The 62,218-nt window shown below is 44.9% G+C and overlaps 2 protein-coding genes across 2 annotated transcripts; both read left to right on the plus strand.

Moving 5' to 3' along the window:
• The first annotated feature begins 5,032 nt into the window (after positions 1 to 5,032).
• On the plus strand, positions 5,033 to 7,087 carry LOC125547914 (MADS-box transcription factor 29-like). The gene is made up of 7 exons (XM_048711650.1): positions 5,033 to 5,445; positions 5,758 to 5,842; positions 5,955 to 6,110; positions 6,247 to 6,288; positions 6,393 to 6,434; positions 6,520 to 6,716; positions 6,829 to 7,087. The coding sequence occupies exons 1-6, from the start codon at positions 5,252 to 5,254 to the stop codon at positions 6,673 to 6,675; spliced, it is 675 nt and encodes a 224-aa protein (XP_048567607.1). The 5' UTR covers positions 5,033 to 5,251; the 3' UTR covers positions 6,676 to 6,716; positions 6,829 to 7,087.
• Positions 7,088 to 11,875: 4,788 nt separating this feature from the next.
• On the plus strand, positions 11,876 to 56,015 carry LOC125547915 (chaperone protein ClpB1-like). Its single transcript, XM_048711651.1, has 8 exons — positions 11,876 to 12,042; positions 12,349 to 12,798; positions 17,463 to 17,860; positions 18,463 to 18,602; positions 18,691 to 19,031; positions 19,126 to 19,405; positions 55,152 to 55,349; positions 55,473 to 56,015. Exons 2-8 carry the CDS (start codon positions 12,431 to 12,433, stop codon positions 55,701 to 55,703), a joined length of 1,956 nt encoding a protein of 651 aa, XP_048567608.1. The 5' UTR covers positions 11,876 to 12,042; positions 12,349 to 12,430; the 3' UTR covers positions 55,704 to 56,015.
• The last annotated feature ends 6,203 nt before the right edge of the window (positions 56,016 to 62,218 follow it).

A 62,218-nucleotide genomic window follows, 5' to 3' on the forward strand; every position in this document is an offset into this window, starting at 1 on the left:
GTCGGAGGAGGGCGCGGGCAGGCGGCCCCCGTCATCATCTCCTCTCCGCCCCTACCCATGACCAGGGTCCCTAGTGTGGGACTCCCGTCTCAGGGGATCGGGAGCCCGCTGACGCCTGCTCAGGTAACCCCAGTAGAGCCTTCGGGGGGCTCTATGCCAGGTGTTACTAGGGAGGAGGTGGTCGCGTTTGGCGGGATCCTGGACCCGATCGCCGAGGGGAGACAGATGAGTGCTCGCATCCTGGACGTCCCCGAGATTGATGATATGCAGCAGCGGTGCGCTATGAGGGCGGCCAAGCTTCAGGAGGCTGCTTTATCTTCCGGTATGTCTGTCAACATATCTAATTCCTTATTGCATTTTTCTAATGAGGACATTATAAATAATGCGAACCAATTAGGAGTTTCACTAGGGGCTACGGATAGTGCGATTTCCAATTCGGTGAATGTTTTATTAGATTTGGAGGCGGAACGTGCCCTAGAGACTATTCGTAACCTTGCAGCCGTTAAACCATTGAAGGATGATGAGATTGATGCGTTAGGGTTCAGAGTGCTAGACAAGCTATGTGCGGATTTAGCACCACACAATCATGACTCTGACGAAGATGATGTTCCCCTACAGAATGAGGATAGTAATATTTGTGAACCCGGTTATGCGGACCGGGCGACAGAACCTAGTAAACCTAAGCGTAAGTGGAATCGGAAGATCTATCCAGATTCCGCCGTTCGTAGGAGTGCTAGGATTCGAACCACTAAAAAATTCCATGATGAATTATGAGAGGAATATTTTGGAATAGCAGAGGTCTGAAGGACTTGGCTAAAAGAAGATTCCTTGCCGAGGCAGCTTTAGAGCAGAGGTTAGATTTTGTTGCTCTATCGGAGACGGGTAGAGATATCTTTGCACCCCAGTTTCTCTCTTCTCTGGTGGGTGGTATTGATTTTGATTGGCATTGCCTCCCTCCGCAAGGAAGGTCGGGTGGTATCTTACTGGGTGTGAGATGCGATTCGCTTGAAGTCCGCAGTGTAGTGATGGGCGACTTCGCGGTGAAGTTTCGAGTCAGGTCTAGGATAGATGGTTTCAACTGGGCTTTGGTGGCGGTGTATGGTGCCGCACAGCCAGAGCTTAAAGCGCAGTTTCTGGCTGACTTGGTTCGTATCTGTGGGTCAGAACAGCTTCCAATTTTAGTTGGAGGTGATTTCAATATCATCAGGAGGAGAGAGGAGAAGAACAATGATAATTTTGACGGTAGATGGTCGTTCATGTTTAATACCATCATTGAAAGCTTGGACCTGAGAGAGATAAAGCTTTCTGGTAGAAAGTTCACCTGGGCTAATGCTCTGCCACACCCAACATATGAAAAACTTGATCGAGTTCTTGCGAGCGTGGAGTGGGAACAAAAGTTCCCTCTGGTGACGGTACAAGCTCTTTCAAGGGGAATATCTGATCATACTCCATTGTTCGTGGACTCTGGTGAGCCGAACCATGTGGGTAACAAGAATACCTTCTCCTTCGAGATGTCTTGGTTTGAAAGAGAGGGGTTTTTGGATTTGATTGCCCGGGAGTGGGATAAAGGTCTTGGAGGCAAGACTGCGTTAGAGCGTTGGCAGAATAAAATTAGGCATTTAAGGAGTTTCTTACGGGGATGGGCTAAGAACCTCAGTGGTGTGTATAAGATGGAAAAGGATAGACTCCTTGCTCTTATACAGGCCCTGGACATACAGGCCGAATCCACTATCCTAACGCCAACTGAGCTTCAGGCTAAAAATGAGGCGGAGAAGAGGTTGAAAGAACTGCTCCGCGAAGAAGAATTGAAGTGGGCTTTGCGTGCTAAAGTTTGCAAAGTGGTCCAAGGGGATGCGAATACTCAGTTCTTCCATTTGATAGCCAATGGCAAGCACAGAAAGAAGCATATCTTTCAGCTTGAGCAAGACGAGGGTACTATCTTAGGCCAGGACAATCTAAAAACATATATTACCGACTATTATAAGCAGTTGTTTGGACCTCCAAAGGATAATTGTGTGTCCCTCGATGAGTCCAGGACTGAGGATGTGCCTCAGCTATCGGCTAGCGATAATGATATTCTGGTTGCCCCGTTCTCGGAGAAGGAGGTGTTTGATGCTATTGCACAGATGAAAAATAATAAGGCTCCCGGGCCGGATGGATTCCCGGCAGAGTTTTATAAAAAGTGCTGGCACATTATTAAGGGGGATTTATTACCTATGTTCCATGACCTATTCAGTGGCCAGCTTCAATTATTTCACTTGAATTTTGGGACAATCACATTGCTTCCCAAGAAGACGGATGCGGTGAGGATTGAGCAATTCAGGCCGATCTGTCTCCTCAATGTTAGTTTCAAAATTTTCACCAAGGTCGGGACAAACAGACTTACACAGATTGCGCATTCTGTGGTGCAGCAGTCTCAAACTGCTTTCATGCCGGACAGAAATATCCTTGAAGGGGTGGTCGTCCTGCATGAAACGCTCCATGAAATCCATTCCAAAAAATTAGATGGAGTAATTTTTAAGGTGGATTTCGAGAAAGCGTACGATAAGGTCAAATGGCCATTCCTCCAACAGTCATTGCGTATGAAAGGTTTTGATGAAGCCTGGCGCCGACAGGTTGAATCATTTACGCAAAAAGGTAGTGTAGGAATTAAAGTTAATGATGACATAGGTCATTACTTCCAGACACATAAAGGCCTCAGACAAGGAGATCCGATGTCCCCTATCTTGTTTAACATTGTGGTGGACATGTTAGCAATTTTGATAGGAAGGGCTAAGGAGAATGGTCAAGTCGGTGGATTGGTACCTCATCTAATTGATGGAGGTGTATCCATCCTTCAGTATGCCGATGATACCATCATCTTTATGGAGCATGACTTGGCCAAGGCGAGAAATATGAAGCTGGTGCTATGCCTCTTTGAACAATTGACCGGGTTAAAGATTAACTTTCATAAGAGCGAGCTGTTCTGCTTTGGTAGGGCCCAAGATGAACAGGAGGCTTACAGGCAATTGTTTGGGTGTGAGTTGGGCCAGTTACCCTTCTCTTACCTGGGGATTCCAATCCATCATCGTAGGCTGACTAACAGAGAGTGGAAGTGCATCGAGGATCGGTTTGAGAAAAAAATGAGTTGCTGGAAGGGTAAGCTCATGTCATACGAAGGCCGATTAATCCTGATTAACTCGGTGCTCACGAGTATGCCAATGTTTCTCCTATCGTTCTTTGAGGTCCCAGTTGGAGTCAGGAAGAGACTGGACTTTTATCGATCGCGCTTCTTTTGGCAGGGTGATGAGCATAAAAGAAAATATCGGCTTGCTAAATGGGACATCATCTGTAGACCGAAAGACCAAGGGGGTCTAGGTATTGAGAATCTAGAAGTTAAGAATAGATGTCTTCTTAGCAAGTGGCTGTGGAAGCTCTCATTGGAGAATGACGCCATGTGGGCTCAAATCCTTCGCAGCAAGTACCTCCAGACAAAAACTTTGTCCCAGGTCACTGTTAGGCCGACCGATTCGCCTTTCTGGAAAGGCTTGATGAAAGTAAAACAATCGTTATTTAATAGGACGAAGTTTGTTATTGGAAACGGCACGAGTACACGTTTCTGGGAGGATACTTGGCTCGGCGATACACCCTTGGCCATCCAATATCCGTCGTTATACCGTATCCTGCAACGACGTGAGGTGTTCGTTGCATCGGTCTTTCAATCGACCCCCTTAATATTCAGTTCCGACGAACGCTAGCGGGCAATCGTTGGGAACAATGGCTCCATCTAGTTAGGAGACTGATGGACGTCCAGCTTTCACAACAACCCGATGAATTACGCTGGAAACTGACTAAATCTGGAGCATTTACGGTTAAATCAATGTATATTGATGTTATTAACTCAAACTCCATTCCTACGTCCAAGCATGTTTGGGATGTCAAAGTTCCTTTGAAAATAAAAGTGTTTATGTGGTTTGTCCATAAACAAGTTATTTTAACTAAGGACAACCTTTTGAAGCGTAATTGGACAGGACCTACTAGGTGTAGTTTCTGTGATCGGGATGAGACTATCAAACATCTCTTTTTCAATTGCCCGTTAGCCAAGGTACTTTGGCAGACGATCCACATTGCTTTTAGTATCACTCCACCGAATTCTGTTTATGCGTTATTTAGGACATGGCTTAATGGGATTGAGCCTAACTTAGCGAGACACATTCGGGTTGGAGTTTGTGCTTTGCTGTGGACTATCTGGACTTGCAGAAATGATTTGGTTTTTAACAGAATATCATGTATACATTTTTTGCAGGTCATATTCCAAACTACGGCACTGATCCGTTCGTGGTCGCTACTCACTCAGACGGAGGCCAGGGAGCATTTGGTTACTGGGTCTTTCCGATGGGAGATGGTAGCTCGGGATATTATCAACCGGTTTGGATGGCGGTCATGTAATAGGATTGCTTAGATTTCCTATCTATTTTTTTAGCCAGCCGGTTGTGCCGTCTTTTCTTAGCTAGTTGGTGTTTCTAGCCCCTGTTTTTGCTCTGTGTGAGCTGTCTGTACTTTTATTTTGAAACCTTTGGTACCATGTTGACACTACTTTTTTGGTTAATAAGAGGGCCGTATGCATCTTTCTGATACAGAGGCCGGGGAATCACCCCTTTTTCAAAAAAAAAACGTGCTTTTCTTTTGCTTTTCTTTGTGAATGGATAGACGCGCTTTGGGAAATTTACCGATCGACATGCTACTTATTACCGTGCGCTGGACCGCTGGTCACCGCCGTGTATCTTATCGGGGTCACTCACGGTCGGGCCGCGCTTTCGCTTTACGCCGGAAACGGCAAGTTTCCACGGGCCGGAAGGAGGCGCGGTGACCCAACCACTTCCCAGACTGGCAACGCAGCCGCCGCTTTTGTTTTCTTCCACGCGCACCGCCGCAGAGGATCGGTGACCGGCTTGCTTTCCGGTCGGCTGTGACGGGCGGACCTTTCACAGTACTACTATCCATCACTAGTCGCCGGCGAAACTAACTGGAATTTTCGTCTGTACGGCGGCGCGTGGCCATCCGCAGGCCATCACTAGAGGAGAGGAGAGCACACCCGAGTTCACAGGTTCAGTCTCAGTTGTTACAGACCGGAAGGAACAAGAAGAAGAACAGTACACGTGCCCCTTCTGCTGGTAGCACCACGGACTGATTTGCTCCTCGATCTATTCTTCAAGCTAGCTTGTCGTCGGCGTCGGCGTGGATCGCTCCCCGCGTTCCGAGGCAAGAGAAGATGGGCCGCGGGAGGACGGAGATGAAGAGGATCCGCAACGACGTGACGCGCCGGGCCACCTTCGGCAAGCGCCGCCGCGGCCTGCTCAAGAAGGCGCGCGAGCTCGCCGTGCTCTGCGGCGTGGACCTCGGCCTCCTCGTCTTCGACGACGGCGGCGCCGGCAAGCTGTTCGACTACTGCAGCCCCAACACAAGGTCCGTTCTCCGTCCGTTCCGTCACGCGCTAGTCGAGACAAGCGAGATTCTGCATTATGGTTTTGATGATCATGCCGATTACTGAATCTGCATCCCTTGCAAGTGCCATCTTTGGCATCGTCCTAGCCTGCCGCAGTATTGGCAATTGGCATGCTCGAATTGTGTTTTGTTTGTGATCAAGTTAGCCAGATGATGCTTTCGAATTTGGCTCTGATTTTAATCTTCTGCTCGGATTCAGATGCTTATGTTCATATTCAGTGTACAATATTACTATAGTTGTGACATATTTATACTTCACCTGTCAATGTTAAGCTGGAGCGAGCTAATTCAGCGCTACGAGAGCATCACCAACCACAAGTTCCAGTTCCAGGGGATAGATCATGATGATGATGATCAGGTCAATAAACAAACACATCCAGTCATGTACAACATACACACACACATTTGTACACTCAGAGTTAACTGCATGCTTGCCTTTCTGATTGATCTATGCGATTCTTCGCACACAGCAACCGTTGGCGGATCTGAGGCGTGAGCGTGACCGTCTCGAGGCCAGCGTGAGGAGGCAAACCGGAGAAGATCTGCCATTCGCCGCGACGGCGGCCGAACTGGACGATCTGGAGCAGCGGCTGGAGTGCGTGCTGGGTGAAGTCCGTGAAATGAAGGTACACACATCCTACACTGCACACAATTCTGTGTTGCTCACATGCCCAGTGTTTGAGTGAGCTGCATGACAGTCTCGTGTGTGTGTGTGTGTGTGTGTGTGTGTGTGTGTGTGTGTGTGTGTGTGTGTGTGTGCAGGACAAGCTGCTGGAGCAGCAGTTGGCCGAATCATACCACAAGGTAAGCGTAATCCTAGGAGAACCAAAATCAATTCAATCAGAGGCACACACGCAAATTTTCATCTGGAAACTAACTGTGGATGACATTGCACATATGACACGTAGGTGCACATCTTGGAGGACCAGAACAGCTACCTTCGCCGCATGGTAATTTGCATCGCTGCCTGCCTATGTCTGCTGAGCTGCTATGCATACTTACTGACTTCCTGAATTTGTTTTCACTCTTTGTCAGATGGGCGAGGAGGGGCAGCAACGTGCTGCTGTGGAGGCGTCATCGGTGGCGCCAAAGCTACCGGCGATGGCGTTCGGGGGATCCTTCCCGGAGGAGGAGGAGAAGGAGGAGTTGACGGCCCTGCGTTTGTGGCCGCGGCAGCTCCCCGACGTGTAAGGCATATGCCTGAAGCCCAGCCTGCAACTCCGGTGATTAAGGTCGTGGGCATGGACACACTACTAGACCACCTTCCTGCAGAAAAAAAGACTGCCTTATTGGTGATCAATCTGCATCCTAACAAGACTGCCTTATTGTTCTGTTGTTTTGCAGGTCGAAGAGAGATGATAGCCTGACGGAACACAAACGGAGATTATAATTGACGATTAGTTATTAAGAATCTAGCTTAAACTTACTAGTAGCAGGCCTAAGGATCCGGCGTATGTTCAGAGAGCATGCATATATACGTTAACAAGTAGCAGACGGACGCCAGTATTTTGCTCCGCACAATTTCCTGTACGACTGTGTGAGCAGCACTCCCAAATCCCCATATGTAGTGGTATCACGTTGGTTCATATGAATTTTACATCAGTGTTGGAGCTCTTTTTTTTTGAAAGAAAGTGTTGGAGCTCTGACGTGAATGGATTGATCAACATGCATGGGTACTACTTCGATTTTTTAGGTAATATCGCTAAGGTTTATTGGTCAACCATAGCTTCCTTCTTCCTTGCAGCCTTGCCACGAGAGATGGAGCGTTGTGTGCCTGCTTGCCTGGTGCTGGGCTAACAGGCCCTGCAAGTTACACCAAATTGGATGCGCAGCTAGGGTTCTTCGCTAGAGAATTTGCCAATATTAACCCAAACTGGAAAATTACAAAAGCTATTCAAACAAAAAATTGGAGGGGGGAGTTCATGTTGCTTCGCTGAACTTGTTCTAGAGTTTTAGATAGACTTTTAGGTAGTAAAACTTAAATTTCGATTTGGTTCAGTTTACATCCAAACTTTGTAAACCGTTCACCTTGGCGAATTCAGCAAGCTAGTCGCACTCCATGCTTGAGTTGCCTGTGTGCATGTGGCTGCGGGTTGCCTGCCTGCTTCACGACGGCCGTCTTGGATCGATCACGCCTTATTTCCAGGAAGTCGTCCATTGTGATAGTTGATAAACTCGGGACGAGACTTGAGGAACTCGTAGAACTCCTCGTCCGGCGGAGATACTCCACGTAGCCTCCCCCGCTCTTGAGGTGTAAAGTCTGCAAAAAGGCCGTATTTCTTTCGCACAGACGGGGAGTGGTGCGACTCGATGCACTCGACACTGGCCTTGAACAATTGAAACCGCATAGCCTTCTCTTCCTCGTCGAAATATGTTTTGTTGTACTTCTTCATCCAGTCCTCGAACTCCGCCTCCATGTCCCGCTCTTCCTTCAGGGGCTCGCTGCCACCAGTCGCCTCGTGTCCGGCCTTCCCATCGTCGCGCGCCTCGTCGCTGACGATCTTTCCAGGCTTCATGTCAGTCACCTCCTTCTCGTCCCGACTCATCTCTGTTTTTCTTGAGATGCAGAAACGCGAATCCACCGGATGACGCAGCCGCGGCTACAGCGGCGCCACCGACGGCGAGGCTCCTCCAGGAGTGGAGAAAGCGCGACGGCCTCCCAGCAGCCGATCCTCGGGTGGGCGGCGCTTGTGCCTGCGCGCGTGGCGAGAAGCTCCGTGTGAGGAGCGAACCGAGGGCCCGGAGAGACATGCTTGCGACCGCCCCCGGCCTCTTCGATTTCCTTTTCCCTCGTCTCCGCCGCGGCTGCCGCCTCGCCTGGATTCTAGTCTAGGGCTTGACGGACCTTCGCTCGTGCCTAGAGTTTTTTTTTTTTTTAACATCGTGCCTAGCAAGGTCGTCTTCAGAAATTCGAGGACCCGATGCGAAATGCAAATGGGCCCTATAAAATCTAAAAGTTTCTTACAACAAAACATGGAAAACTCTTACCTCCTACTGACCCGACCCGCGCGATCGTTCCACCTGCTCCGTGTCCGTCTGATCATGACTTGATCAGACGGTCGAGAGCATTCCCGCATAGGCCGGCTCCGTGTCCGTTTCCAGCAACCCAGCTCTTATTTCATGTCCGTTTCCTGCAACTGCACATCTAGCGCTGGGCATCTGCCGCCTGCGGCACATGACGCGTGTCGCATGTAGACCCACTGCACCGCACATCATTCTCCCCTTATCTTATCTCTTCTTCAATAAGTCTTTCTTCCCCAACTCCTGCAGCACTGCCCGCCTCGTCCTAGAAATGCCGTCCTCATTATGGGCTTTTACCATTCGATGCCAACACTCCTCGTTCATGGCTGGCCATGGTCACCACCATCTCAAGCTCCTGCAACGCCACTGCTCACTCAAGCCAGCCGGCCGCCGCTACGCGCTCGCACGCGCCCGTGCTCGCGATCGGCCCACGCGCAGCAGTCGTCGTTCGCCGGTGAGGTAGAGTGAGGCATGGCTCACAGCGTGCTTCTGCAACAGCGGCAATGGCAGCGCATGTCCGCGGGCGACCATGGAGAGGTAGTATGCAAGCAGCAACTAGTGGCTACAGCCGCGAGCGCCATGGAGGTAGCATGCGAGCTCGTCGGCCGATACGGCCGGTGATGAGGATTGGCGGTGCTCGGAAGTGGATGGCCTTGTGGTTGGCACGACGACGCGAGCAACGGCGGTGTTGTCGGCAACACCTCCATTCACTTTCATTGATTTTTTTCTGCAACATCATCAATGTTTTAGAAGTTTCTTCTGCAACAACACCCATATTGCAGAAAAGTAAAGGCGATTTTTTTCCAGCAAGATCATTATTTTTTTCCAGCAAGATCATTTATATTGCAAAAGCTCCTTCCGCAACAACACTCATGTTGCCGAAAAGTAAAAATGTTTTTTTTTTGCAAAACCATGTATGTTGCAAAAATTCGTTCCGCAACAACGCCCATGTTGCAGAAGTTTGTATGTAACATGCTCTTTTGTCACAAAAGTTTTTATGTAACCTGATATTTTCTTTTTGAAAAAAATCTGAAACATGCTCTTTATTACAAAAGTTTTTCTGCAACATAAACTCTACTGTAAAGGTTTTTGCAACCTCATATATGTTGCAAAGTTTCTTTTTGGGGGGTGCAAAGTTATTTTGCAACAAAACGCTTGTTTCTGCAACTCGACCTTTGTTTCAGGAATTAATGGGTCGAGGGAGGCGATCGAGCTGCGTGACAGAAGTAGATCAGATGGCCCCGCGCGCGTACATCGAACGGCCGTCGAGGTGGTGGATATTTCATACGGATCAGCCGGTGGACGCGTAGCAGTCCCCAAAAAAAACATCCTCCAATGCATTTTCGTTAATGGGGCGCCTGCAGTGCACACCACTTCCCGCGGGCTGAGCCGGCCCATTTAGCGTAGCAGTCCCCAAAAAAAACATCCTCCAATGCATTTTCGTTAATGGGGCGCCTGCAGTGCATCCTGCTTTCAAGCACCCCGCGCTAACCACCCACCGAACTCCTTCTGACCCTTTTAATTGCCTTCTTTTGAGTTGATTTACATACAGTGTTTTCGAATGGTTTTGTTCGTTTTTCTTTTTACATTTTTTCCTTTTTCTTTCTTTATTCTTAGACTTTTTGATAAATGATCACTGTGCAAATTTTCTTCAATTTCTCTTTTCTATTTGTAAAATCGATGAACTATTTTTCAGAAGGTGATTTTTTTTGAATTCAATAAACTTTTTTTCAACTCGATGAACTACTTTTTCAAATTCGATAAATTTTTCTAATTTGTGAATTTTTTGTAAATTCGATGGATTTTTTTTCAAATTGGATGAACTTTTTCCAAATTTCATGAATATTTTTTCAAATTCAATGAGCTTGAGCATTTATTTCTAATTCGATGAACTTTTTTCAAAAAAAATCTATGAACTTTTTCAAATCGATGAACTTTTCGATTTTGGTGAACTTTTTTTCAAATACAATGAACATTTTATTTCAAATACGCTGAACTATTTTTCAATTCCATGATTTTCATTTTTGTGAATTTTTTCAATTGGTACAACCTTTTTTTATTCAAATAATTTGTAGCGGATATGTAATACCGGTATATGTTTTAAGTTTCGTACTGAAAGAATTGTCAAATAGTACTATTTTCCTCTAGCAATCAACAAAATTGAGTTTGGCTGGGTGGTTAAGTTGATTTGTATTACTAACGCGTGGCTGCCTCTTTAGTCTTGGTCGGTGTTACAAATCGGGACTAAAGGTCCTCCTGCTGGGGCGCCCCACAGCGGCCACGTGGATCGCCTTTAGTCCCGGTTCATAACACGATCGGGACTAAATGTTGTGGGCATTAGTCCCGATCGTTTAGTCCCGGTTGCAGAATCGGAACTAAAGGTCCTCTGAAACGGGGACTGAGGCCCTTTCTTTCTACTAGTGTGCAAAAGACTTCTTCTCTCCAGCAAATCCACTCTTTTGCCTCTATAGGGACACACTATTAGGACATATCTTCTTATTTCTGGGGCAAAAAATTATTTTGATGCTTCTTTCGAATGCACAAAGATCCCAAGTCTAACGCATGAACAAACAACCACGGATATTGGTGTCTTTCTTAAATTTTTCCAGGATCAAAGGAGCATGCAAGTCTACATTCAAGTCTCGACCTAGCTCACCTTTTCTCCATTACAAGCAGAAGCACATGCTCTTGTACTTGCTACGAGGGTGACACAACTTTTGTAGATTAGCCAACCTATCTTCCTCACTGATAATCTCTCTTTGGCTAAAGCAACAACAAGAAAAAATGTATTAGCTGATGCGATTCCTTGGTCGATCACAAAGCTCGTTGCAGAGTTCTACGACACCACTCGAGAGTTACAATGGCACATGTTCCATATATTCAGGGAAATCAATGGGATATCCCACAGTGTAGCTCATCAGGTTCTGACCAGATCCACGGGACCTGTTTTTAGTTGTTATTCAGCTCATTCTCACTCAACTTGCCATGTCATCTCCACTTTGTCTACTTGTAACATTCAGGGAGTTGCAATTCATGTTGTACACTGCTACTATACTGAGTTGAATGAAGTTTTTTTTTTGATCAAGAGTTGAATGAAGTTGGCACCATGGGGTGCCTTTCTCCGTTCAAAAAAAGAAGAGAAAAAAAACCTGGAGGCCCAGTTGCGGCAGGGCCCACATGAGCTTCAAGGCGTTAATTGGTGGGTCGGACTCGAGCGGCACCTGCTGCCGGAGCGTAGGCGACCAGGGCGAGGGTTGGACAGGGACTCGAGGCAGCGCCGGCCGGAGCGCACCAGGCCAGGTCTCTCTTCTTCTGCTCCCTCTCTCTCTTCCTCTGCTACCTCTGTATCTCAAATTCATTCAATATATAGATCGTGAACACGGCGGCTCTAGGCCATCGGCGGAGCGGCGAAAGGTGACTGGGATTCGAGTGGCGCCGGTCGAAGCGCGCCTGACCAGATCGAGCCGACGAGGGATTCAGGGTGGGCGCCGAGCAGCGGCGGAGGGGCGCCGCAGTGCTTGGAGGACTTGAGAAGAGGTAAATTTTTCCTGTCTTCTTCTTATCTTACTTAAAAAGGGGAACTTTTCCCCCCATTTGATCTCGAGTCCCGATTTTGCTACTTCAGTTCAATCAAGATCAAGAGGAACAAGCATAATCGCATGGTGACTCCATATTTAAGCTAAAAGAAGAATTATCTTTCTTTCATTCTCTCAAAGTTAAAATTTTGCACTGGTTATCTTGCATTAAGAAATATACCGTGTATGGCTGTATGCAATATGAAGTTTGATCATTTACAACAAGTCATCTCGATCATGAAGTAATGCAATCTTTTTCCTTGTTCAGATCAGGGCTTTTGGTCAGGTATGGGAAGGACCGGAACCTTCGATCCGCTGCTGGGGACCATGACTAAGGCACCCAGAGTCATATGTACAGGGTGTGGCGACAGATCGAACCTGTAGTCTGCCTTGGAGCAGCTGTTGGTCTCTGTTGGGCAGCTTGGAGCTACTACGCGCGCAAGTCATGTCTGCGCACCTACGGACGCTACATGAACGGCAAGACAAGCGGCCCGGTGGTCGGCCGGGATGACGAGATCGACAGTGTCGTCTCCATTCTCTGCTGCAAGACCAAGAATTGTGTGGCACTCGTCGGAGCCCCAGGGGTTGGCAAGACGGCCATCGCCGAGGGCCTCGCGCAGCGGATTGCTGCTGGGAAGGTCCCTGCCGAGCTTTCCAAGGCACGTGTCGTGGAGGTTGATCTGGGGGCCATGGTGGCCGGCACTGTACTGCGTGGTATGTTTGAAGAGAGAATTCCTTATTTAACACTCGCTTAAATTTTTGTGCCATATTTAACATCGTAAAACTTTTTCTTCCTTATCTAACAACAATGTTAAAATTTGTTCCCTTTGTGACACTTCCGTCTATTTTGAGTACTAACGGTGTTAAATGGCACATGAAAAGACGATCTTACCCCTAATGCAACTTGTGATCAAAATCATTCACATGGGGATCAATAACTTTTTCCTGCTGTTAATTGCAAAACTGGGCAGAACTTTTCTTGTAAACATGCAATTCTGGACAGTTTTTTATTTTAAAATTTAATTCAAAATTGGGCATAGCCTATGACACAATTCATATGTATATTGTTCAACACACACCTTTCAAATTTGCCAATGGCACGAGACACTCCATATACATCCAGACTCACATCCAAGTACACATATATGACTCACATACATCATACGTATACATCATATTAGCAACCCAAAAGTGGCTCACATCATGCCCAGGTTCACATACATTACTAGTCCACACATACATCATATTAGCAACCCAAAAGTGGCTCACATCATACCCAGGTTCACATACTACTCCAAGTCCACACATACATCATATTAGCAACCCAAAAGTGGCTCACATCATACCCAGGTTCACATACATTACTCCAAGTCCACACAACATGACATGAGCAGCAACAAAAGTGACATTAAGTGAAAGAAGTTCACAAGCTGAGCCGCCTTTTGCTTCTTGTGCCCATTGCAGGGCTAGTTGGGTAAGCTTTTTTGCTTCTAGTGCCCATTGTAGGGCTGTCAAATGGCACCATCGGATTGTTTTGATCCTTTTTAGCAAGCTCCATCTTCCTTGTGGCCCTTAAAATAACAACATGGCTGTCAAATTATTTTAGTGCATGTATGACAACAATACATATGGATATATTTGATACATGTATGGCAGCAAATAACAATATCAACTATGCATAATATGTGATATTAAAATCCAAAAATAGAAAAGGTCACCTTTTCCCCCCTTTTGCATTTTTCTTGTTTGTAGTCTCCAATGTTTGGTTATGCTTTCCCTTCTTCTTGGTTGTAGTTTCCAAGTTTTGGCTATGGATTACATGAATACATACAAATCGAACTCAGTTTTCGTTTGGCACAAATAAAAACTCAGTTATCATTTGGAACAAGCATTGGTGTAGAATCGGTAACCTTGGTGGAAAATACATAGCGGCTGCCGGCGCGTCATCACCTCTTGGCACAATGGATGATTCGGATGTTTTAATAGTCTTCCTCCTCTTCTTTGGTGGTTCTCTACACGAGAAATGAGAAAGTAGTGAACATTCATAGGTGATTACAAAACAATAATGCAAGAAAGTAGTTAACATGCAATAGGAGAGTAGAATGGATAGTAGATTACCTCATAGCCATGAAAGCAGCAATGTCATCTTTGTTACCCTTCTTGCACGTATGCCAATGGTGCCCGTATTCCTTGCAAATAGGGCACACGTGCTGGCCACTTTTCCTCTTTTTCTCACCACAACCCTTATGCCTCTCAGTTTGGGGCCGACCAGCTACAGCTTTTAACAAGGGTGGATGCATGAAGAATCCATGGTTAGATTCAGGCCACTGGGTCTTGTCACACATAGAAGGGATTAGTTGACCATAAGCTGCCCTAAACTTGTCAATGGAGTAATACGAGTCCACATAATTCTGTATATGTGCATTGACAAGTGATATGATGAATGCTAGAGCATGCTTGCAAGGAAGGCCAGAAACTTGCCATTGTCTACAAGAACATGTGTTGCCATGCAAGTTGACGACAAACCTAAACCCGCTGCCTCCCAATTGAGTAACTTCAGCAACTTCTTCCGAGCTTTCTACCACCTCCAAGTTTAACTCTCTACTCTTTGCATTCAACTTCTTCATTATGTGGGGCAAAATTAATAAGCCAGCTAACTTCTTTGCTACTTTTCTCCTTCGATTCCACATGATCATAATCATCTGCCTAAGCTTGTCCATTAAGTCATCCAAGTTCAAGGACTTGTGGTGCTTAATCCATTTATTGAAGCACTCTGCCAGGTTGTTGGTTACATAGTCCACCTTACAAATGGTTGAGAACTGACTCCTAGTCCACAACCTAGTGTGCCACTTCCTAAGATATGTAGTTGCCGCTGGCTTTGCTGTCTCCATTGCAACCCATTTTTTCTCAAATATATACTTGTTCCATGAGTAAGCAACAGCCCAAAGATGGTCATCAAATACCTTTCCGTTATACTTTTTCTTGAAGTTTGACACCAAGTGAAACATGCATTCCCTATGTTCTACCTCTGGGAAAACATCCTTTACCCCTGTCATCACCGCCTGCCCAACATCAGTGCTTATGGCTAAACCCCTTGGCGACCCTATGGCTTGCCTAAGCAATTGCATGAACCAGATCCAGTTCTCATTTGTTTCAGAATCGAAAATTCCAAAACAAAGTGGATACATCCAATTATGGCCATCTACAGCGGTAGCACTGGCAAGCTGCCCCTTAAACCTGCCTATTAAGAATGTGCTATCTACTGCCAAATACGGTCTGCAACCACTAAGGAATCCATCTATGCAAGGTTTCAAAGCAAAGAAGAACCTTCTAAACCTGATTTTTTCTTTTATAATGTAATGATCAATCTGCACTATGCTACCAGGGCAAGAGATTTCAACTTGTGATTTAAACCTATACAAATTGTCAAAGCTGCTATCCCAATCACCATATAGTTCTTTCAGAGCTAGCTTCTTACCCATATATACCCTCTTGTAGTGGATGTCAACCTTGTGGTGTTCTTTAATCTTTTTGCGCAATGCCTTCGCTCCGAGAGTAGCATCTTCAATCAGCCAATCCTTCACCTTATCACATATCCAATACTTGGTTGCATTCTTCATCTTCTTTTTTCCTTCTTGTACTAGAGCAATCATGACCACATGGGTTTTTCTTCACCTTAAAAAGAGAGATAGAGGTAATTAGCTAAAAACACTTGACAATTATGCAATAAATGTTCACAAATGAATAGAGTTAAACAATTACCATTACGGTACACTTATCCTCCGTTGTAGAAGCATGTATCCTCCATGGACAATTATCAGCATCTCGTCTTGAACAATAGCCCCTAAACCGACGAGGTGTACTATACTCGGTGTTATACTCAAATTCATGTTTGATTGCATGCTGAGAAAGTGCCAACTTGAACTCTTTCATGCTGGGATATGTAAAGCCTTTTGTCATTGGAGGGTCTAATTTGTCATACTCTACATGTGGAGTATGCTCTGCCTCATGCAACTCCTCATCCTCCTCTACTTCATCATCCTTTTCTTTATTAGGACAAAGAACCACATCTAAGGGCATAGGTTCGTCCACTTCATACATATTCTCCTCATCAACACCAACATGCTCATTCTCATGTTTGGGTTGCGAAGGTAAGTATCATCCTCATGTTCTATATTGCTGTTAGGTTCATCCCACTCAGTGATAGGCTCATATGGCTCCGAGGGATCACAATATGCAATAATCATATGCAGCACCTTTGTCTCCGAGTGTTTTTCAAACATAATCATCAAATCTTGGTCAGATTTTACTTCTGGACAGTTTTTAAGAGCATAGTCATAATATTGCACATGTGCAACTTCCAAATAACGTGGCGGGTACTGCTCTACAATTGACTCGACCAAATCCTTATAATTTGTCAAGTCACAATCGATGACCTTCTCAAAACAAAAACATCTTATGTCCTTTCGAGCTTTCTTTGGATTGCCAAACAATTTAATTTTGAGAAAATAACTCGAATTTGGATCCATCCTGTGAATTAAAAAGACAACTTTAAACTTTGCTTTAAACCTATGCATGAGTATTGCTAGACAATCTGATCATCAACCGAAATTAAGTGAAAAGATCTCTTCCTCAAATACACAGCTACACAAACTAGCACAATCATGATAATTGCTACTAGATGGACTGGCCCTTACCCATCTGGACACGCCCATGTTGCTGGCGGCAACTGAGTACCGCCCTGGCCTGAAGCTGCTGCCAAGAACGACCCAGCCGTGCCCTCGTCGGAGACCCCAGCCACTGCCGCGCCCTGGCCCGAGCCAGCTACAGCCGAGCCACCGGCCAGGCCCGAGCCAGCTGTAGCCGAGTCTCCGGCCTGGCCCGATGCTGGCTCAACCCCACCGCAACCCGAGGCTAGCCCGACGCCCTGGATTGACCTGACCTCAGCCCCGCCGGCGCCATCGGCAAGCCATGGCACGTCCGCAGCCGCGCCATGGCCGTCGTTCGCAGCCGCGCCATGGCCGTCATCCGCGGCGTCGTCTCCATCCGCAGAACTGCCGCCATCCATAGCCCTCCGCCGCCGCTAAGCCTGGGAGGTTCGCCGCCGCCGCCGCCTCTAGGGTTGGGAAGAAAGGGGATGAGAAGAGTCGGGTCGGGAGAGAATAGAGAGAACGGGTTGGTCTCTGTTTTTCTTTTTCCTCAAAGGGTAATTTCGTCCAACGAGAAAATACTGACATCAGTCAATCCAGATCTTAACGACATATGCTAACGAACTTGACGGAAGTGTTAGAAAGGTAAAAAAAATTACACTTGGTGTTATTTAGGGAAGAATTTTTTTTAGTGTTAAATAGGGAACCAATATTTAAAACAGTGTTATATAAGGAATTTTCTCATGTTTGAAAGCCGTTTGAAGACCATGATAAAGAAGGCGGAGAATTCGGGCGGCAATATAATTCTCTTCATCGACGAGATGCACATGCTGATTGGCGCCGGTGATAAATGGGGAAGCAATGATGCTGCTAATATTCCGAAACCCGCGTTGGCCCGTGGTCGTATCCGATGTGTGGGCGCGACAACTTTTGATGACTATCGCAAGTACATTGAGAAGGATGCAGCGCTCGAACGACGGTTCCAGAAGGTGCATATTGAAGAACCGAGCACGCAGGCGACCATTGCCATTCTGCGGGGCATAAAGCAGCAGTATGAACGGCACCATAGCTTGGAAATCCAAGATGCCGCTATTGTTGCTGCTGCAGAGCTCGCTGGCCACTACATCACTGGTGAGGAATTAATTTACTCGTATTGTTTCTTGAGGTGATCAGTAGAAGCATAACCTCACCTAGCTACTTAGGAAGTACTCCCTCCGTATCAAAACATAAGATGTTTTTTGACACTGTCATAGTGTCAAAAAACGTCTTGTATTTTGATACAGAGGGAGTATGACAAAAAGAAAGAAAAAGAAATGCATGCTTAATTGGTCATGGTCAGATGCCCATCCCTGTTGAGGTCTACTAGCTCATGTGCCTATCCTTGTTGAGGTTTACTAGCTCATGTGCCCATCCTTGTTAAGGTTTACTAGCCCATGTGTTAAATTTTCTATCTACGTGAAGGTTATGATGTGCACTTCAAGGGCAAGAATGATCACATTAGAGCACCATGGAGTAACTATGTTATGTTACCTTGGATACTTGAAGTTGAAATAATCTATGAATCTTTTTAAGGTTCTAATTAATCCGTGACAGTCATATGTATAAAACTATAAATTGATGGGGTAACCTGAACTGCAATGTTTCTTCTCTGCCGAGTTGCACTTGTCAGTGGCAAGAATGGCTATATGTTGTAGTACAATGTTAATGGGTTTTATCGCTGGATGTATTTGTAGGTCGTCAGTTTCCTGATAAGGCTATTGATCTGATTGATGCGGCGTGTGCTACTGCAAAGAAAATGATGCAGAATGACAGTCAAGAAAAGGAAAAGGACAATGTGAAGAAAGCAATTGTTGCACCAAATCATGTCGCACAAGTGAGCATTCTCTTCCAAATGACTTTTGTGTACCATTTCGATCAATGAGATGTGTTTTTCATGCAAACTCTAACTTTGTCATTTGAAGGATGTGAGCCGATGCACCGGAATTCCTGTCTCTACGCTTGATCAAGAGGAGAAGGATAGGTTAATCCACCTAGCGGATAGACTTCATGAGCGAGTTGTTGGCCAGGATGAAGCGGTAAATCTGGTTGCAGAAGCAGTCTTACGTTCCAGGGCTGGCCTTGATCAGCCTGGCCAACCCATAGGCTCGTTCCTCTTCTTAGGATTGACTGGTGTTGGAAAGACAGAGCTTGCAAAAGCTCTTGCCGAGCAGCTATTCGACAGTGAGAAAATGTTGGTTCGCATTGACATGTCTGAATATGTTGGGTTTGGAGCTGTGGCGCGCCTAATTGGAGCTGCACCAAGGTTTACTTTGTATATTGTATGCTCATTACGTTATGATATCAGTACGGATCTTTCATTTGACTGATGTTAATGCTTCTTTTATAACTTCTTAAAGCTGCATTGGCTATGATGATGGTGGACAACTGACTGAAATAGTGAGGAGGCGCCCATATAGTGTCATCCTTTTTGACGAGGTGGAGAAGGCAGATCCCTTGGTGTTGAACGTTTTTATTCAACTTCTTGATGATGGTGTTCTGACTGATGGCAAAGGCCGGACCGTAGATTTCAAGAATACTATCATCATTATGACCTCAAATCTAGGAGCAGAGCACCTAACAGCTGGAATGGCTGGAGAAAGCACAATGGAAGCTGCAAAGGAGCTCGTGATGAAAAAGGTTTGTGAATACCATATTTGCTGCTGTTAAGGCTCTATACTAGTGTGACCTACTGATGTGTCATATATATATATAGAGTGGCACTATTCTAATCCCAGGATTAGAATAACTATTTGGATCACAGCAGCCCTATATAGAGCCCGAAGACAGGTTCCCGAACTTCCCTGAACTGCCGGCCCAGCCCGACAGAATCCCACCTGGACCCCGATCCCGACAGAATCCCACCTGGACCCCCGATCTCAATCGAGCCGCCCCTCCCCAACCCCCTCCTCGCCGCTCCTCCCCTCGATCTCCGCCGTGATTCGCCGCCGAAAATCTGCCGGATCCAGCGCCTCCTTCCTTCTCCAGATCCTGGCCGACTGGATCGAGCTCCGCCCCCTCCGACTCCACCTCCTGCCCGACCGTCGGCACGGGCGAGCGAGCGACGGCGGACGCCGGCGCGAGGGAGCCCGCGTCGCCTGGAGCCGGCGGAGCCGGCGAAGCCGCCGGATTTCTGCGACGAACGGCCGCCATGGACTTCCGGAAGCCTCATCCTCGGTCCATCGTCGCCGCCAGACGGCTTGGCAGTGCTCGTGGCGGCCAAGGCGCAACCTACGGCAAACAATGCACCCAAGGAAGCATCTCGGCGGTGGAGGCCGCATCGGCGGCGCCTTCAAATCTAAGAACGGTATATGAATTTCCTCCCTGATCTTGCCTTCTTCCTCAATCTTGCCTTCTCTGATCTTCTTGCTTCGTGCAGATGAACTTCGCGCCCCCTGCAAGACATGGATTTCCATCGAATTCCTCTCATACCTCCACGACGAATTGTTCTCAAGCTGGCCTATCAGCTGCTGGAAAAAGGTTGGCCGACCTTCTAGCCAGGGTATGGTTGAACTTCTTCCTTCCTTCGGTTTGTTATTTGCTTACAGCTATGTGAAGTTCAGGTGGTGTGTGAGCATTAGTCCAGGCTACAACAACTTTTTTAAAATCTGCCTGCCTACTTACAACCATGTGAAGTTCTGGTAGTGTATGAGCCTCAGTCCAGGCTACAAAACAGTATTGTAAAATCTGACTGCCTGCTTACAGGCATGTGAAGTTCAGGTAGTATGTGAGCCTCAGTCCAGGCTACAAACACTATAAAATCTGCCTGCATTCACATTCACATGTGCAAAAAGCCATGTGAAGTTCAACTAGTAAGTGTGCTAGAGTTCAGGTTGCTATGTGTCTGGTTCTGTGCAAAAAAAAAGGAAAATAGAACATGCATGTGATATGACATGAAGGTCAGGTTGGTATGCACTAGCAGTCCACCCATTCAAAAACTCATGAAGGTCCAGGTTTTTTAACTGTAGACAGTATTTCCCCTTTGCAAAACAAGAAGTTCAGGTTGTGGAGAGTGCTTAGTTCAGGTACATATAAGTAATCAAAATATTGTAGAATTGAAAAACATGATGTGAAGTTCATTCTGTGAAGGGTGCTCAGTTCAGGTACAAAGGCGTTGACAGATGCTTAGCTCAGTGCATAGTGTGATGGCTCTCACCACTTTTATATAGAGAAGTTCAGGCTGTGAATAATGCTAAGTTCAGTTACAAAGGTATATGCAGATATAACTTGTGTGCTAATAGACATTTTTTTCTTTTATGTCAGCAAGACGAGAGACGCATGAAGAAGCTTAGAAGTTCCTAGCAGCAAGTACACAATCCAAAGCCTGTACGCGTTGCACCACCCCCTCAATGGGTCACACCTCAAACGCACCAACACCAATACCAACCTGCTCCAGACCAAAAATGGATGACACCCGAAACACACGGATACTTCCAAGATGCTGGGTCACAGCCCTATCCGCACAGCTTTGCGCCTCCACCTAATTGGGTGACGCCGGAAATCCCCCGCGGATTCTTTGTATCCACCAGCAAACTCCTAAGCACGCCGATGGAGGAGGGGGTTAGCTCAAGTCCTGCGTGTAACTTTGGAGGTTATCCTGGTGTGCCTCATTAATGCCAAAGCGAAGCAACTAAACTGGATCCCAGGACAAATCCAACAGCAACACACACGCGGAGGAGAGTGATCTGCACACTACCACTGTTTGATCCTGCTGCTGCTCCTACAAGTCAGAATTCTACGGGGCATAAGGTAGATGGATTGCTTCACAAAACAAAAGAGCAAACCAAGACCAGGATCGCAATACCTCCACAACCACCTCAAGCAAAAAGGACGCAAACAAGAGAGAGGCCATCTTTAGCCCTCCTTCCTCCTCGTGATCCACTGCTGCATCCTGCTATGATTACTCCGCCATGCCCCATCCCAGAGGGACAACAGCAGACACCAGCGGAGTTGCGATCATACACGCATGTAAGTGAAACAAAAATATATTTATATACGCATCTTGTATTATCTGCACATTTTCTTCTCCCTCCAGAATAACAAGTTCATAAAATTGCATTTTAACATGCTATTTGGATTATTTTTTTCTTTTTCTACAGACGACGGATCTACTGGATTATCTAATACCAAGACTAAAGATGCGATTCAAAGATGTAGAGAAAGCAAGGGAATTTTATAACAGATACGCCAAGCACGCTGGTTTTGGAATCAGGAAGACGGGTGGAAATGACAACCACAAGTATTTTGTTTGCGCCTTCCAAGGGATACACACATCTTCTGTTTCAGAGGCCAACAGGAAGCGAAACAAAACATCGCAGAGGACGGGCTGCAATCCAAGAATGAGGGTGAAGGTGCAGGAGGATGGCACATGCGTGGCAGTGGACATTGAGTACAATCATAATCACCAGCTCATGCAAACTGATGACATGCTGGTATTCTTGCACTCACACAAGAATTATGACCCCACTATTCTGGAGTATGTAAAGCTCCTGCAGTACCATGATGTCAAGCACACAACAATCATGTCCATGCTATCTGAAAATGAAGATGGAAGCTACTTCCTAAGCATGACCGGACGAGACCTGCTAAACCAGTAAGTATTCAAACACCCACATGCTGCAATGTAAAATAGCATCCTAGCTCACAACCCCTTTGATAGCAAAAATAACAAATGCATGTTGGCGTGTGATTTGTAGGAAAGCCATGAATGCAAGGAAAGATGATTTGGATGATGTATTAAAACTTGTTTCATTCTTCAAAGACATGAAGGCAATAAATGATGAGTTTTTCTATGACATCCAAGTGGACAAGGACAAGTCAATTAAAAACATTTTCTGGTCCAATGCAAGCTGCCGAGGAGCCTATCAAGACTTCGGCGATTGCGTAACATTTGACACGACTTACAAGACAAATTGATTTCATATGCCCCTGGGAGTGTTTGTTGGAACAAACCATCACTTGCACTCAACGATATTTGCCGTTGCCCTGATAAGAGACGAAGATGCAAGGTCATTCAAGTGGCTGTTCGGTACATTTCTACGGTGCATGAACAACAAGCACCCAACTTGCATTCTAACAGGTGAATTCAAAAAAAACTCCTTAAGTTTCATCATCTTTTTCAGTCTATGGGTCTCAGTTGATTGGGTACATTTGTTTTTTCTGAAAAATATGTAAAAAATGCAGTTCAACCACTGTTAGCACAGAAGTCCAACTAACAATACAAGAAAGCAAAATTATCTGTCACATGTTTAGAAAAAAATTAGTTATGAATGTGAAGTTCAAGTACATGAATCATAGAAGTTCAAGGACGAAGCTGTTAGATAAAAATATGTAGAATGTTCAGAAAAACATAGTTATTTATGTGAAGTTCAATCACTGCTACCACAGCAAGTTCAACAACACTGTTGTAAGAAAATTTTTGAGTCTGACACTACTAGTTTGTCATACTACTAACTGTGAAGTTCAAGCACTGGTACCACAGAAGTTCAGCAACACTGCTGTAAGAAAAAAATACATGTGACATTCTTAGATAGCCATACTACTAGATGTGAAGTTCAATTACTTGTGCAACATAAGTTCACCATCAGTACAAAAAAAATCAAGTTTCATTTTTTTTAATTCAATCAGACCAGTGCCCATCGATGGCGAAAGCTATACCACAATCATTTCCAAACACCGTCCACAAGCTATGCCGTTGGCACATATTGAAGAAGTACAGGGAATACCTCACGTTGCTGTACAAAAAGTATAAAACATTCAAAGAGGAGTTCACAACTATATTGAACTGGCCGCTGATGGCAACAGAGTTTGAAGATGCCTGGGCTGAACTCGTGCACAAGTACCACCTGGAGAACGACCAGATGATGATGCAGCTCTGGTGTGATCGGAAGATGTGGATTTCAGCATATTACAAGAACATTTTCTGTGCTAGAATGACTTCCACACAATGAAGCGAGAGCATGAACCACGTGCTAAAGAAAGGGTTTGTCAAGGGGACCCAGAACCTACACAAGTTTGCTAGGCGGGTCAATGCTTGCATACAAACTCGGATGCAGAAGGAGAACGAGCAAACAATGACTAGCATGGTATGATGACAAGTACAAAACACCACCATCATGTTATGTTTACCTTCAACATGTGCACTTTGAATTTTAAAAAATGAAACCCATATGATTCTGCTTCGACTAATATCTTACTTTTTGACATGTGCAGACCAATCCTGTGACAAAGACAACTTACGGCTACGAGGAAGACATGTCTATCAAGTACACGAGAGCCGTGTACACCGAGATGAGGAATAGGATGAGAAAAGCCACGCTATTTCGCGCAAAGCGTACAGTAGAGTCCACTAAGTACCTTGTGTACTACCACAAGAAGCCCGGCCATGATGATGAAGAAAGATTTTCCTGGTCAAAGCATGAATTCCAGGTTGTAGCTGACCCAGACAATGAAATATACGAGTGAGAATGCAAGCTTTGGACACACACAGGTGAGCGGGAAAACAAACTCATTAAATAGCTAGACTAGTAGTATCATATCAAAATTTATGAAACTCATTGCTGGCTCACAAACTATGTATTCTGCATTCATCGCAAAATGCAGGCCTGTTCTGCCTTCACATCATGAACATACTGGACTACCTGAAGCCTGACAAATTTCCAAACAAGTATATCCTCAAACGGTACACAAAGACTGCAAAATCATAGCCAACCTTTGATAAAAGGGACTACAACACAACCGCATCGGATGGCAGCTCAAGGCTATCGAAGCAAGACATCTTGTTGCAGCTGAATTTGATGGTTAACAAGAAAGCGATGAGATGTGATCAGCAGTATGACAGAGCCTACTATGTTCCCAAGAGGCTCGTGGAAGAGCTTGATGCAATACATTCAGCAAATCGAGCGGATGCTGACGAAAGGATGGCTGAAGAGGACGCTGAAATTGAAGATGACCTTCACTATTATGCAGCTGAAATGCTAAACGCCGCCGCTGAAGCCAACCAATGCAAGCAGGGTGATGGCCAATCAATGGAGCAGCGACAACAAGAGACGATGAAACTGCCACTGTATTCTGAAACAAAAGGTAGGAAGAAAAATACTGCAGCAAAGAAAAGTGACAAGAGAGCGCAAATAAAGGCACCACCTGCAGGAAGAGTCGTGGTGCTCGATGAGAATGGAGTGCCACTTGGACACAGGAAATGTAGTGTGTGCAACCAGGTTGCGGGACACAACAAGCTGACCTGTCCAACACTCTTGGAAAGAAACAATGCCGAGGAGGTCAAGCAACCACAATCTCAAAAACAGCAACCCAAAGTTATGGAACAAAAGAAGGGACCACACCCACAGAAAGCAAGCACCAAACTTTGTAGCATATGCAAGGAGTATGAACCACATAATGCAAGAACATGCCCGAAGCGAGAAGATGCTGAAAAGACAAGCAAAAAGCCATAGAAGAAACAGAAAGCAAAACCCAGAGCCAGCAACAAGAAAGAGGTGGAAGAGGAAGAGGAAGACGAAGACACCGTCGAAGAAGAGGAAGACGAAGAAGAAGAGAACGATGAAGAGAAAGAGGAAGAGGATGATGAAGAGGAAGAGGAAGAGGACGATGAAGAGGAAGAGGAAGAGGAAGAGGACGATGAAGAGGAAGAGGTACATGTCAAGCAAAAACCTATACAACCAAAGCCTAGGAGGAGCGCAGGGCTGATGAACAGTTAGAATAGGTCAATTAACACAATGCAAACTTATGTCATGTCAATGTCCAGAAATATTATGTCATCCCCTTTTATTGTTGAACTTTCAAAGAAGTCCCGGTAACACACACTGTGAAGTTCACGTAGTATTACTGCAGAAGTCCTGGTATGTTATTAGATGAAGTGCTGTGCTGATGATGTACTGCATGAAAGAGCAAGCAGTAATAAAATGAAAAACATACACTGTGAAGTTCAAGTAATATTACTGCAGAAGTCCTGGTATGTTATGGGATTAAGTGATGTGCTGGTGATGTATTGCATGGAAGTGCAAGCAAGAACAAACATGAAAAACATATACTGTGAAGTTCAAGTAAGCTTACTGCAGAAGTCCTGGTATATTATGGCAGGAGGTGCTCGTGTTGTATTCCATAAAAGTGCAACTAGCAAATAATCATATAGTATTGAAGTTCAGGTCAGCTTATAGAAGAAGTTTTGGTATATAAAAATCGATGTAGGAAAAAATATGCTTAAAAAATAAAGTTTCACTGCATAAACTAAGGTTAGCAAGCCTAAGACAACGCGTTCAAATGTGAAGTTCTGCTTGGATACGTGCAAAAGTTCATGTACAATGCGGACAAAAAAGATAAAGAAACGTCAACAATATTTCTGCACAGATTTACATATGAAATACGTCTGCACTTGAAAAAAACACAAAAAAACAAAATATAGATTCTAGGCAAAAGCATACATATTGGTTGGGTTGAACATTACCAATACATTACACAAACACAAAATATCCTCTCCATCTGAAACCACCAGCCCAGCCACATCTCAAAGCAGAAGTTCAAGTCTACGATCATATGTTGGGAGCCCGAAAATAAACAACACAAAAAAATCAAGCAGCTAAACCAAAACCGAGGCAGAAGTTCAGGTACATCTGTTGGGGTAAAAACATTCAACACATGGATACTGAAAAACGACGCAGTACATTGAAATTCACAAAGCCAAATCATTCTTCACACCAAATGCATTTTTCCACAATATCATAAGTAATAGTGCTACACCTATAGATACACAAATCACTAAAAACATTCTTACAACCAAATCTTTACGGAATTGTTCCAATCATTATCAAACCTAAAAATCTGTATGAAATCAAAACTACAGATGAAACTAATGCTTCGAATTCACAGGCCAAAGGACTGGATCTCTTTAGGGAGCTCTGAACCCACGACTTCATTCTTCTCGCTAAAAATCAGAGTGTGCATGAACTCAGCCTTCCAGTCATCTGCAGCAGCCTGCAAACAAAAGAAAGGTGAAAACGATGGTTTAGTAACGGATATCTAAAACCACAGCAGGAGTGTCTCAGCAAAAACACACAAGAATAATCAAAGGATGATGAGACAAGAACAAAAGACAGAACATACTTCCACATCACCAAAATCTTCAACAATATCATCGCCATCATACGAAGAGCTGAACTTCACGGCAAAGAAACCACAATCATTACTCTTCTGCTTCGGAACATCGATGAAAGTCGGCCTCTTTGCAATAGTCACCCAGTTAGGCTGCTTGCTCGCCTTGTATGCAGCCTTGCCGTACACCTCCTCGAGCAACCCAACAAATCTCTTCATCTGCCGGAAATAACAAAATTAGATGAAGTCAAAAACATGTTAACCAAAATAGTTAAGTTCAGGTACATAAAAAGGCGACACTTGCATAAGATCCACCTAAACAAAAAAGCAGAAGTTCAACTTATAAATGACAGTCAGTTCAAGCAGTATTACCAAAACAGAGACATCAACATATTTTGTCAACACAAGGCATAATAAACTTCGTGTCAAACAAGAGAATGTGAAAGGAGGTTCAGGCTAAGAAACACTCACGATATTTTGGCAGTCCCCGTGGAAACTCGATCATGACGTTTCCATATTATCGTAAGAAAGTGAATCAAGGATGTCAATGCTCCCACGATATCTATTCACCATGTACACACTGTAGTGCGCCATTGTGCCAATTGGCTTGAATAGAATCAAGAAAACCTGCCAAGAATGAAAGGACCGGTGAACACAAACTATAAAGCATATGTACTGAAGAGCCGGCATGAACAAAAACTTCTTGACAAACTCAGCAAAAGGATGCACATGAAATTAAAAAAAGCAAAGAGTTATTAAAAACTAACCAGCTTTGCGTTAAGAAGGTCTTCTTCCTTGCGAACAAACATTGGGAGGAGACCAGCAGATTTTTTTGCATCAAACTTTGGAACTGTTGCGGCATAGAAATCATACTCCAGGCAGTACTGTGCATTCACCAAAACACAATTAAAACACCTCCCAGATGCCACTACAAAAAAACTAAGGCAAAAAAAGGAGATAGGGGTGCAAAGAACTAAAACCTGTATAAAGTAGGGACTAAGTACAACCCTGTCAGCACTAGTGAATATCTCAGAGGTCTCCGGCTTATCCTTCCACAAATTTATGAGATAATCCATTATGTCTCCTTCCATCTGCTGCCCTTCACCGAAAAGCGTATAAAGGACACGTCCTGTGAGGTCAATCACATTCGCAGGGATGGTAAACATGCAGTAGCTTGTCCTGCAGAATACAAAAGGATGGTAAAAAAATATTAGAAGTTCAGATACAACAACAAACAGAAGTTCAGACACTATAACTCAAAAGGCAAGAGGAGACATAAAACAGAAGTTCAGATACTACAACAACCGAAGTTCAGACAATACAACAACAGAAGTTCAGACACTACAACTCCAGAGGCAAGGGAGCGATAGATGAGGGTAACTCAGTCAGAATACTTCTCTAGACCGTCTTTACTCAGCACATACTGTTTCAACTTTCGGGCGTCGGATAGATGAGGGTAACTGTATTTTTTCAGGGGAGCGATAGGAGAACGGCACTTCAAAGGAAATCTAGATGCTCTCTTGGAGGAAGTTATGTTCCCAGACTCAACTACCGGTTTCCTCCTGGTGATGACAGCATTCTTCCCACCTCTACCAGCAACAGTACCAGCAGCACATTTGACATTCTTCGGGTAATCAATCTTCTCAAAATCATCATCGAACGAAATCACTTCTGCTTCGGCTGCTTCGATTGCATCAGCCTTCCTGTAGCACGGGGTTTTTGGAGTACCACGAATACCACCAGCCCGCTTCCCCAACTTGGAAGGAATGAGGGTCCGAGGTCTATCATCTTCTATCGGAGCTGTACTCATCGGTTCCTCCCTAGGCTGGTATTCTTGTGACCCGAGGAATGAGTAGTGGTAATCGGTCAACTCCAACGGATCCACTGTCAAAGAAAAAAGGAAGAGAAAACATCACCATTAAAAATACAACTAAAGTTTAGGAACATCACAATGTGCAGTACAACTAATAAAGATGACATGGTTACTACTCAAGCTGACCTAAAAAAATTAGTTGCAGTAAAAAACTAAATGAAGTTCAGGCACAACCAGAGGCACAATTCAGGATAAACCGATGAACTGGAAATCATTCAACTACAGCTAACAAAACCATAGAAAGGCATCATCTCTGAAGTTCAATTATAAAAGAAAATGCTCATGTCCATTTAAGCAAAAAAAAACACAAGCAAAATTAAAAAAGATAGAAATGAAGTTCATGTACAAAGAAAATGCTCCTCTCCTTCCGAAATCAGCAGCCCAGCCAGACCTCAAGCAGAAGTCCAAGTTTAGAGAAAAATATGAAGTTCAGGTAGAATAAAAGATGTAGTGCAGGTAAGCAGTACAAGTTCCAAAATACTTACATGTGTAGTAGCCAAACAGAGCTTGGAAGTCTGTCTCAAACAGGTTAGAAGAAGCGATTGAGTACAGCCACGTCTTCCTGATATCCCCGATATTCTCATGGGAATAATTTGCAAGAACCCCGTCATGATACGAATTAACATTCGTAAGCATGAAGAATCCGCAGTCGATACTGCCATCAAACGAAGTAAAAAGAAATAGTGTTAGGACAGAAAAAGAAAGCCAATGAATTAAACACGTCACAGCTTAAGTACAACTACAGTTAAACAGATGTGATAAAGAGAAAAAGTCGAACTCATACTTGTTTTGCTGCTGGGGGACATCAATCCAATCCAGAGGGAAATTGTCGATGCTAATAGGACTGAAGGGTGTCTCCCTGTCGTTGCTGGCATCCTTCCAAAGCCTCTTGATGTTGTCGGTCATCTGTCGAAACAGTCGTACCGCACATTCATCTTTTGGTCCATAGTAGGAATCGAGAAGCTGGAACCTTGAATTCTTCAGGTCAAGGAACACCGACACCCAATGAACGACACCACCCATGGAAGCAGGAAGCTCAGGCGGGTCAAAAGTAGGGAAAACAACCTGAAGCATCATAAACACACGAATCATTAAAAATGAAAATTAATATCAGAATGGTACAAAAGAGAAATAAAACAAATATTAACACAGTGGATCGCACTGCAAAACTAATATAGAGGCAAAGAACAAGATATTGCAAACCAAATCATGTGCATCCATGCTATCTGGACCACTCGCCATGAAGTACTTCCTCACACGGGAATCAAATTGACCTCTGAAAATCTTGTCCTAAAATAATGCAGACAACACCAACATATGAAAAAAATACAAAAATGAGACGAATAAGTTTTAACTAAAATGGTAAGGAACAAAACAGAAAAGAAATCACTCTATGGTTGACTTACACAAACCCAATACGGCAGGATGAGTTTATCCGATCCCTGGTACTTCGCACGTAGATAATAGAGTGCACACTCAGCCACATTAGATGTAAGCATTCCGCGAGGACCAAAAGATATTGCGACTTCTTGAACAGAAGCTTCACACTCCTTGTTTTGGAACATAATCATTGATCTAAAAACAAGCGAATAGAAAGTAAAACAAGTTAAGCAGTAGGAACTCAGGAAGTTCATAACACATGTTAGCACAGAAGTTCAGCTATATCACAACAGGCAGTACAGTACAAAATAGGCCAGAAGTTCAGCGCCAGAGAAGCAAAAAAAAACAAGAAGTTCAGGTACATAGAGTTGAGAAGTTCAGCTATGAAACCACAGGCAGTTCACAGGGGGTACATGGATGATGTAAATGTTGAGCAGCTGCACTCACCTCTTGGAACGGTCGTTCCTAAGCCTAGTTACACTGTAATAAAAGTCATCAACCTTCTTTCGCACGACAGCAAGGTCACTATCTGCTCACCAAAAAGAAAATAGCAATTAACAGCAACACTCAAAGCACATAGATTCACGACAGTTTCAATTAAGACCAACATTCAAGCACAAACATTCAAAACATAAGCACATCTCAGCTGCTACATCAGAAAAGATAAAACACAGCATCATAGACATCACAACCCATGCATTACAAACATCCACTCACATAGAAAATAGGTTCACTTAAAATTCTTTACAACCCACACGACAAACAACAAAACCAGAAGTTCAACTTAGACCACATAGGCAGTTCACAGGGGATATCATGGACTAAACCAAAACAACAAAGGGGGAAGGGAATGGGAAAGAAGAGAGAAGCATGCTCCTCTCTTCATGGATCCTTGCCTAGACCAGTGGCAGCACTGGAATGATCAACCTCCTCTCCATAGCTATCGCTTTCGGTATCTTCATCGTCATCTCCAGCAGACGTTGCAGCGTCGTCAGGAAGGACACCAGCAGCAGCTGGAGCAGCTGGAGAATCTGAAACAAGAAAAAAATTTGGTTGTGCCTGCACAGCATTAACATCAACTGATGGCTCTGCTGCAGGAGACTTCTCCGGGCTTGCAGTAGCACTACCACCAGTTTCAACAGCAGACTCAACAGCATCTTTCTCCAAAATGATGTCTGCAGTTGTCTTGCCCTGCTCAGCATTTGAAACCTCGGCGACAATGGACGACTGAGGTTCAGTCAGGACCACCCCGTCGGAGCAGCCGGTGCCTGAGACGGACATGTCTGCAACGTTCTCTGGAGGAACACTAACATCATCATTCTGCTGCTGCAAAAAGAAACAGAAAGTCATTACATAAGTGCTGACTGAACCTCATGCACAGGAGCAGCAAGTCCGTCTCAGGGGCAACAAGACAAAATGGACAAGAAAAATGGTACCTCATTTTCACTGCCATGAACCTCATCAACTATTACGCCACTAGCCGGAGCAGGTTCATGCACAGGGGCAGCCTCATGCACAGGAGCAGCTTCATGCGCAGGTAAAACATCCTCCTCAACCCTAGCATCATCATGAACAGCCTAAAAAATAAAAAAATCATTTAAAAAACAAATACCTAATCAGCAGAAGTTCAGATTGCACAATCAGAGAAGGTTCAACTATCACAACTGACACATAATGAAAGTCCAAAATACAGTAAACATAGTAGGTCAGATATCAAACTACTCTAAGATACAAAAGGGAACAAAAACAGGCCAGTCATCAAAGTCATGGAAGTTCAGGTGCTGTAGCAGTTGAAGTTCAGGTTCAATAAATAGATAAGGTCACCTAGTAACGCTACTGCTAAAAAATAAACAGGTTACGGCACATCAAATCAACAACGCTCGCCTATGACCACAAACAGTAATAACTGAAAAGCTAACATTTAACATTGAACATTAGTGCAAACCTCTTTGGTATGCTCCACGTGGCCTCCTTCACGACCTGAACGAACAGAATCCTGCCTCTGAATCTGTCTCACAACAACACTTGCCTCATCTTCAAAAGGCTTGCAACGAGCATCCTGCATTTCCTTGAACAACCCAACGCTAGTCCGGAGGTGGGAAGTGCTCTGACGAAGCTCTTCAAGAAATTTAGCTTCAATACATAAGACCTCCTTCGAAGACTCAGCATCAAACCCGTGCCCGGGAGGAAGAATCCCATCAACGCGACTAAGACGCTCAGCAGTCGAAGGAACACGAGCCAACTCCCCACAAACAGTTTCAAGAAGACTGTCAATCCTAACCAGAGAAACATTGGCAGCTTCAAACAAATCCTCGCAAGAAACGCCACCTGCAGCACTCACACGGGCAGAAGAACCTCCTGGATCTATAGGGGGCACCAGTATTAACATCCCGGGAGAATTCAAATCTTGGGGAACTCCCACTCCCTAGGCCGGCAGAACGAGGCATAGTTAGAACAGGACGTTCAATAACCCTAAAGAACACAACCTCAGCCTGTGTCTTCCACTGCATACAAAAACAAAAGTCAACGCGTCAGAAAACAAATGAAGGAACATGGGAACAAAAAATATACAAGACAATACCAGAAGTTCAAGGTAAACTACACAGGAAAGAATAATGCATAGAAACACTCACAGGTAGTCTCCCAAACACCCAGTTGGCTGGGTCATCATCACCTTTTGTGACCAAGTCAGCCGCAGCAAGCTCAAGAAGCTTGGCCTGATCCATGAAATTGATGCGAGGGGTCCTCAAGTCAATATTAGGCGTCTTGCCAATGATAAGGCAGTCCAGATACATAAGAAGCGGCGGGATGGCACAGCCTGTGACAGCTTTTCCTTTGCTAGTACCTTGCTGATACGTAACAACAGCACTCCGAATATCTTCAACAACCAACTGGCAGTAGTCCATGTCTGCCATATCCTCAAACACAAGGTTCTCAGCCATTGCTGCCTCCCTGGACACTCGTGTAGACGTTCCAGGGATAACCACCTTCATGAAAACAATAAGGTAAAACACCTGCAGAGCAAGATCATCCTTCGTCTCATCCTTCACAAGTTCAGCGAGGATATTCCGCAAATCCTTTGTCTTGATGTCATCACTCCTAGCATACCCAAGCTTGCCCTTCAACCTCATAACAGCATCATCGAAACCATCATTCGAGGGCCTAGGGGGGGTACGATTACCTTGAGGGAACCCAAAGAGATGGTGAACAACATCACTTGTAATACGTATAACCTTATTCACCTCACCCATGTCCAAAATCATGGTTGAAGGGTCAATCCTCGTGTAGATGTTGCCCATCAAAGGACGAGAAATGTTGGAATCAACCTTCAAGTCAAACACACAACCAAAACCAGCCTTGATAACCCTCGCCTTGTGCCTATCTTGTAGCATTTTCGCACACGTCTTGACCTCTCCTAGTGAGCAGCGAACTGTCTTGTTAAAACGTTTCGCCTCACCTCCTCCTTGGCCACCTTCTTCGGGCGCTTTGCCTCCTCTCTTCCTCCTCTCAGGCCGCTGCACAAGCTGATACTGAAAGAATACATTGACAAGGAAAAAAGGCAGAACAATGAGACACACAACCTTCACCAAAATTCCACTTATGCCTACATATACGCACTACATCTCAGAAGTCCAACCATGTCTACATAGGCAGTACAACCATGTATGAACACTAGTCAACATGCTTTCAAAAAAATGTTGGAAATTTACAAAAGCAGAAGTTCAACCATGTATACCAAGGCAGTAATCAAACATGTATCTCAGAAGTCCAACTATGTCTACATAGACAGTACAACCATGTATGAACACTAGTCAACATGCTTTCAAAAATGTTGGAAATTTAAAAAGCAGAAGTTCAACCATATACACTAAGGCAGTAATCAAACATGTATACAAAACAAGTTGAGCTAATTTCTTCATGTATATACCCAGAAGTCCAACTATGTACACAAAGGCAATAAATACCATAAAAGCAAAGCACGTCGGCTAATTTATTCGTCTATATTGAGATGGAGCAGAAGGTCAGCTATGTATGCCAAGGCAGTGCTAAAAACAATAAAACTACAGCAACAACGACAAATGCTCTAAAAATAGTAAACATGAGACATTCATACCTGATTAGCGGCAGCATCATCATTGACGTCGTCCTCGTCATCAGCATTGAAATCAGCATCATCCTTGTTCTCTGGATTGACACGAGAACGCTTCTTCACACCCTTGTTGACCTTTGCAGGTGGAACCTTGCGCTTCACGCCGCATTTCTTCCCCTTACCAGATGCACCAGCACCAAGCGGAGAAGGTGCAGGCGCGGCAGTGGCAAGCACACGAGGACTACGGCGTGGCGTACCACCAAGGCCTAACCCGTCATCTTCAACAACTTCTGCAGGCCTTGAAACACGTGGGCTCCTCCGAGGAGTAACTGCACCAACTACTAGCTTCCTCGCAGTAGTCTTCTTGATTTTCTTCTTAACAGGGACAACCGTGCCATCACTACCCACTACAAGAAATATGTCAACTTATGACCACCACTATTGGTCACTGAATGGTCACAAATTTCCATTTATGACCTTTTTGTGACCAAAAACATAAGGTCAAAAGCTGGGCGTCGTAAACTGACTATAGCGACCTTTCTTCTGGAATGGTCGCAAACGTTTATGACCAAAAAAAGGTCGTAGATTTAACGACCAACTGTTTTGGTCACTAGCAATCCGACCACACCACGTCAGATCCACCGTGGCAAGCTGACGTGGCAGACTTACGACCAAATGAAAAGGTCGTAAAATAGAATCAGCCCGGTCCATTTCAGCCCAATAATTCAGCCCATTTAATTTTTTTTCTCTTTATTTTGCTTATCTGCATGGGCCTGGCCCAATAATTTGGCCTTTTATTTTATGGAAATGGAGCCTTTTTCTGATGATTTTTTATATTCCACTATTGTTTTGGGCCACAGCCTTTTTAGTCTAGTTCGAATTTGGGCCTTGGCCTTTTTATTTTCTGTTATGCAGCCTTTTATATTTTTTTTTCTTACAGTCATTTCTTTTTTTAGGCCCAAGCCTTTTTGGTCTAATTCTTGTTTGGGCCTTGGCCTTTTTAGAGCCCAGGTTCTCATTTTGCATAACTATAAACAGAAAGGCCCAGGTGCACAAGTGATCCACAAGTGATCCACAAGCCCAGGTGCACAAGTGATCCACATAACTTCACAGAAAATAAACAAAATGATCCACAAGTGATCCAGGTTCACAAGATCACATAACTTCACAGAAAGGCCCAGGTTCACAAGTGATGACATAACTTCACAGGATCCATGTGCTCTAGTTTAAACAGCAAAATGCAATAAAATGCAACAGCTCTCAGCTCAGCTCCCAGGTTCACAGGTTCAAAATGCAACAACTACCTTAGCTCAAAGACAAAGAGGTTCATAGCACAGCCATCAAACTACCTTAGCTCCAAAGAGAGCCATCAAGTGGGCTAACTTCTCTTCCTGTTCTTGAGACTTCTTGCGCAGCAGCTCAAGTTCCTTGTCGCGTGCAGCTTCAGATTCTTCCGCCTTCATCTTGATTGCCGCCAATTCTTCTTGCACCAGTTCAGCTTGAAGCTCGGACCTCTCCAGCTTCTGCTCAAGGTCACGAACATGAGCAGCAACTTTGCCGGAGTTGTTCCTAGATGACTGGAGCCCAACATTCCCGAGGAATGTGCTTTCCTTGGCTTTGGTCTTGAGGACTTGTTCGACAATTTCAATAGCAGACTTTGGCTCTTCACCTTCTGGTATCGGCGCTTCCTTCATTTTTTCCATCTCAAGCTAGCATATGGAGGAAAATGATAGTCATTAGTGGGAGATCTATTTCACATTTTGCAAACCAAACCAAGCAAGAGAAACCAAACCAGCACACAAATGGATTATTTGAAGTAATCAAACCAGCACACAAAATCTATACAAGAAGATGATGACTAGTGACCTAGAGACATGCAATTGGAACAATATGATCACTTCATTAAGCCTAGAATGGTGGTTCTATATAAGATGGCTTCCCGAGTGAGACGATCATCAAACTAACATTCAGATCAAATTTCATCATATCATAAAAATGCATCAAATAGCTACAGCAAGTTCTGATATCTTTGTTGAACTATCAAACAACATCAAAGCATGGAACATAGCATGTGTTCTTGACTGGCTCCGAGTCAAACAACATCAAATCATCAAAGCTGGCTGTGAATCAAACAGGGCAAAGCATGGAGTGACTTACTATAGCAGTCTTGACTGGCTCCGAAAACCCGTGCTTCTTGCTGTTGTGGGTGGCCTTAAACAAGTCAATCGCAGACAGCTCCTCACCCTTACGCTCTTCTTTCTGAAATGTTTTTCAAAAAAAATCAAAATGTTATTCAGCAAGAATCAGAAATGTTATTCAATGAGGAACCAAAGGTAAGGTCTCTAGAGAAGAGTTCTCACAGTGGCAAAAATGTGTGTTGTGTAGTGCCTGGAACCAGTTCTTTGATTGTACACGACTTTTTGTCGATTCATCTTGTTCGACAAACAGGTTTCCTACAAAAAAGCATACTGTCAGCATGATCTTGCACTAGCATATCATGTGCAGAACATAAAGCATCAAACAAAGCAGAGACAAACCTTGTGTCTTGGGGTAGACCACATCTCCACCAGAGCTTGCCATTCACCATCCGTTAGATCAGGCACCAGAGACTTAATGCTCACTTTATTTGCGGCTACGGTATCAAAATACTTCTTCTTGATCTAATGGCGTCTGTTCTTTGAATATTTCTGCAGAATATCTTTGCACGAGGTCTTGATGGTCTCCGAGTCCGTGTTCATCTCAAAATTTGCCTACCAAGATAGCAAACAAGGTAGGAACAATATTAGTGATCATGCATAGGTGTAACAGAAAATAGATAGCACATTAACTATGAAACAAGTAGCTTACAGCAACTTTCCCAATGTAGTTCTCCAATAGACTAGCATTTTTTGTATAGCTTGAAGTGAGGAAGAACCGGAAGATGGCTTTTTGCAACGAGTCCACACTCAGAAGCAAGCTTTGCTGCCTGCAGATGCTTCTCTGGACGAATCATCCCTTCGGCAATTTGGATAGGCACCTTGCTACCAAGCGACTTGGTGATCCTCTCTAGCCCTCTGCCCTTTCTAAGTCTAGTCTTGGAAGTCATTGCATCTGAAAATGAAACTGAACTCATAAATTAGAATAGAAATCAACAAATGCAGGAATCAACAAAAGCATACATGATCATTCCATTTGGAAAATGCACTAGTAAAAGATAGCATTGCAAAGGTCAACTTGCCTGATTGAAGCACAAGCTGCTGTTCTTCTTCATTGATGACAGCGTTCCTGTTAATAGAAGGTGCAACAGGGCTGAGGTCTGTGTGGACAGTGCCTGCTTCATCAATGCAGATGGTTCCTGCTTCATCTAGGCAGACAGTGCCATTTCCATCCATGCTGAGAGTGGTTCCTTCATCCATGGGCGGCAACTCATCACCCGTTTGCACCGAGGTCTGAGAGTCCATGAGCAGCATACTTTCCTGATGGTCCGTCGCAGTCGCCATCCTTGCTTTCTGCCTTGTGACTCTATCAAGGGCAGGTTCATCAGGTTCCAGGATCCTCTTTTTTGTCCTGGATCTGGGGCCATCACCCTTCCTGGAGGCATTGCAGGAGATGTTTCTGAGCTCTTGTGCTTCTTGCTGACTGTCTTCTTAACACCAGGCCTCTTCGTCCTAGATTCCTTCAGTGCCTCGTATAAACAGCACGGAAAAAAGCATTAGAACACAAGAGAAATATGTGAGCACAAGGAATAACATAGAATAACAGAATCCCAACCCTCCAAGCAAGACAGAGTTTGCACCCTAACAATCTTGTTGACTACAACATCATCCACTTCCTCTCCATCAATAACTTCATCCTCCTTAGGATTGTACTCTGGGTCATCATTGATAACTCCACTACCCTCTTGAACCTCATCACTTCTACCTTCTTGTACACCATTTGTTTTCCTAATCATCAACGCTATTGCACCGATGCCAAGGGACTGGAACATCCGATTGTTCCTCATGATATTTCTAGCCCTAACCTTCTCGTACTCGGTGAGAGGCTCTTCTTTGCATGATACAGGAAACATAACTATTAGGTGAATGTTTGGAATGCATGGACAGGCAGCCAAACATATCTTATGAAATTTTATTATCATTTAATCCTAGTTATTCAGGTAAGGAAGACTAACAGCACACAGGCACAATAAAGCCAGCTTATTCAGATTGCAGCAATACATTTCACTTAGCATATTAAGACACAGATTTTATGAAACTGGCCACAAGGAGCAAGTTGCATACCAACGGTTGGCCTCATGCTTGACCTTGTCCTCCTTGCCATGGATGATCTTGAGGTGGTGCTTGCAAAATAGAATAAACAACAATCAGATACAACAGGGATAAAGTAAAATGATGCACTTGTATCAATAAAGGAAAGCATTTGGACCATCATGCACATACATGTAATACATGTGAAACAAACTTGATGGATAAACAATACAGTGATCTAGTGTTATTAATTAAGAAAACATGTAAGTGCACCAAACAAGCATGCATGTACACTAGGAGCAAGTAAGCAAAGTGCATAAGTGCTACTAATACAAGCAAGCAAGCAAAGTGCTACTGATAGAAACAAGCAAGCAAAGTGCTACTGATAGAAACAAGCAAGCAATGAAGGAAAATGAAGAGAAGGAAGCAAGTACTATTGATACAAACCCTAATTAATAGGCAAGCAAGTAGATTCTTCTCCAAGTGCTAGTGATACAAGCAAGTAATGCCGATGGAAACCCTAATTAAGCATGTATGCCAGCAAGCAACATGTATGCTAGCAAGCAAGCAACATGAACTAGTGAATTGGTGTCATGTACACATGCTTAGACAGTCTGACAGGAAGCTAGACGAGTATATCATGAGGACCTTCAAAACAACTAGATGTTGCCACTGGTAAAGCATGAAACAACTATACTTGCAGCAGTACAAAAGCAGATGAAAAAACTATACTCAACTATTGATTATGCTGTCTCTACACACCAAAAATGGCTACAGACTAGATGACACAAGTTAAGACATTTTGACAATTAGAATCAACCTTGTATATTACAGCAATCAAAATTATCTAGCACCAATCTAGTATATATTAAAACTAGTCATACTGCCTTAACACAGCAGGAATTCCAATACCACAATAAGTACTAAGCATTCCCGTGTTCACTGGAAAGAAGAACACAAGCATCATGCACATATCATGAAAGAAGAACACTGCTACAAACCCCAGTAGTGCTACTGATAGCAAAGTGCTACAAGCAATCAAGTACATGTTCATACTAACCCAAGTTGCAAGCAAGCAAAGTGCATAATACAAGCAAGCAAGCATGGAAAGTGCTACTGATAGAAACAAGCATAGTGCTACTGACAGTAACAAGCAAACAAGGAAGGAAATTGAAGGGCAACAAACAAGAAAGTACTGTTGGTACAAACAAGGAAGCAAGTAGCTTCTTTTCGAAGTGCTGTTGGAAACCTAATTCACCATCTATGCTAGCTGAGTAATTGAACCATACACAAGCAAGTACTGATACAAGCACCATCAACCAGACATCATCCACTTCCTCATCCCCTAAAATCATCCACTTACCCATCCATCTCCATCTCCTAAAATCATGAACCCTAAACCATGAAGCGGACCAAACGAACCACCAGGAGGTCCTAACCCTAACCCCATGAACCCAAACCCTGACCCCATGAACCCTAACCCTAACCCCATGAACTAGAGGGAGATCATCCCCACGCAACAATAAACATGAACCCTAACCCCAAGAACCACCAGGAGATCCAGGAGACCTACCGAACTAGAGGACCTACCGAACCACCAGGAGATCCTAACCCTAGAATATCCTAACCCATGAGGGGGATCTACTAGAGGGGAGATGGATCCACCAGAGGGGAGGTGGATCCACCATAGGAGGGGAGATGGATCAAGGGAAGAAGTACCTAGGGGGAGATGATGTTGACGATGCAGCGGTGGTCATCGTCGATCGCGCCGTCGTCGATGTAGCCGCCGTCGTCGTTGATGTAGTCGATGTGGCCGCCGTCGTCGTCGATGTAGTCCGCGGCGTGGCGGGGCGGCACGGAGGAGGGGAGGGAGTGGGAGCGGGGCGGCGCGGAGCAGGAAGGTGCGGGGCGGAGCAGAGGAGGGGCGGCGCTAGGGTGGGGAGCGGGGCGGCGCGGAGCAGGGAGGTGGGGAATGGAGGGAGAAGCTAGGGTTCGTCGGGGAGAGGGGAGGGGAATGGGGAAATTTTTGGAGGGGAGGGGAGGGGATCCCGCGTGTTAGTGGGAGAGGGAGTGGTGGGTCCTGCCTGGTAGTGGGAGAGGGAGTGGAGGGAGTGGAGGGAAATTTTGGGAGAGGGAAATTTTTGTGGAGGGAAAATTTTGGTGTGGGAGGGAAATCCTTTTGGGTTTGGGTGTAGAAAAAAATAGGGTTTTTTTGTAAACTTTGTAGAAATCATGGTTAAAATCATACCGAGTAGCTCAAGAAAACGCCGGTATTGCAAGTTTAGTATTTTTGCTAGTTGGTAGGCCACATTTGATGATGTGACGCGGAGGTCTCCCATTTTTTTGAATTTTTTACGGTGTTTTCAAAAACCGGCCGATTTCGTCGCGGCGACCGTCCATGGCTAGGGTTTGAGCCGTGCAAATCTGTTGTCGATTCTGTGATGGAATGCCTGCCTGTGAAGCTAAAAAGCATTTTTAGTGAAAATAACGGGCAAGCTATGGAGGACCCGCAGTTCAAATTCCAGCCGGTTCCAGCTGAATCGGCCGAAGGTGGTCCGAATTGCCGGGAGTAGCTACGAGGGTCGGAAATGCATGCTTTTTGGCGACCGTCCGTAAAATAGGGTCTACTTTGAGATAGACATGGAATGGCGCCGTTTGGGGTGCCCCTCCCTTTAGCCGCTTCACAAAAAACGCATGTCTTTTGCATTCAAAAAACGAAAACGGTTTTTTTTGTTAAACAAGTTGGAACCTCGCTTTGGCAACATTGTTTGCCATCACAAGACGGAGGCATGCACCCAATTTGGGCATATTATCAGAAACTATTCAACGGATGCGGCCATATCATTGCTAGTTTGGCTTGAAAGCCATGAATCTTCGTTCGTGGTAGGTCGTTTTTGAGAACACTTTTTCAAGAAAACGCCGGTATTGCAAGTTTAGTATTTTTGCTAGTTGGTAGGCCACATTTGATGATGTGACGCGGAGGTCTCCCATTTTTTTGAATTTTTTACGGTGTTTTCAAAAACTGGCCGATTTCGTCGCGGCGACCGTCCGTGGCTAGGGTTTGAGCCGTGCAAATCTGTTGTCGATTCTGTGATGGAATGCCTGCCTGTGAAGCTAAAAAGCATTTTTAGTGAAAATAACGTGCAAGCTATGGAGGACCCGCAGTTCAAATTCCAGCCGGTTCCAGCTGAATCGGCCGAAGGTGGTCCGAATTGCCGGGAGTAGCTACGAGGGTCCGAAATGCATGCTTTTTTGGCGACCGTCCGTAAAATAGGGTCTACTTTGAGATAGACATGGAATGGTGCCGTTTGGGGTGCCCCTCCTTGTAGCCGCTTCACGAAAAACGCATGTCTTTTGCATTCAAAAAATGAAAAACGGTTTTTTTTGTTAAACAAGTTGGAACCTCGCTTTGGCAACATTGTTTGCCATCACAAGACGGAGGCATGCGCCCAATTTGGGCATATTATCAGAAACTATTCAACGGATGCGGCCATATCATTGCTAGTTTGGCTTGAAAGCCATGAATCTTCGTTCGTGGTAGGTCGTTTTTGAGAACACTTTTTCAAGAAAACGCCGGTATTGCAAGTTTAGTATTTTTGCTAGTTGGTAGGCCACATTTGATGATGTGACGCGGAGGTCTCCCATTTTTTTGATTTTTTTTGAATTTTTTATGGTGTTTTCAAAAACCGGCCGATTTCGTCGCGGCGACCGTCCGTGGCTAGGGTTTGAGCCGTGCAAATCTGACATACTTAACATTGACATGTTCATATTACACTAACAAGCTTAAACCTAACATGCTGAACACCTTCTTAACACCTTCACTCCTCCTTCTTCTCCTTCATCAACCTGATGCGCTCAGAGTGGCGAATCCCAACGCGGATGTACTCCTCTACCACAATTGGCATGGTCCTGTCGCCAAGCTGTGGGATTGCAGGCGCCGCCACCATCGCGAGGTCGTCGTCCGCCACCACCATCGCGAGGTCGTCGTCCGCCACCACCATCGCGAGGTCGTCGTCTGCCACCACCATAGCAAGGTCGTCATTCGCCACCAACATAGCAGGGTCGTCGTCAGCCACCACCATGGCATGTTCGTCGTCAGCCAGAATAGGCTGCTCCTCGTCATCCCCGCTCTGCTCCTCGTCATCCCCGCTCTGCTCCTCGTCGTCGTCCCCGCTCTGCTCCTCGTCATCCCCGCTGCTGCTCCCATTGCCTGGCCAAATGCAACAAAGTGTGAACATGGTGTTGTCATCGTGCAGGTAGAGGAAGCCAAAAGGACAGGAAGAAGAGAGGCAGAGAGCTTACTGGCATCGTCGTCGTGCTGGTAGTACATGCGGCACATGGTGTTGTCGAACATCTTCACGGTGAACATGGCGTCGCCGTCGTAGCGGAAGACAAGGAAGTACCCGAGCTGTAGCTCATGGGCGCGGGCGAAATGCTCCCAGCCGGGCCCTAGGTACATGTGGCCTTCACCATCAAACACCACCAACACTTTCCACAGCCTGTGAAGCCCGCTGTCGGCCTCCCGCAGCTTCACTTTGTGGGGCTCACGGCCCGCGAGCATCTTCGCAAACTTGTCAGGCAGCCTCTGCAGCGAGGGTCAAGCAGTGGTTAATTGTGGCAATCAAGCACTAGACAGCAGAGTGATGATAAAGAAATGAGTGATGATAAATATACCTGCCTACTGCAAGATTTCTCAATTATGATCTCGAAGAACTCAAAACCTTCCAAGCCAGCCATCTCACTTCTACTCTAAACAAGCAATAGGAGAGGAAGAAGCACTTGTGAACAGGACTGGACATAAATAGGAACAGAACCAAGTTTATGATGGCAAAAGTGATAAAAATGAGAAGAGCAATGCACTTGTGGATATTTATGATAGCAAAAGTGAGAAAAAAGCAATGCACTTGTGAACATTTGGAATACTACTACTCTATCTACAATGGACCATATCTGCCCATGTGCCCATGTCTACTATAAATGGCAAACATAGCATCAGGATCATATCTACTATAAATGGACCATATCTACAATGAACCATATCTACTATAAATGGACCATATCTTCCCATGTGCTACATTTTGTTAGAACCTAGCACTTAAGAACCGAACCCTAGATTCTCAATTTAAACACACCTACCCAATACAGTCATGTACAAAACTGAACAGCTTTATAGTCGTCGATATGCGCATGAAAGCTATTGGGTTGACACCGATATAGTCATGTACAAAAATGAATTTAACACTAGAATTTCAGAGATTCAGAGCTATTTGCTTAATTTGCTTTGCTAGGGTTTATATAGCCAAAGGCCACTGGAGGCTAGATCCCCTACAAGTTTAACTGCTCCAGTGTGCCGCTGCATCTTTTTAGACAAATATAAACATGTTTATGTTAAAAACAAACAAACAAAATTGGAAAATACTAATACACTTGCAACATTATAATTGTTGGCATCATTTTTCCCCTTTCGGTCTGCCTTTTCTATTTCTGATGAATTCTACGTCACTGTGAAGAGAACCACAGGGAAACTAGCATACCTAGCAAGGTAGCACCACATCAACTGAACATGGCCAAAAGGGACCTAAACCTAAATGCCTAATTCAGTCTGCAAAATCCCTCTGAATGTGGTCCAATCGCTCGACAGTTGGGCTGGAATCAACAGAACGCACGCGCAGGCACAATACGACCATTAGCCATACGCGCAAGCACAATACGAGTAACTCCTAAATCAGCATGCTTGTTGGCCTTGTTGGCCTTGTCGACAAAGACCATGGGGGAAACAAAGCAAATCAAAGAACACGGGGGGAACAGAACGGACCTGGGGGGACGGCGACTGCTTGAGCTTGTTGGCCTCCTCTTGATCTACTACTCTATCTACAATGGAACCCTAATCAGCATGCGCCAGGGAACCCTAATCTAATCAATAGGAAGAGGAACAGGAAGGACTCGGCGGATTCATACCTTAGGAGGCCGTCGCTGTCGATGGAGGAGTGGTTCGCCAGGGAGGTCGTCACCGTCGATGGAGGAGAAGGGGATGCCAGCGGCAGAGAGGAGGAGTGGGTCGAGTGGATAATGGAGAGGAGGAGCGGGTCAAGTGGACAGGAGGAGTGGGGCAAAGAGTGGGTCCACTTGTCAGCGAGTTCTGTTTTGATATATTGAAAAGGGTTGGCATAGAGTACAAAACCAACAGCCTCTAACTAGCCCAGTGGTAGAAAAACAATGGAATAAGCGGCAGGTTGTGGGTTCGAGCCCCCGCTCGCCCAATATTTTTTGGTAGCTCAGGGGAAAAGGGTCGAGTGGGTAGAGTAGCAAAATGGCCCACTTGTCAGTGAGTTGGTCGAGTGGCCCACTTGTAAGTGAGGTCTGTGTTTGATACTTAACTGGTTTGATGATTTGAAAAGAGATGGCATAGAGTGGACGACCAGTAGCCTCTTCCTAGCCCAGTGGTAGAAACACAGTGAAACGAGCGCACGGTCGTGGGTTCGAGTCCCCGCTCGCGCATTTTTTTTTGCTCACAATGAAATGGGGCCGCGCGTGGGATCAGATGGCTGTCTGATGGAGCGCGTGGGATCAGTGGTAGAAACACAGTTAAAACAGCTCTGAAAACATCTTCAGTTCACCAAAAACAACATCTTCAGTTCAAAAAACATCTTCAGTCCAAAAACAACATCATTTTGCAATCTTTTACATCACAACCAAAACTACATGATCACCAAAACTAAGAAAAACAGCTCTAAAAACAACATCTTCAGTTCATCATTTTGCTTCTTCATTCAAAACAACATCTTCATTTTGCATTGTATCTTCCGTCACCAAAACTACATCATTTTGCATTCTATCTTCAACCATCATCTGCCTCTCCATCACTACACAGTCTCATGCATTTTGGTACCTGGAGAGATTTGTAGTACAAAAACTACATCAGGATCACATCAACAACAACTACCAAGGAGACAAAATAGCATTAGATCACCAAGGAGACCAAATTTACCTTCGCTACTCATCGTCGTCGATACGAAAACAAGGAACTCTATGCCCACTCCTGTTTTCCTCATCATCACTACAATATTGCAGCATAGTATGATCAGTCCGGTTTTCCTCATCCTCGCTTTCATGTCCATCCTCTACCACCTTTCTTCTTTTCTTAATGCCTTCAACTGTTGCAGCACCAATGATCACACGTTCCCGGTCCTTTCGCACTCTGCTTTGCACCGGAACTTCCATAGAGTCATCATCAGCTTGCAATGGAACTTCCGTAGAGTCATCATCTTGGTATGTTAGTCCACCATCACCGGGGCCCTTTTCCACTTCAGTTTCAGTCACACTCCACAAGTGTCTGTGCTGAAAGTTTTGCACAACTCGCCATTTTCCGTGCAAAAGAGTGTCTGGCAGATAAAACACCATTGTTGCTTGTGTTGTTAGAATAAAGGGATCACTCTTATACCAGCACCTTGCAGTGTTGATGCTTTTGAAGTGGCCATCATATTTGACAAAAGAGTCTCTCCTCTTCTTGCTACCAAGCTCAAACCAGTCACAGCGAAATAAGACAACCGAGCGATGGATGCCTCCACTAGAGTTGTACTGCAACTCTACGATGCTTCTCAACTGACCATAGAAGTCAATGATCTCACCATCATGTGACCCCTCAGTGACGATTCCACTATTCTGTGTCTTCCTTTTTTCCTCGCGGTCAACGGTGTGGTACCGGACACCGTCAACAATGCATGCTGAATACACTCTCACTCGCTTATCCGGTAAGCATGCCAAAGCAAATAGATCATCACTGACCTTCTTCTCCTCATGCAACTTTCCAATCTGCACAAATAAACCATTTAGAAAACAATGGTATTTAACAATGGGTGAATAACACAGAAAACATAAAACATGTGGCTAAAGATCTCACATGATTCTTAAACCAATTAGCAAACACCTTGGCAACCCTTTTATCAACATTGATATTGCTTTCTTCCTGATTTAACTCTTCCTTGCATTTCCTACAATGCCAACAAAACATGTGAATTAAAACATTAGGCTGGTGCCAACCCAAGCAATATATATATATATATATATATATATATATATAATGAGTGCACAAGATATAACGTACTCGATATATGGTAGAACCTCGGCGCAATTGCTGAGCACAAACAAAACCATCTTGTCATACTCATCACCAGCCTCCAAGTATTGTGAGGCTCCAAGAAAGTTCACACCATGGTTGAAAACAGAGACATCACCACTTTGCGAATCAGACCGCTCTCTATTTCTGCCCGGCCGGTTCCATCTTGTTTCCACATCACCAAAGTATCTAGAGAAAAAAGTCAAGCACTCGTCAACGACATATGCTTCAGCAATAGAACCTTCAGGTCTTGCTGTGTTTCACACATAACGCTTACAAGTAAGCAGCCTTCTTTCGATTGGGTACATCCAACCGTATTGCACAGGGCCTCTAAGCATTGCCTCTTTGGGTAAGTGCACCGCCAAATGGACCATCACGGTGAAGAAAGCTGGAGGGAAAATCTTCTCGAGCTTGCAAAGAATAATTGGGATTTCTTTTTCAAGTCTTTCCAAGACAGTTAACTTGAGGGTTTTGCAGCACAGTTCTCTAAAGAAATTTCCCAGCTCAGCAACCGCTTCATATATATCCTTGTGCATGATTCCTCGGAGGCCCGCCGGTAAAATCATTTGGAGGAGGATGTGACAATCATGGGTTTTCAGTACTGAAAGCTTGAATCCATCAGAACTAACACACTTTGCTAGGTTAGCAGCATAACCATCTGGAAATTTCACCGCTCTTAGGAATTCACAGAATGCAAGCTTTTGTTCTTTATTCATTGTATACCATGCTCGTGGAATTTCAAATGAATCTTCATCTTCATTGTGCTGTAGATGCAAATCTTCTCTTATGCCCATGTCCTCCAAATCAAGCCTAGAACTAACCGTGTCCTTTGTCTTCCCTTCAATGTTCAGAAACGTCCCTAGCAGATTCTCGCATATGTTTTTCTCAATGTGCATTACATCGAGATTATGCCTTAATTTCAGATCAGCCCAGTATGGCAGGTCCCACAAACAAGACCTCCGGTCCCAACATTGACCTTCCTCACGCTTTCTTTTCTTCGCCAGCTTTCCTGGTCTCACATCTTTCACCTTTTCAAGTTGTTGCTCCAGCTCTTCTTTAGTGAATTCAGCTGGCTTGTCACGGGTTTCATTCTCACCATTAAAATCTTTGCTTCTTCGCCAGCGATGGTTTCGGGGAAGAAAGCGGCGGTGCCCAATATAGCATATCTTGCTCCTTATTCTCTTTGAGCAAGGGTCTTTGTCATAATGGACACAAGCTTGATAACCCGCTGTGATCCTCCCAGACAGAGTGTGCAAAGCCGGGAAATCATGGATGGACCATATGATCGCAGCACGTAGATTGAACTTTTCTTCCGGACTCAAGGCATCGTATGTAGGTACACCAGTCCAGAGATGGAGCAGTTCTTCTACGAGGGGCTCCATAAAGACATCAAAATCCTTTCCTGGAGAATCTGGACCCGGGATAAGCAATGACATCATGAAGTTGGACTGATCCATGCATGCCCATGGTGGCAGGTTGTACGGCACCACAAAAACTGGCCACATGCTATAAGACGTGCTCATGTTCCCAAACGGATTAAACCCATCTGTGGCAATGCCAAGTTTTATGTTCCTTGGATCTGCAGCAAAATCAAAATGTATACGGTCAAACTCTTTCCATGCCTCTCCATCCGCTGGATGGCTCAGCTCATTGTCCACAGGTTGCCGCTTCAGCTTGTGCCACTGTACCTCACGCGATGATTTCTTTGAGATGAACATCCGCTGCAGCCTTGGTATCAAGGGAAAGTGCCTCAGTACCTTCTCCGGTATTGACTTCTTCCCATCAGCATCTTTCCACCTAGATGCATTGCATTTTGGACAGTTGTCATGCTTTGCTAAATCCTTCCGAAACAAGACACAATTATTTGGGCACACATGTGTTGACACATAACCTAACCCCAGCCTGCGGATTATGCTCAATGCTTCATCATAAGATCTGGGAACACAACTATTAGGGAATTGCAAGCTCAAAAGACGGAGTATTGTGTTGAATGCGGCATTGCTAATCCGGTAGAAAGACTTGATGTGGAGTAACTTCACGGTGAAGGTAAATCTTGAAAATTTACCCCCTTCATGAGCTGCGCGCTTCGCCTCCTCTAACACCTCAGCAAACAATGATTTCTGTCCATCAGCACGATCTTCAGCATCGTACAAATCCTTCAATAAGTCAGGAATCCTATCATCTTCATGCCCATCCTCTTCCTCCAAAACAGCATTATCTCGCAAAACCTTTTCCATGAAATCAATGCCAGCACCACCACCACCCATCATATGAGGGGCCTCTGTATCAGCTTCAAAATGTTGAGGTTGTCTGTCTAAAGGTTCTCCATGATATATCCATCTATCATATGTGCTGGACATCCCATTAAGAAGCAGATGATCTTCCACTCTTCCTTGAGCCATTCTTGGACGGTTGAGGCATTCACAACATGGGCAAAGAATGTGAGCATCGTTGGCAAAATTTGCCCGAACAAATGCCATGAAATCATCAACTCCTTTCATATGTTCTTTCGAAAACTTTCTAACTCCTTCTCTAATCCAGCTTCTGTCCATCTGCCAAAGACAACAAATTGTTGCAACTTAGCAAATCAATCTAAGTGCATCAACATTAATTAATGAAAATGGATGGAAGTAATGGAAGCTAAAATTCCAGAAAATTTTATATGCTAATTGCCTAACCACAAGGCCTGAAGAATTCTTAACAAACAAGCTGAACAATTCCTAACAGCACATCAAGAAAATTCATCTATGCATTATCTACCAACCAAGCAAGCTATCTCCTAACTACTAACAGTGCATCAACAAAATTCATCTATGCTGAAGAACATCTGACTGAAATCCATCTCCCACTGCTCGGGTGACGAGAGAGGAGAGGGGGGAAGAGGTGAGGGGTGCATACCGGGAGGTGTGCTTGCGGCGGCGGCGAGTCCCCCATGCTCGGCGAGCCCCCACCATCGTCGGTCACCTACGCCCCTGCTGCCCCCCCGCCTCCACGCCCTGCCTCGCCTCCGCCCCCTGCCGGCCCCGCCCCCGCCTCCGCTGCCGGCCTCGCCCCCGCCTTCGCCCCCTGCTGGTTGCTTCCACCGCGAGGCCGTGGGCGAGGTCACCTGCGGCGAGGCCGTGGGCGAGTTCACCTGCGGCGAGGCCGTGGGCGAGGTCACCTGGTTGCTTCCGCCGCCGCCCGCCGCCACCTGGTCGGAAGACCTAGAAAAACGCTAAGTGTTGCTCTGTTCGATGCCACCCGCCGCCACCTGGTCGGAAGGTCCCACTTGTCACTGGTACGTGAGAGCCGTGGTTTTATATACTATATGGAAAACTACCCACACATTAGCAACAATCTCTCTCTAGCCCAGCGGTAATGAAGGAGCGAACCCAGCGCGAGGTCGTGGGTTCGAGTCCCCGCTAGCGCATATTTTTTAGGGAATTAAACGCTCGCTCAACCACCTGTCAAATGGGTCCCGCCTGTCAGTGTTGCAAATCGTTGCTCTCTTCGATGCCACCTGGTCGGAAGGTCCCACTTGTCAATGATACGAGAGAGCCGTAGTTCTATATAATGTATAGATAAACTCCCAGATGCGAGCAACTGTCCCTCTCTAGCCCAGCGGTAGCATGCGAGCCAACCAAGCGCGAGGTCGTGGGTTCGAGTCCCGCCTCGTGCATCTTTTTTGGGCGAATTAAGCGCTCGGCCCCATCTGTCAAATGGGTCCCGCCTGTCAATGTGTCCCCCGTCTATCTGTTGAATATTAAAACTCAAGCAAAAATGACACCTAGACAGTGACACATAAGCGAGGTTGCTGAGGTGGCTGCCTAATCATCCTAATTCATTCAAACTCAAGTGTAGTGACCATTTTATATTGGTCGTTATCAGCTACGCATGAGGCAGTGGACAGTGCTACTAGCTTTACGACCATTTCCTCTAATGAAATTATGACCTTTCTAACCAAAATGGTCGTTATGGTTTAGGGTTTAGAGCCCCCCAGACAGCTTTTGACCAATTGGTCTAAAATGGTCATAAATTTATGACCAATTCTTCGAGGGTCACTGACAGAAGGTCATAAGTTGACATATTTCTTGTAGTGACCACGCGGCACGTCTTCCTCAACACTGAGCTCAGCCGCATGAACAGATCGAGGAACATCAGAACCTTTCTCAAGGCAAGCCGCCCTCTTCTTGTCAAAATTTTCTTGCTTCTTCCTCTTATGTTGGTCCTCCAGGAGAAGCTGAAAAGGCACATCCTCGGGTTGCGTGACAGGTTCAGTGCCATCAACAGACTGCGACTGCGTCTCTGACATCTGAAGAGAGCACAAAGGATCCGGAACGGAATCACAACCTTTGACTGAGGGAGCCCCCTCCTCAGCTGCAGCAGGGTTTTCTGATAAACCCAACTTAGATAAAACATCATTGATGGTGTTCACAGCTTCCTCCTCTGTGGACACATCTGCAAAGAACACAAAAAATCGAAGCAAAAAATAAAAAAAGTCATGAACAAAAAACAAAAACAAAACGACATGAACAAGCTAAAAAAACATGGCTGAAAACTTTAAAATGAAAAGAAAGGGGTTTCACATACTAGGTGAAGCAAGAGCTGCAGAAGCAAGATCCTCGAGGCTTGAAACATTCTCAAGGCTCGAAGTAACCTCGGCAATCAAAGTCAAAGGGATAATGGGTGATTTAGCCGCATCAGATATTGGAGCATCAGTATTAACCTCTGAAGCTCCATCTTGATCGCAGGCATTTTTTTTCAGAACTATTCAACTCATCACCAACTACAAAAAATGCAAGTAAAAAGCCAGCTGAGTTCTAATGCACAATCCTACACCAAAGGGACTTCTACTTTGACAACAATGTCCAATAACAAGAAGTTCAACAATACCTAACAAAGCAGTAAACACAACAAACAAACTAAAATCTACACACTAACTATAAAAACAATCTACACTCAGAGGGGCTACTACATATAACATGAATGTCCAGAAGTTCAACCAAATTTCATTATGAACAAACAATAATTAAACCAGAAGTTCAACTATGTGACCCAAGCAAAATAGCACATAAAAAATATGTAGCATGACCACAAATAGTATTTCACAACCAAACTGAATATCAATACCATGAACATGATAACAAATAAAAAACAAAGATATACACTATAAATATGAATCATTTGGGAAGTCCAACAACACTTGGTGACATAGTTTCACCTGCAAATCATCAACTAAAAAGTAAAGCAACACTACTAACTCAAGCTAAGGGTAAAAAACATACACATAACCTTTCTTAGAAGTTCACACTAATAAGAATGGTAGTCCAACAAGAAAACTAAATGAAGATATGGGCAGACATATGTAAGAAATACTGCTTTAAAATACAAGATCCAACTACATTAAGATACCTGGAGAAGGTTTGGAAGCCATGACAACACAACGCCCTTGACGAATGAAACTCCAAACCCTAGAACAACCTACTAAAAACAGGGGATTGAATGCATATAGTTAGCAGGTAGAAAATCATACAACAAATACAAAAAACAACTAAATGAAACCCTAGGATGAAACAACTAGATAATATCAACAAGTATGAAAACATGAACAGTAGCACATATAGGCAAGCACAAACAAAAAAAGAATCCAGAAACTAACTAGCATGTGACAGACACAATCTAGACTTCAAAATCAACAATACTAAGACAATTAGATACATCAGATTCAGCATTAAGCATCACACCACACCCTCTCTCACATGCATCTAAATGCTGAAATCACCAAAGGGGAAATGAAATCCAATCAACTCTGAATGGAGAAATAGCACACACAAGCATCTCATAGACAAATCTGACCACAGGGGAATGGAATCCACCCACCACACGCACAAGAACCCTACCTAATCTCCCATCAAACCATCAAAAGAAGGGGGTAGGAGGCGGACACGAGAGCACACAGGAGGCGGACTCGACAGATCTGGCGAAACTAAAAGCAAGCATTAGGGGGGCGGCGGGAAGCATTTTTACCTCTCGAAACAACCCCTGCACACACAAATCCCGCGGCGGTTCTTCCACTCCCCATGACGCCACGCGCACCTTGCAACCGCGCAGGCAGTTGCTGCCCTCGCTTCAGAGCAGAATAGAGCAGGTTGGGCGAGGGAGAGCGGGGCGTGGGGAGAAATAGGAGCGGGGGCGTGCGCCGGTTACTCCAGCACGAGGGCAAGGGACAGGGGCGGAGAAATCGAGGGAAGTTGGAGGCGAGGAAGGCAGCGGAGCGACGGAGAGAGGGAAGAGAGCGACGACACGGGGAGAGGGGTTTTCTGACAGGTGGTGACGAGGGAGATTCTCACTTAATGCCTATGTGTCATGGGAATTGCAGCGCCCCTGAATTTACAGTTTTACCCCCCATCACCCCAACAGCTAAAAATGTAAATACATCTATAGATAAATGAATGCACCATTTGAATGCATCTATTATAATTAGATAACTTCAGACGATAGCACTGCTGATATCCTTACAACCAAAAGTAGAAGGCAAATGCACTACCAAAGGAAGAAAAATACGTACATAAATATGCACCTAAACAGTAACAGAAAGAAGTTCAAAAAATAAAGAACAGAAGTTCAAGTACTCTAATAAAAGAAGTAATGGCATAAGAATAAATAAACCCTAAGAAACAAAATGAAGAAGTTCAAGTACAAAAACAGATGAAGTTCATATCTAACACTAAACCATAATAACCCTAAAAACTCTAAGATAGATAGTGGGGTCACGGATGTGACGGACTCGCCTCCGCATGCGACGACGCGGCACGCCGCGTCGTCGCCTGCTCTGGCTCGTTCCTGTCTCGGCCTCGCAGGGGGAGGGGGGCCCGACCCCCCCCCCCCCCCCCCCGGCCCCCCGCTACCGCATTGGTCAATACCCGCAATGCCGATTTCAATATCTACAAAATATTTAAATCCAAAAAATAACAACCTCAAATTTAACATGTTAAAAACGATTATCACACTGAAGTTCAGGATAGTTATTCAGTGAAGAACAACAAATATTATAAGTACAAATAACATACTAGAAAAAATAAAAAAAATACGCATATCCATCGCCCAATTACATGGCTGTTCACGGGACTAACTCAAAAAATCCAAAGAAATGCAAAGAATGAAAAAGTAACATAAAAAAGAAGGAAATACAGAGGAATTGCTTTATTACTTCGCAAAGAAGGAAAAAGCAGAAGTTCACGTATAAAGAACATAGAAGTCTAGCTTCTACAAACGACCCTTACATGATGTGGAAAAAGTGCATGCATACTTGGGCTAATCCCATGATTGCTCATGAGACAAAAGTATAAAAAGGAACATCTGAAGAATTAAAAATACGAAAGGAAACCAAACAAAGAAAAATATAGAGCACCATGCGCCTTCGCCTTGCAAATGTGGAATGTAATCTGGAAAACCAGAAGTTCAACCATTAATAAAAAAAAGAGAAGTCCAGATCTTACCAAAGATAAGTGGATGATCAAAAAACTATACCAAAACATAGACTAAGGGAAAAAGAGGGTGCATGTTCCTGTGGTCCAGCTCCACGCTTACACACTAGCTACAACAAAAATTGCAGAAGAAAATCTAGTAAGGTTTTCTGATACAAAGGACTTGCTGCATTATCTTGTAGCCAAAAAAAGAAGAAGTTCAGGTATGACGACGTAGAAGTCCAGCACAGAAACCCGGACAGATCCAACAGGATCAACCTGATCCTCCCCCGATCCCGATCCCGAGCCGCCCCAGGCCCGACAGGATCCAACGAAGGAAAAGAAGAAGTTCAGGTATGAAAACGCAGAAGTCCAGCTTGTACAACAACCATTAGAAGATCTAGAAATAATGAACAAACAAATTCGTCCAAAGCATAAAATCATCTCCACAAGATTGCAACACATCCGCACCCCCTTGGAAATGATCTGGCAACTACCTTTCGACAACTGAAAGGACCAGAGGGTAAATTTCAAAACCGCTAAAATAACATGTGCAGAAACCCGCAGGGAGTGCCAACATCAAATCGCTAGAAATCAAATCGTAAGGACCCTCCCGATTAAAATTTACGGATTAGTAAGCCTCAAATTTCACTAAAGTACTCAAATCAGGCAGCAAACTTTAAAGAAAAACGAGAAATCAATAGAAGCGCGGGTTGCATCTCGGGCGGATGAAGAACACGGGCGATTTCAAATTTGTTTGAAATAACAAAGAATTTGTGCTCCAAACTCGTACTAAAACCTAATCCCCATCGTTCTAGAACTTCGACAACATCCAAAACATGCATTAAAATTGTAACAGAAACAAGTTCATCACGACCCGAGAGCAAATCCGCCAACGTGCTAGAATACGAATCAAAACAATCATTTAGACTCCAAAAAATGTGTCCACATTACACTTACATCACAAACAACACGAATGATCAGAAAAACTCGCAGGGAAAGCCACGGTTGCGAAGATAGCCAGAAGGTCAGGTTAGTACACAGGGAAGTTCGGGTGCGTTACTCAAGCAGTTCAGGTTGTGATCAGAATATTATTCTGATCCCGTGATCAGAATAGTATTTATGTATATATATATATATTTGTTGGTGCAGGTTCACAAACACTTTAAGCCTGAATTTCTGAACAGACTGAGCGAGGTGGTGATATTTGAGCCACTTCTGCATGACAAACTGAAGGAGATTGTAAAAATTCAAATGAAAAGTGTCACTGCAAGGGTAGCTGCCAAGAGCATCTCTCTGTCTGCAAGCGATGCTGCGTTGGACGTCATATTGTTGGAATCATGCAACCTAGTAAGCACAGTTTCTTTTCGTATCAAAATAATTAGGTCCTGCTTTCATACCCTCTCCTGTCGGTCTGTCTGCCTGTCTGTATGGTTTGGTAACAATGCATATGCATGCTTGGTGTCTTTGCAGATGTATGGCGCAAGGCCCATAAGGAGGTGGGTGAAGAAGAATGTGGTGACAGTGCTGTCCCGGATGCTGCTCAAAGGTGAAGCTGTTGAAGGCTCAACTATCGTCATTGATGCTACAGATGACAAAAGGGGGCTCAAGTACGAAGTGGTAAATCCACAAGGCAAGAGTCCAGTGGTGGAACTTTCCTGTGACAAGAGCTATGTTGCGGCGGTGACCAATCCCAAGCCATGACAAAGGTGACATAACCCCTAGTAGCTGTTGTTTCTCGCTGAGTGCCTGAACTCCATAACCCTGCTGAACACAAATAGCAGAGGTAGAAGAAGCATGTAAATTGTAGCAAAGGCAGAATGCATGCCCGACATGGTTGTAGCCACACCATGGCAAACACCCTTTAACGTTTTCTTGGTAGGAGGAGATCTGTAAATTGCCAATTTCTTACTAGTATCTTATAGACAGCATGTATGCCTTTATGCTCTTAGCAGTAGCATAGACACTAACCCTGTGAAGTGTGATTGTGTGTGATGAGAATGATGGTTAGAGGAAACAGGGGGGAAGCTCCTTTCTTTCGTTACAGCACATGTGATGATTAATGGAAATGGAATTACAGTTGAGCTATGGGATGAGGCTTTTGCACCCATCCTGTTTGCATCAATTGTCGTTGTTGGCCAAGCCGTAGCCCCCCCCCCCCCCCCCCCCCCCCCCCCCCCGCGCGCCCAGGTTTTTTTATTCATAAGGCAAAATACTTACATCATGTCCATAAAAAAATTTGAAAATAGTTTCCATTAAAAAAATGCTTACAGCGTTTGTGATGACAGCCACAAGAAATCAATGCAGGAGGTTCCTCTTGCCAACCACAAGGGCCAGAGTTCTCTGACTATAACTAGCTAAAGCATGTGCTATCATATTTGGCTTCCCTATAAGAAAAATAAAAAGAAATATCACTGAACTCATGGCGGAGGAAGAAACAATCATTATAGATCATCGTCGCGGGCCCTAGCGAATGCCCACCATTCTTCATGACCTCCACAACTTTCATGCAATTAGAGTTCACCACCAGCCTGTTGCACCCCATAGAATTTGCTAGGGGAAAGGCCGCCGCCTCCACCATCGTCGTTGTTAATTACAAGTGTTCGGTTGGAAGCGGCCACAAAGTAGCCCCTATCATCTCTGAGAACAGCTCCAGTTCTCCCAGTTTTACTCCCAATATCAAAAGTCGCATCTATGCTAAACTGTATTTAATCCTCCTTTGGTCGTGTCCACCCATGTCTAATAATAGGAGCACTGTTCTTCTTCTTCGTCCTCGAGTAGTTTGTAGCCAATGCAGATATTGCTTGTGCAGACCTGATGGAGAGTTGACTCTCTCGCCATGAGTTGCCTGTCGGCGCTCCCACCAAATGCACCAGGCAGTGGTGGCAATAAGATCAGCCCAGAGAACATTTGAGAGAAGTGGCGCCGGCGATGAGTTATCCCTCAATTTTTTTGCAAGAACTGAGGACCCTTCCTTACCAACAGTACATGCAATATCGACAACTTGATCAAGACCCAAGTGTTGCCAAATTTCACAAACACATGTGCATTGGAAAAAAACATGTTAGATACTCTCACAATCCATGCTCCATAATGGGCACCCCCGTCTGTTTGAATATGTCAATTTGCCAAGATTCCATGACTAGTGTTCTATAATACTCCCTTTCTTCAAAAATATAAGATGTTCTAACTTTTTTGTGAGTCAGAAGTATATATACACGTTTTAGTGTGTTTGTTCACTCATTTCAGTCAGTCTGTAGTTCATACTGGAATATCCAAACCATCTTATATTTGTGAATGGAGGAAACATCTTAAGAACTACAGTTCGGTCATATTGACATAATGGTGCAAAAGAAGGGTGATATATCAAAACAATGGAGAGAAACGGGTTTCTATGGAGCCCCAAGGGTGGACGATACAAGCCAAAGTTGGAGGTTCATGAGGACGTTGTTCGTAATCAAGCATGAAGCATGGCTTTGCATTGGTGATTTTAATGAGACACTTTTCTAAGTTTTTCTTTATAACACTTCTCACGTATCCCCAGACCCGTATGCGAGATGAAAGCATCCCGGGAGGTGGTTGATGATTGCTCATTTGGACCTTGGTTGGGGGTGGATATGTAGTGATACCATACCCTAAATGCTCCCATGATACCATTTAAAAAATCCATTTTAAATGTTTCAAAAAATCCGAAATGTGGATGTTCGCATCACATGAGTGTACAATCCTGAAAAATTTCAAATCGAAATTCAAAATACATATTGAGAAACAAAAAAGATAAATCCAGCATGAATGTTTAAAACCCCCCGAACATTCCTGAAATGATGCATTGGTCCACATCGTGTGATGCTGCTCGCTGGATCACGATCCAACGGCCGAGCTCGCATCGAAGCACTGGATATTCCCCCCTTGGTTGGTTAGGGATGGAGTATACTTGGGACAGCAACAGTCAGGTGCTTTGAATGTACAGCTCGGTTGGATAGAGGTTAGGTAATGATGCACCATTGCACCTGTTTGAACATGTAAAAGTGAGGCATATAGTAGCTGCGGAATCTGATCATTGTTTCATGTTTGCGGATCTCCGTAAGCATCTACCTTCAAGTATACCTGGCCATGGGCAGGCCGGCCCGGACGCCTCGACCCAACCTGGCTTGAAAATCCCAGATCGGGTCGGGCCTGAGCGTGCCATCGAGTCGTACTCAGGCCTGGAACTTGAGCCCGACGGACAGATCGGGCCAGGTCGGGCTTATGGAAAACAAGATTTTAGTCGTAGTCGGGCCAGGGTGATCGGGCCATGTCGGGTCTTTCGGGCTTGGGCCCGATTTAGAAGCCCTGGTGATCGGGCTGGGCCATGCTTGGGCCTGGGTTTCAACACCGGACTTTTTTGGGTCTAGCCCGAGATATGGCCAGGTATACTTCAAGTGCTGCTAGAGGATCGAAGCCATTCAAATATGAGGATGTTTGGTAGACTAGCATTGACTATGGCAAGTTAGCCCTCTACAAATGGCAGAAGGGAGTGGGCCAGCATGGCCTGCAGGGTGTGGTTCAAGCCCTCGATATGCCACAAGGCAACTTGTTTTGACAGCAACTAGACTTTATGTGACGCCCCGAGACCGATGTGCCAGGTGTCCTCCAGTTATTCGCTGTTGTTGCCTTGTCATTGCTTGCGTGTCATGCATCTCATATCATGTCATCATGTGCATTTCATTTGCATACATGTTCGTCTCATGCATCCGAGCATTTTCCCCGTTGTCCGTTTTGCATTCCGGCGCTTCTATCTCCTCCGGTGGTCCTTTCTACCTTCCTTTCATGTGTGGGGGTTAAACATTTCCGGATTGGGCCGAGACTTGCCAAGCGGCCTTGGTTTACTACTGGTAGACCGTCTGTCAAGTTTCGTACCATTTGGACTTCATTTGATGCTCCAACGGTTAACCGAGGAACCGAGAAGGCCTCGTGTGTGTTGCAGCCCAACACCCTTCCAATTTGGCCCAAAAAATCCACCTAAACCCCCTCATCATCTCGGTCGTTCGATCACGATTGCGTGGACGAAAACCGCACCTCATTTGGACTCTCCTAGCTCCCTCTATATATATATATATGTGATCCCCTCCAAAATACGCGGTGCAAACCCTACCCTAACTCTCCCCGCCGCCGCCGGACATTTCTTCCACTGCGCCGGACAATTCCGATTCGCCGCCCGCCGCCACGTGTCACTCCGCGACTGGCCGAGCCACCGCGCCGGCGCGCCCACATCGCCGCAACCCGCTCGGGCCCGCGTCCGGCCCTCCCGGCCCGCGACCGCGCCCCGCTGTCTTCCTCCTCAGCACCAGTCGCCGCCCCGCCGCCCTTGCAGCGCCGGCGACCGCCGCGCTTCTTCTCACTGGCCGGAGCTCGCCGCCGGACGCCCCGCGAGCTTGCCGCGCCTCCTTGACCACCGCGGTGGGCGGAGCCTCCCCACCGCCGTTGGATCCGGTCGGGAGAGGCCGGATCTGCCTCCCCCTCGCCTCCCCGCTCCTTCTTAGACATCACCGGAGTTGCGTCGAGCTCGCCGGAGTTGCCTCGGTTCACGTGCACGAACCCTAGATCTGTTCTCGAGTTTTCCATGTTTCATATGCCCATCTTCATCATGTCGTAACTTTGCATCCGTAGGTCCGTTTTGGGGGTGTAGCATATCGAAATGTTCACCTCAGAGAGTACATCATTTCATATCATTGCATCATTTTCATTTGAGCTCATCTTGATGCCCGAAATGCTGTTGGAAGAGTGCTATCTGAGTTAATTGTCAGATCTGCTGCTCCAAATAGCTATTTGCCATTTTTGCCATGATTAATATGTGCATGATATGCCCCTGAGCTCTACATGTGTTTTGTTATATGCCTTGCCATTTTTCCAGAGGTGTCATCCATGTATTTTTGTGATATGTGTGGTGACTAGCACAAGCTTGCAAAGTGGTGCATTCGTTAATGCTGATTTCAGGGACTTGACAATTCCACTAAGTCCTTGATCTGTTCTTATCAATATGCCATATGTTCCTGTTGTTTCCTAGTGATCCTTGCCTCTTTTGAGGATGATCAGTAAGGATGTTTTGTTAATCTTGTAGTGCTCTATCCATCCATGTCTTTGTTTGCAATTATGGAGCACCCTAGCTTGAGTCAATCGAGCTCTACTTTTGCTATTTCGTGAATCTGGGCAGATTGTCTACTTGTTAGCGATTTTGCCGAGGATGTTGTAGTTGGTCCATGCATGCTATGTTGTTGTTCTTGCCATGTCTAGCTTGTATAATGTGTATTCTTGATGGGTGTATGCTTAGATTGTCATGCCTTGCTCTGTAGTGAGTGCATCGAGCTCGTAAACATGCCTACTTGATATCTGATTCGCATGCTTCAGTTTTTCTCTAAGTCTGTGACCTGATTATGTTTTTGCCATGTTCACATGCTTGCAATTGTATTTTCTGATCCCTTTTGGCTCAAGGTCACTAAGGGACTTTTGTTAAGCTCTTTGAGTAGCTCGATGCCATGCCTTGCTTTGCCATGCTAGGTTCCTGTAACATCTAGTTTTCATGCTTCAAAGTGTGCTACCTGATCTGAAATTCCAGGCTTGTGTTAATTTCACTAAAGTCTGAATCTGTTTACCGTTTGCATTTTTTCCATGCTTGTTTGAACCTGTTAATGGATGAATTGGCCGTAGCTCAGTGTTCATCTTTTGTTAAGCATCATGAGTGGATCCCTGCCATGTATTTTGTTGCCATGTTTGAGTGATGTAGCATATTTATCTTGATGCATTTAGATGGCTACTTGCTGTTTATCGCAGACCGGTGCCATATTTGTTTCGCTTGCCATTTCCAAACCGTGCATCCGATTCCGGTGATCTTTATATCGATTTCAACCGAAATCATCTCCTCTTTCCAAGGGCACTCTTGGATTTCCAAGTTGATGGCAGGTTCATTCATTCCCTTGCAAATCATGCATATGCATCACATACCGCATCCCGCATAGCATACCATGTTTGCATCATATTGTTTGAGCTTTGCACGTGGTTGATTGTGTTCTGTTTGCTTGTTTGTCTTGTTTGGGTAGAGCCGGGAGACGAGTTCGCTAACGAGGAGCCCGTTGAGTTTTCTTTCGAGGATCCAGTCAACTCTGACAACTTTGCAGGCAAGATGACCATACCCTCGAAATCACTTCTATCTTTGCTTTGCTAGACGCTCGCTCTTTTGCTATGCCTATGCTGCGATACCTACCACTTGCTTATCATGCCTCCCATATTGTTGAATCAAGCCTCTAACCCACCTTGTCCTAGCAAACCGTTGTTTGGCTATGTTACCGCTTTGCTCAGCCCCTTTATAGTGTTGTTAGTTGCAGGTGAAGATTGAAGTTTGTTCCTTGTTGGAACATGGAGATGTTGTTCCTTGTTGGAACATGTTTACTTGTTGGGATATCACAATATATCTTATTTAATTAATGCATCTATATACTTGGTAAAGGATGGAAGGCTCGGCCTTATGCCTGGTGTTTTGTTCCACTCTTGCCGCCCTAGTTTCCGTCATATCGGTGTTATGTTCCCAGATTTTGCGTTCCTTACGCGGTTGGGTTATAATGGGAACCCCTTGACAGTTCGCCTTGAATAAAACTCCTCCAGCAAGGCCCAACATTGGTTTTACCATTCGCCACCTACCCTTTTCTTTCCCTTGGGTTCTGCAGACTCAAGGGTCATCTTTATGTAAACCCCCGGGCCAGTGCTCCTCTGAGTGTTGGTCCAACCCAGAGCACCGTGCGGGGCCGTCCCTTGGCAACTTGGGTTACGTTGGCTCCCGTACGCTTAGCTTATCCGGTGTGCCCTGAGAACGAGATATGTGCAGCTCCTATCGGGATTTGTCGGCACAGCGGGTGGTCTTGCTGGACTTGTTTTACCATTGTCGAGAATGTCTTGTAACCGGGATTCTGAGTCTGATCGGGTCTTCTCGCTAGAAGGAATATCCTTCGTTGACTGTGAGAGCTTGTGATGGGCTAAGTTGGGACACCCCTGCAGGGATTTTGAACTTTCGAAAGCCGTGCCCGCGGTTATGGGCAGATGGGAATTTGTTAACGTCCGGTTGTAGATAACATGAAACTTAACTTAATTAAAATGAATCAACCGCGTGTGCAACTGTGATGGTCTCTTCTCGGCGGAGTCCAGGAAGTGAACACGGTGTTGGAGTAATGTTTGACGTAGGTTGTTAT

The sequence above is a fragment of the Triticum urartu genome, chromosome 3 (genome assembly GCF_003073215.2).
Source record: "Triticum urartu cultivar G1812 chromosome 3, Tu2.1, whole genome shotgun sequence".
Taxonomy (NCBI): Eukaryota; Viridiplantae; Streptophyta; class Magnoliopsida; order Poales; family Poaceae; genus Triticum; species Triticum urartu.

Coding starts and splice junctions, on each gene's coding strand:
- LOC125547914 (XM_048711650.1), top strand. CDS start 5,252: ATGGGCCGCGGGAGGACGGAGATGAAGAGGATCCGCAACGACGTGACG. Junction 5,446..5,757: donor TACTGCAGCCCCAACACAAG/GTCCGTTCTCCG, acceptor GTCAATGTTAAG/CTGGAGCGAGCTAATTCAGC. Junction 6,289..6,392: donor TGGCCGAATCATACCACAAG/GTAAGCGTAATC, acceptor TATGACACGTAG/GTGCACATCTTGGAGGACCA.
- LOC125547915 (XM_048711651.1), top strand. CDS start 12,431: ATGTACAGGGTGTGGCGACAGATCGAACCTGTAGTCTGCCTTGGAGCA. Junction 18,603..18,690: donor CACCAAATCATGTCGCACAA/GTGAGCATTCTC, acceptor TGTCATTTGAAG/GATGTGAGCCGATGCACCGG. Junction 19,406..55,151: donor AGGAGCTCGTGATGAAAAAG/GTTTGTGAATAC, acceptor TTGTTGGTGCAG/GTTCACAAACACTTTAAGCC.